At 40.1% G+C, this 72,089-nt stretch overlaps 1 protein-coding gene and 1 long non-coding RNA gene across 2 annotated transcripts; both read left to right on the plus strand.

The window, feature by feature from the left end:
• The first annotated feature begins 16,877 nt into the window (after positions 1-16,877).
• LOC121989058 (probable xyloglucan endotransglucosylase/hydrolase protein 28) lies at positions 16,878-18,784 on the plus strand. The gene is made up of 4 exons (XM_042542873.1): positions 16,878-17,317; positions 17,409-17,509; positions 17,721-17,929; positions 18,060-18,784. The coding sequence occupies exons 1-4, from the start codon at positions 17,107-17,109 to the stop codon at positions 18,526-18,528; spliced, it is 990 nt and encodes a 329-aa protein (XP_042398807.1). The 5' UTR covers positions 16,878-17,106; the 3' UTR covers positions 18,529-18,784.
• Positions 18,785-23,125: 4,341 nt separating this feature from the next.
• LOC121989077 lies at positions 23,126-36,577 on the plus strand. The gene is made up of 3 exons (XR_006114162.1): positions 23,126-23,596; positions 23,690-23,785; positions 36,078-36,577. It is a non-coding gene; the product is annotated as an uncharacterized LOC121989077 (long non-coding RNA).
• Positions 36,578-72,089: the final 35,512 nt, after the last annotated feature.

The following is a 72,089-nucleotide window of genomic DNA, read 5'->3' on the forward strand; positions in this document are numbered from 1 at the left end:
GATAGCTCAAGAGAAAAACCATGAGGGCTTAGGCCCAAAGTGGACAATATCATGCAATTATGGAGATATCTAAATTCTTTTCGATCCAACAATTGTTATCAGAGCCCGGACTGCCAGAAGGTTTAACCGCCGGCTGTGCACAAGAGCTATAGTCTAATTGAGCCATGTGGGTATAATATTGACATCGAACAAAGGAAGTGGGGGCTCCTATGTTCGGATCAAGAGGACTAGACACCAGGCAGGAAGTCCTAGTACGTCGGGTGGACCGAGGGGCAGGAAGACCTGGTGGGTCCATGATCGGACGTGGGAAGCCTGTGGTCCTTTGTTTGAGGGGGGGATTGTTGGGATTACAAGGTTGCAAACATAGTCCCATATTGAAAACACATGGGAAAGATTATGGGTTTATAAAGAGAAATATTTCTCCATTGGCATGAGGCCTTTTGGGGAGAGCCCAAGAGCAAAACCATGAGGGCTTAGACTCAAAGTAGATAATATCATGCAATTATGAAGATATCTGACTGAATGGAGGCAAGGCTACCAACCAGTGACATCCAAAGAATACTTTAATATGAAACACTCTCAAGCAAGAAATTGCATTGAGAGGTGTTTTGGCATTTTAAAAGCTAGATGAGCTATATTGAGAGATAAATCATTTTATTTTGTTAAGACTCAATGTAGGATTATTTCGGCTTGTTGTATTCTCCATAATTTTATAAGGTGTGAAATGACAATTGATCTGATAGAGACAGAGCTTGATGTCCTTGAGTCAAATGAAAGTGGTGATGATGATGATGATGATGATGATGATGATGATGATGATGATGATCTGATAAGGCATTGTGAGACCAGTTCTGCTTGGACTGAATGGAGAGACAAGCTTGCAGATGATATGTTCACGAGCTAGCAGCCATCAGTTAATTAAATTTAATGCTCTTTCTTGAAATTTGGGTTCCATTTCCATGTACTGAACTTTGTAATTATGTTGTATTTTGTTTATTATCCATTTGAATCATTTGAACAATTTGATTGTTTATGCATTTTGTATATTATTCATTTGAACAATTTGATTATGATTTGTGCAAGAACAATGTGTTATTTGGATGGTTTAATTTTAGTTTTCAATGGAAGGAAAGAGCCAAAAGATGTCAAACATAGTTGAACAACTAGAAAGTTCAATGCCACCGAAGTTCAAAAGAAAAATTCAAAGCACTAAACACTTATGGACAAAACAAGAGGATGATGTATTAGTTGATTGCCTTGTTGAGTTGAGCAAAGATTCAGCTTGGAAGAGCGAGAATTGTTTTCGAACTGAGTACTTGGTGCATTTGGAGAAACTCATGGCTGCTAAATTGCCATCAAGCAGTTTGAAGGCTACTCCTCATATTTAGTCAAGGTACAAGCTACTGAAGAGACAGTTCTATGTTATCATCGAGATGTTGAATCATAGCAGTGGATTTGGATGGAACGATGTTGAGAAGTGTATCATTACAACAAAAGATGTCCTTAATGATTGGGTTAAGGTAACTTTTTCTACTTTGCGTATTTCCATTTCTTTAATAATTGTGGGCTTTTTTGCTAATGATATATTTTTAATTTAGAGTCATCCGGTTGCTATTGGTTTAAGGAACAAAGAGTTCCCTCACCTTGATGACTTGATGTTTGTGTGGGGGAAAGATCATGCCACAGGAGCTAATGCAGAAACCCCTGCTGATGCAGTAGAAGAGATAAATTTATGCGATGAAGAGCGTTTAATGCAGAAACTCATGCTGAATGCTAAAAAGGTGAAGAATCTAATGATGTCAACCAAGCAATAAGAAAATCTGCGACTCTAGATTCATCAATTTGTCCGTCAAATAAGAAGTTAACCACTAGAAAGAGAAAAGGGAAGGCTGATGATGTTCTAGGTGACTTGGTGGGACAGATTCATAAATATGTTATTGCTGTTAATGAGGCTAATGAGGAGATGAAGAGAATTTCCACCTACTTCAAGAAACAAACTGAGAGTAGTGATAGAAAAATGAAGATATATAATGAGTTAATAGAATTTTCTGAATTCTCTTAGCAAGAAATTATGGATGTTGGGGAGTATATTCTCAAGGATGAACAGAAGGTTGACAACTTCTTCGCACTGCCAAAAGACATTTAAGAGGAATTATATGGTGAAGCAGCTTAATAAATCCATCCAAAATGAATTAGATAGTTGAATTAGGTTGTTGGTATTTATATTTTGATATACTTTTGGACAATTATGATATTATTTTGATCAAAACTTATTGGATGAATGCCATTTTAGTTTGAACTTGATGATAGTATGTTATTTTCTGTTTGTATTTCTGTTTGATGATAGTATGTATTTACTGTCTGTATTGCTGGTTCAAAAATGTTTACATCATGACCTTCAATGGTTGAGTCTCATCTACTTGATCGTAAACTACAAATACCCTTGTAGAAAATTTATGAACCAATGGTTCCACTGCCAAATTGTTAAATACTGCCAAATTGTTTCTTTTTTCATGAAAAGATAGAAAATTTATGAACCAATTTTGATACTACATCGTACTGATTTTTCAGAGAAAAGGGCATGATCTATTTTTTTTCTTCTTCTCCCTTTTCCAGGTTAGGATATGTGAACCTATACATTGTGATAGAGATTTGCACTAACTTGAATTGCTGGATATTCAACTTCATACGGAATTAGCTTACTACATATTACTAACTTGTTAAGCAACAAATTCTGAGAACAAACAATCTTCTATATTATAGAATCTCAAAGCCTCTTCTCGAATGAAATATGGTGCTTCTCGACTCAAGAATTTCAAGAAAGCAAAGACGGCAAAGAATGCAAATTCCTGGAATAATGCTAGTTCAGATTATCATAGTGGTAGACGTTTGTTTGGTGATGAATGCGCATTTTGCCATTCGTTTCGAATTACGGAGGTGATGTATATGTGAAGTATTGTCCTTCTCCTTTGTACTCTATTTAAATTTTAGTTAACTCATGGTGTTATTCTGATCCTTTGAGATAGTAATTATTTTTGCAGTGGATATTCTGCAACAATTTTTTTTTTTACAAATTGGCATTTGCAGGCTTCTGGACCTATGCATTGCTACAAAGATGGAAAACTCACTGCATTGGAGGAAGCAAACCAGCCTGATGGAATATATGTTCATGAAAAGTGCGTTGTATGGCAAGGTATTTCTTCGATAGATGTTTCAGAATTATGGGATTTCAAAGTAATTGCGTATGATGATTTATTTTCTAGCTTGTCACATTCTTTTCACTGATTGTTACATCGCTAGTTAAATCCATATGTAGTGTTTATTCTTGTGCCTTTAGCAATTTCTTCTTATCATTTGGAGTTCTGGAGCTTAGATGATTTATGCTTCTTCCTTACTGATCCTTTTTCTGTTTGGTGATTGTGTACTTAGGGCTCTCCAAGTGTATTTTTCTGGAGAAATCGTGAAAAACTTTGAGTTACAACTAAAACGAGCATCAAAGTTAAAATGCAGCAAATGTGGGTTGAAAGGTGCTGCTCTTGGTTGTTATGATAACAACTGCCATTGTATTTTGCTGGATTCTTATTTTTTTTGGGTCATAATGGAAGAGCTTGGTGAAGATGCAAGCTGCATTTCGAATGCTATTTTCTCAATGTGTTGGCAAGGCACTAATACAATCTATCTACTTATAGACATGTCTTGTGGATCGACATATAATGCTCTATCTTTGTGGTAGAAGTAAACTGCAATGAATCAACTGATTTACAGAGAAAGATAAGCCGCCACCATAGTGGTAACGCTTATTAAGATAGAAAAAACAGAGATAGGATTTCACAAGTCAAATAGGCCTTAATAACCTTGATTCCATAAAAAAATTTCTCCATCGAAGTGACAATAACAACCTTTGCAATTCCAAACATTCAACTACCATCCGATTGAGACCGTCCTACTCCTCTCAGCTGGGCAAAAACGCGTCTCTTTTGTTGTGATATATATTTTTAATATATATATATATATATGAAAACGGTAAAACAATAATAAAATAAAATAACTGAATTCAATTCTATTCAATATCATGTATATCATGTGTTATCCTTTATAAGCATTAATACCTTTTACATAAAAAATTATATATTTAATTAAAACTATCTAAAAATAAAAAAAAAACATAAAATAATAAACAAAAAATCTAATTATATATATATATATATGATCCGGTGGTAAGAGCTCGGGACCCCCTAACGAGGGGTCAACGCCACGTGGAGGTCAAAGGACCAGGTGGTCCGTCGGAGAGGGGTGAGCCGGCCGGACTCGTGAGAAAGGGGCAGGCCGATCGGTCTGACAGTAAACATCTGATAGTAAAAGGCGCCCTGACAGGGATCGGGGTTCCGACGTTCAATGAAACAGTAAATAATGACCGAGCGGAAGGCCTAAGAGAAGGCAGGGCGTAATGGGTGCGCCGCCCGGCCGGCGCAGGGAATTAGGGCCGTCCGGACGGCGCTCTTCGTCTAGCCGGTCGGACGGACATCCTGGCCGGCGGTGGGTAAATAGGGACAGGAACATCTGCTGACAGCCGTCAAGTCATATGGCTAGCCCATACTCCTAGACTGACAACGGGGTGTCCTGTTGTCCCATCGAAGGCGCGATGGGACTATTGAAGTATGACGTCAGGTAAGCTTTCTGACAAATCCATACCGAGGTATGGGCTGCGGACACGTACGCGCCTCGGTGGGCGTGTAGAAGCTCTTTCACCGCTCTATATAAAGAGCCGCAGACTTCGCCGGAGGTACGCAAAAAATATCTCCGGAGCCGCTCTTTTCCACTGTTTGCTTGCCTGACTTGAGCGTCGGAGGGTCGCCGCCGGGAACCCTTCCCGGCCGACTTCTGTGCAGGTTCGCCAGAGATTCGTGTGACCAGATGGAGGCCTACGTCATCGACTAGGAGCGCGCCACGTGCCCAGCGTCCTTTGGTTCGGCGATTTGGACAGGATCAATATATATATATATATATATATATATATATATATATATATATATATATATATATATATATATATATATATATATATATATATATATATTATAGAATACTATTTGGATACTATGTATATATGAAGTGGCTATAATAGAGGCGGGTTCGACCGGCCGGGCGGCCAGCCGGTATTTAGTGGATGGTCAAAGGCACCCTGACGAAAGTCAGGGTTTCGGCGCTCAACGGACAATATCACAGAGCCGAGCGGATAGCTTGGTCGAACACATGAGGTAGCATACTGCTAAGTCTCCACAAAGCACACCATCGAGAATCTTCCTGGACCGTTATATGTATGTGCCTGATCGGGTGTAAGGCGGAGGCGAGCCGGCCGGACGCTCGGAGGCAGGCCGGCCGGAAGCTAGTTCGGGAGCCAAGGGGAAAAGGACAAATGACATCTTTTCCTGACAGCGGGTATGTTCCACATGTAGGCCATACTTCAAATCTTATGACAGGGGGTTCTGCTGTCCCATCGAGGACATGCTTGGACTGTAACAGTATGGGTCAGGTAAGCTCACTGACAATCCCTTACTGGGGTATGGGCCGTGGACACGTGTACACCTCGGTAGGTGTACACTCGCTTCTTCGCTGCCCTATATAAAGGCCCTCATCCTTTGCCGGAGGTACGCGTTCTAATATTAGGAGAGCCACTTTTTCACTGCTTGCTTGCCTGACTTGAGCGTCGGAGGGTCGTCGCCGGGAACCCCTTCCCGGCCCGACTTCTGTGCAGGTCCGCCGGAGCGCCGTCCGACCGGCCGAGGATCTACGTCAGCTGCCAGGAGAGCGCCACGTGCCCAGCGTCCGTTGGTTCAGCGATTCGGACAGGATCAATTTGGCGCCGTCTGTGGGAACGCTCCTGCATCCGAACGAAAACAATGGACGAGGCTGGACGACAACACACGGTAACGCTTTCCACGGAGGAACTCGACGCTCTGATCGAGTTGAGGGCCGCTAAGCTCATCGAACAGAAACAGAAGTCACCAGCCGAGCGGGCAGAGCAGCAAGCAACATCAGCATCAGGAGGCCGAGCGGAAGCACCTCAGGCCACCGTTGCATTCCCTCGGGCCCTATTCCGCACTCCTGACCCCGATGTTCTGACAGAAAAGGGAAAGCCCCCCGAGCGGATACATCGCCCGAGCGAATTAATCGCCAGTTCTCAGAAGCCATCTTGAAGGATCCTTTGCCAAAGCACTACGTGCCCCCAACGATCGGCGAATACAATGGGACTACCGATCCAGATGATCATTTGGGTAAATTCGACAACACTGCTACCCTTCACCAATATACGGATGGGGTGAAGTGTCGAGTTTTTCTAACCACCCTCTCTGGATCGGCTCAACGATGGTTCCGGAGGCTGCCGGATGGGTCCATCACAAACTTCAAGGATTTCCGTACGGCCTTCCTCCATCATTTTGCAAGCAGTCGGCGTTATCAGAAGACGAGTGTCAGCTTGTTCGCCATCAAGCAAGAGCCAAGAGAGTCGCTTAGAGCTTATATCCAGCGGTTCAACCGAGTGGCCATGGATATTCCAACGGCCACCTCGGAGACCATGATGAATGCCTTCACACAAGGCCTAGTGGATGGGGATTTTTTCCGATCGCTCATTCGAAAGTCGCCCCGAGACTACGACCACATGCTACACCGGGCCAACGAATACATCAACGTGGAAGAAGCCCAAGCAGCCCGAAAAAAAGAAACTCCAACCGAGCGGGCTCCTCTTGCCGAGCGGAAGCAGCATGCTGCTCACCCACCCAGAGGACCAAGAGCCGAAGCAATCCGCTCCCCCCATGCCAGGTCCCAAGTGCAAGAGGTAGCTGCCGCCCGGCCTAAGCCAAAGAAGAAATGGACCCCGATGTTCTGCTCCTTCCACCGGACGGATACGCACAACACAAGAGATTGTCGAAGTCTTCCCTTGATTGCTCAACCCGTTCCTCGGAATGGTGGTCGACGATCTCCCTCATCCGATAGGCGACAGAGAACCCATGAAGCCAATCGGACTCAAATTGACAGGCGAAAACAACAGACTCCCGATCGGCATCGCTCTCCAAGGCGTGAGAATCGCCGAATGTCTAGAGAACGGTCTCGACCGTCCGCTCGGGAAGAAGAAAATAGAAGTAACACTTCCCGAGGCGAGATCAACATCATTGCTGGTGGGCCGACCGGAGGTGACTCTAACCGAGCAAGAAAGGCGAGCGTCCGACAGCTCCAGATCCATGCGGTCGGCTGCAGCCAGGAACGGGCGAGCGGACCCGAAATTAGTTTCGGACCCAGGGACTTGGAAGGAATTGAAGTCCCCCATGACGACGCCCTTCTCATCAAAGCAGTAATAGCCAACTACACTATTCACCGCGTTTTTATTGACACAGGGAGCTAGGTCAATATCATATTCAAGAAAGCATTCGATCAACTACAAATTGATCGAGTCGAGCTGCTGCCCATGACAACCCTCCTTTACGGGTTTACGGGCAATGAAGTTCAGCCGGTCGGACAGATCCGTCTGGCCATATCTCTGGGAGAGGAGCCGCTCAGAAGGACGCGCACAGCAAACTTCGTCGTGGTGAACTCTCTGTCGGCATACAACGTCATATTGGGGCGACCAGCTCTCAGTGAATTCCGAGCGGCCGTCTCCACCTTCCACCAGAAGATCAAGTTCCCCGTGGATGACAAAGTGAGAGAAGTACGGGGAGATCAACTGGCCGCTCGGCGATGCTACATCGAGATGGTCCGAGCAGAAGCCAATTCCGCTCGGAAGACGCCCCGGATCGAGGTAAATGCCATCACTGAAAAGCCTCCCTCTTTAGTTTACGAAGAAAAAGAGGAAGTGCAGATACACACGACCCGATCGGAGGCCACGACCTTCATCGCGTCCGATCTGGAGGCGAATCAGAAAGAGGAGGTGATCCAATGTCTCCGAAGAAACCATGATGTCTTCGTCTGATCGACACATGAACTGCCCGGAATTTCACCAAGTATAGCACAGCATGAGCTCCACGTCCGACCGGACGCTCGGCCCGTAAAGCAAAGAAAAAGGGACTTCAGCGCCGAGCAGAATGTCATCATCCGGGCGGAAGTTGAGAAGCTTCTGGATGCCGGCCATATACGCGAGGTGCAGTTTCCGAGCTGGTTGGCTAACGTAGTATTAGTCTCCAAGCCAGGCAACAAGTGGAGAGTGTGCATAGATTTTCGGGATCTCAACAAAGCTTGCCCGAAAGATTTTTATCCTCTGCCCCGGATAGATCAGTTGGTGGACTCTACGGCTGGCTGCTAATTAATATGTATGCTTGACGCTTACCAAGGCTATCATCAAGTGCCGCTCGCTCGGGAAGATCAAGAAAAAGTTAGCTTCGTTACAGCCGACGGCACCTATTGCTATAAGGTGATGCCGTTCGGATTGAAGAACGCGGGAGCCACGTATCAACGCTTGATGAACAAAGTGTTCAGAGAGCAAATCGGGCGGAATCTAGAAGTATACGTGGACGACATTCTCATCAAATCCGTCCGAGCGGCCGACCTCTTGGAAGACATGAAGGAGACTTTCCGAACATTGAGGAGGTATGGCGTTAAACTAAATCCCCAGAAGTGTCTATTCGGAGCAAAAGGAGGACGCTTCCTAGGTTACATAGTGACCGAGCGGGGTATTGAAGCAAATCCCAGAAAGGTGAAAGCTCTACAAGACATGCCGCCTCCAAGAAATCTGAGGGAAGTGCAGCGTTTGACCGGTCGGATAACTGCCCTGTCTAGGTTTATCTCTAAAACCGCCGACCGGAGCCTGCCTTTCTTCAAAATCTTGCGCAAAGCCACCAAGTTTCAATGGGACAAAGAATGCGATCGGGCGTTCGAAAATCTGAAGACATATTTGAATTCTCTTCCGGTACTAACCAAGCCAGCTGCGGGTGAGCCACTTTGTATCTACTTATCTTCTACTGAACAATCCGTCGGCTCAGCATTAGTAAGGCCGAGCGGAGAAGAGCCAGTGTATTTTCTGAGCCATATTTTAAAAGATGTTGAAGCTCGCTACACCGGGCTCGAGAAACTTGCTTTCGCTTTGGTCCTCGCCGCTCGGCGCTTCCGTCCTTATTTCTTGGCTCATACTATCATCGTCCGGACGAATAGCCCGTTGGGAAGAGTGCTATTGAATCCCGAAGCGTCCGGACGGCTCATCAAATGGACAACCGAGTTGAGCGAGTTCGACATTCAATACCAGCCCCGGTCGGCGATAAAAGCGCAGTCCTTGGCGGATTTCGTCACCGAGGTACAAAGACCAGAGCCCGAAGCCATGTGGAAGGTATTTGTAGACGGATCCTCCACTCGGCTCGGGAGCGGTATTGGTATCTTATTGCTGTCTCCCCAAGAAGAGAAGATGCACTTATCCGTCAGGCTGGATTATAGAGCTACGAATAATGAGGCAGAATATGAAGCCCTTATAGCTGGCTTACAGGCCGCCTGACATGTAGGGGCCGGACGGGTAACGCTCCATTCAGACTCCCAACTGGCCGCTCAGCAGCTCACAGGTACTTTTGAAATCAACAACGCTCGACTCAAGTTTTACGCTCAAGCCTTCGAAAAACTTAGAGCCGACTTCAGAGAAGTTATTATCCAGAAGATACCCCGAGCGGAGAACTAAGCGGCTGATGAGTTAGCCAAACTTGCAAGCTCAATAACGCCGATCGCCATCCAACAGCCAATTGAACAAGTATCTTTGGTGGTGCACGTTGACTGGATGGAGGGTCGCACGTTGCCGAGCAACTGGAGGACACCCATCACGGAGTTTTTGCGCTTGGGCGCCACCCCGTCCGACCGGAATGAAGCCGAGCTGTTAAGGAGGAGAGCCGGTCGGTTCACACTCATTGGTGATCAGCTCTATAAGAAGGCTTTCTCTCGCTCGCTGTTGAAATGCGTGAGCTCAGAAGACTCGGCTTACATCCTCCAAGAAGTGCATCAAGGATCGTGTGGTGGGCATCCGGGCGGACGATCACTAGCTAAGAAGATCCTGCTGGCCGGATACTTTTGGCCAACCTTACAAGCAGACGCCGCTCGGACCGTGTCGACGTGCCTATCCTACCAGAAGTATCACAATGTCTCCCACCGACCGGCGGAGGAAATGAAGGCGTCAACGGTCTCATGTCCGTTTAATCAGTGGGGAATGGATATTGTGGGTCCATTCCCTATGGCGACCGGGCAGCGAAAATTTTTACTTGTGGCAGTTGATTATTTTTCCATGTGGGTGGAGGCCGAGTCGCTAGCCAAGATTATCGAGCAGATGGTCAAGAAGTTCATCTGGCAGAACATCATCTGTCGGTTCGGCATCCCTCGTCGACTTATTTCCGACAACGGGCGGCAGTTCACAGGAAAAGTGCTCGAAGATTGGTGCAAAAGCTTCGGCATTGAGCAACACTTCACATCTGTAGCATATTCCCAAAGCAACGGTCAAGCCGAAGTAGCCAATCGGGAAATTCTTCGTATTCTGCGCGCTCGGCTCGACCATTTGGGAGGAAGTTGGGTGGATGAAGTGTCGGGCGTCCTATGGGCCATCCGAACGACTCCAAAGGAAGGAACGGGCGTCACGCCTTTTCATCTGGTATATGGCGGCGAAGCGGTGATTCCCGTCGAAGTCGGTGTCGAATCCGTCCAGATCCGGAGTTACGATGAAGGCAACGCCGAGCGGAGGAACATGGAGCTGGATTTGGTTGATGAAGAGAGAGCCAAGGCGTCCGTCCGGCTGATGGCGTACCGTCAACGGATGAAGCAAAACTACAACAGACGCGTAATCCCCAGATCGTTCCAGGTCGGTGACCTTGTCTGGAAGAAAGTCAAGCCGGTCGGCGACGTCGGCAAGCTGGAAGCTCCCTGGGCGGGCCCCTTCAAGGTTATCAAAAAGCTCCGCTCGGGCGCTTACTATTTGGAGGATGAAGACGGACGGCAACTGGATCGGCCATGGAGTGCAAATCATCTCCAGCCTTATCGTGCCGGATGAAAGGTGCACTGGTGTAACTCATTTGTATGTATATTCTAGTCACCCATGTCCTTGTAATACAGGAAGCAGAAATGAATTAAAAGGACGGCTAGTGTGTTTGCCGAGCGGCTGTGTTAAGGATTAGCCCAAGGCCGTCGAGCTCCGACGTTAAAAATCGAGAGACGAGCCGGCGTCTATAAACCTTCCGAGCGGAAGACCGTCGAGCTCCGACGTTAAATATCGAGAGACGAGCCGGCATCTATAAACCTTCCGAGCGGAAGACCGTCGAGCTCCGACGTTAAATATCGAGAGACGAGCCGGCGTCTATAAACCTTCCGAGCGGAAGACCGTCGAGCTCCGACGTTAAATATCGAGAGACGAGCCGGCGTCTATAAACCTTCCGAGCGGAAGATCGTCGAGCTCCGACGTTAAATATCGAGAGACGAGCCGGCGTCTATAAACCTTCCGAGCGGAAGACCGTCGAGCTCCGACGTTAAATATCGAGAGACGAGCCGGCGTCTATAAACCTTCCGAGAGGAAGACCGTCGAGCTCCGACGTTAAATATCGAGAGACGAGCCGACGTCTATAAACTCGCCGAGCGAAATATGCCAATTAAAAGAATGTAACTACCCCAGAAATTCGCCTCCAATAGTGTTAGATCATCTCTACGTTCCGCTCGGCCCAGCACCTAAAGGTACTCGACCGACGTCAAAGCGGAATATTTAGAAATATTACGTATTAAGCCGAGCGGAAGGGCAACGCCAAATACTTGGTAACCTTTCGAATACCCGAGAGGTGATAATAGGCAAGCGGGCAACATACATATTCACTAGCAAAAAGACAGTACGTGAAAGAAAAGCATTGCATTAAGATTAAAACTTTAGGCCGAGCGGCCTAAGTACAAAAAAAGATCCATTTTTGGCCGAGCGGCCTAATTACATATAGAGACAGTCTACTCAATGTAGTCATAAAGGTCCTTGGGGATACTTTCCAAGAGCACCACTTGATCGCCGGCCGGAAAAGTAGTGGACTCCGGAAGAAGACCCTTAGACTTCAGATAAGTGGTGGTGGCGGTCATGGCCAAGTCGAAGGCTGTGTACATCCGCTCGCAAATTTTCTCTGAGAATTCAGGCGAGAGGATGTAGCTCTGCCTTAAGGCAGCGATTCGACTCGGCTCGGCATCTTGATATTCTTTGAAAGCTGCCTGGGAGCTAGTAAGGGCCTCATTCAGATTTTGAAGCTTGTCCCCGTCGGCCGAGCGGCCCGCCTTCTCCCTGTCGAGCTGCTCCATCAGCTCCTTTACCTTCAGCTCCAGGCCTCGAGCCTCCACGTTCTTTTTCTCCAGATCGGAGATGGCCGTATTTTTCCGAGTGGTGGCCAGGGTTAATTTTGTGTCAAGCGACTTGACTTGTCGCTCGGACTCGGCCAGGGCATGAGCCTGATCGGCCGCCTTCCTCTGCTCGGCCGCCAGCAGATCCTGAGTCTTCTTCAGCTCCTTCTGCAGCTCGGAGTAAGACGGACCTTGAGAGCCGGACGGACCGCACGCCGCCTTCAGTTGCCTTAACTCCTCATCCACCAGGGCTAAACGATTGGAGACTGCAATCTCCTCCACCCATCTCTGGCAAAAGAAAATTAGAGTTATTAGTGGCCAATCGGAAACAATGTGTACAAAACTTTGAAGAAAGCGGACTTACCCCCGTGGCCTCCTGCATGTGGATATTGGCCAAGTTCCGAAGGGGGATCAGCGCAACGCGCGCCCGAGCGTCGGCCCACATCTCAGCTAGGGGCCCCTTCAAGGTGATGGTATGCTTGGGCACGGTCGGGCGGTCGGCCTCTGGCAACAGCTCTTCAGTCGGGAGATGAAGAGAGACTCGCACAGTGCGGCCATGGCCGGGGGTCGTCCGACCGGCGGTCGGAAGGGGATCAGATGCCGGCGCAGAAAACTGAGAATGAATGGTTGAGCGCTGGACTGAGTGACGAGCGGGCGGAAGGGTGCTAACCGGAGTAGCCTCAATTGGAACAGCCGGCTCGTCCCATTCGGAAGGCGTCCGGTCGGACGAAATGGCTTCGACCTCTGGCGCCTTGCCCCGAGCAGTCGTAGTGACCCGCTCGGATGGTTGGACCGCGGAGGTAGCCGACCGCAGGGGAGTCTCCACTCGGCGTCTCTTTGGTAGAGGTTGCTCCTCCTCCCGAGCGGAACCTTCCTCGGGGACAGTTGGTTCCCCAGTGGGGGTGGCTCCGCTGGCCACGTTTTGTTGAGAAGCTGGAGCGGCCGACTCAGCCTGAGTCCCGCTTTCCCCTTCATGGGATCCGACCGGCTGGATACCCAGCATTTCCATTTCTTTGGCCGCCGCGTCTTCGAGCGCCGCCGCCTTTCTCTTCAGAATGCCGGCCATTACCGACTCCATGACGATGTCCGCTGCAAAGGAAAGGATAGAAATCAGTTAGCAATCAAAATAAAGGACCAAGTAAAATGCTTACCAAAGCCGCTCGGAAGGGGAGTCCGCATTGGACTCAGGCCGAAGATGTACATCACTCCTTCGTGAAGAAGCTTATTGATGTCAAGCCGCAGACCGGCTAGCATATTTGCCACATAGAGGTAGTCCGGTCGAGTCTTGAATTTCTTCAGCTCGGGAGTAGGGGGTAAGCCGACCTGCCACTTGGTCGGGAAGTTGGCCTGATCGGGCATACGGATGTAGAAAAAATAATCCTTCCAATGTTTATTGGAAGTGGGTAGTTTGTTGAAGAAGACTAAGCCGGGCCGAGCTTGGAACATGAAGGTGCCCTGCTCGGCTTGCTTGGGGTAATAGAAATAAAAGAAGACCTCCGGTCGGAGGGGGATGTTGTGAATCTTGAACAAAACAACAACACCGCAGAGAAGACGAAAGGTGTTGGGTACTAGACTGCCGAGCGGCACACCGAAAAAATTACAAACATCTATGATGAAAGGATGTACAGGGAAACGCATACCGGCGGTAAACTGGTCGCGGAAGACACAGAAGGCTCCGCGCGGTGTGGCTGGGCGGAAGGACCAGCTAAAAGAAGTTGAAAATCTTCGAGGATTTCAAAATTATCGGTTAGAATGTCAAAGTCACGTTGATCAAATCGTGATTGCATGGTGGTGTACCAAGGACTAAGGGATTGGTCTTCGGGATGGGAAGAGCTAGCCATGGGCCGATCGGAAGGAATCAAAAAGGCAAAAACGCAGGAGAAAAACAACAGCAAGAGAAAAGAGGTTTCAAGGATTGAAACTGGGGAGAGAAATACGGAGTAAACACCGGAAGCAAGAAAGAAAAGGTATAGAGCCTTACTGCGAGGAAAAAGGGTCAAGGAAGAGGCGCCGGAGAGCGTCGGAAAGCAGGAATAGAATCGCTGGAGCACCGAAACACCAAAGGTTGAAATCGCGAAAGCAAGTGAGGGGAATGGGAGAGAGCGAAGATTTTATATGGCGGGGGCCGGGCGGCCTCCGCCGTTGGATCCAGGTCACGGGAGTCAAAGTGCACATCGCGCCGTCCATTTCGAACCGCCTCGATCCCATCAAAGCCCCACGCCGCCTCCACCGTACGATGACGACAGTGCGCCACGTGGCATTCAGCCATTCGAGGCATTTAATGAGCGCTTGCTCAGCCTTAATGTCGAGGATTGGCGCAGGTTACGAGGAGATCCGAGGAAGGTTGTGGATTGACTGACCTTACGGCCGTCCCTGCGGAAAGCCGAGCGGAGCAGGAGGGCCTGAAGGTGCCGACCGACTAGGCTAGTAGTCCAGTCAGTCGGACTAATCGCCTCCTTCGACTAGACTTGAAGGGGAGGCAAGTGATCCGATTGTAAGAACAGGGGCCCCCTGTCCGGTGGGGTCAACGCCACGTGTAAGTCAAAGTGGCAGGTGGCAGGTGGCCGGGCGGCGAGGGGAGGGTTCGACCGGCCGGGCGGCCAGCCAGTATTTAGTGGATGGTCAAAGGCACCCTGACGAAAGTCAGGGTTCCGACGCTCAATGGACAATATCATAGAGCTGAGCGGATAGCTTGGTCGAACACATGAGGTAGCATACTGCTAAGTCTCCACAAAGCACACCATCGAGAATCTTCCCGGACCGTTATATGTATGTGCCTGATCGGGTGTAAGGCGGAGGCGAGCCGGCCGGACGCTCGGAGGCAGGCCGGCCGGAAGCTAGTTCGGGAGCCAAGGGGAAAAGGATAAATGACATCTTTTCCTGACAGCGGGTATGTTCCACATGTAGGCCATACTTCAAATCTTATGACAGGGGGTTCCGCTGTCCCATCGAGGACATGCTTGGACTGTAGCAGTATGGGTCAGGTAAGCTCACTGACAAGCCCTTACTGGGGTATGGGCCGCAGACACGTGTACACCTCGGTAGGTGTACACTCGCTTCTTCGCTGCCCTATATAAAGGCCCTCATCCTTCGCCGGAGGTACGCGTTCTAATATTAGGAGAGCGACTTTTTCACTGCTTGCTTGCCTGACTTGAGCGTCGGAGGGTCGTCGCCGGGAACCCCTTCCCGGCCCGACTTCTGTGCAGGTCCGCCGGAGCGCCGTCCGACCGGCCGAGGATCTACGTCAGCTGCCAGGAGAGCGCCACGTGCCCAGCGTCCGTTGGTTCAGCGATTCGGACATGATCATATATATATATATATATCACTATTAATAATATAATATTATCATTATTAAATCAAGGAGAATATGGTAAAATATCATGTTAGATTATATACTAAAACCTCCAAATAAACAAGATTTTACTGAATTATTTAAATTAAACCAAACAACCAATGATTATGTTTCATTCCCTATAACCTTGGTTATGTGATTACTTGATAATCACATAACTAAGGTTATGTGTCATAACTTGAACCAAACGCGCTCTTAAAGTGTTTTTGATACATTTTCTTAAACGAGCCCGTAAATCTCTGTGATTTGATAGACTGGAAGTTTCTAAAGGACGATTTACATCCGAGATATTCTCTATCTTTTTCGGCACAAACTTCCAAAAGAGTACGCTATGATAGGTATCTGGGTCTCGCTGTAGGCCGACCGACCGCCACTTAACCGGGAGATCGCCAGCTCGACCTTACAGAATACAGTCAATAACTCGGTCTTCACTTAGTCCTTCATTATACCGAGGAGGCACAATATGTCCGATCGGCCCTTAGGTCTGATCGGATAGGACGGTGAGTCGATTAAATTAGTACTTAGTTTCAAATCTCGTCTACAAATTGCGAAAGACGACTACTTGGGAGGTCCGGTCAACTCTACACGTTCGATCAGCGATGCGAGGTCTGTTCTGCCAACCTAACTTGGTCAGTAGTTTCATGTCCTTTTAATTATGTGACTTTGACTATTTGACTTTAACTTCTACGTCAACTAATCCTCTCTACTTTGATCTACTTTTAAGGATTAATCTTTATCATTGTATCATAAGATAGAACTACGTATGATAAATTTTTCTCCGGAATTTCATATAATGGGAACTAATTTTTTTTATTTTATTCGTATGTTTATTTGTTTCCTCGATTATTTTTTGTCTGTGAGTTTGTTTGTTTCCTCACCATTGTGGTCCAAGAAAGTACAATAAATCGAAATGTTCCGCAATTAATCTCCATGAATGGGTCGAACATTTTCTTGCCAATACCTTGGCAGCAGGGAGGGGACGGTGCTCCAGCTCCAAAGCCAATTAGGGGCTCAAGTTGCACCACGAAAGGCGCACCATCACTTCGTTTTCCTATCAGAGTTGCTTTTTTCCACGCACTGCTCTGCGGGCCAAATCAAATGGCTCCTTCTGCTTGGACATGTTGTTGGTTCGTGGGCGGTAGGGCCGGGGCACGGCCACCTCTCGCCTGCCACTATGCGCATGTGAATCAATGGGAACGAGCGCACAGCAGGCAGCGATACGGTAAGGTGTCAGACATGGCGTTGTGTGCCAAACATGGCGCACAGCTCACTAATCTCATCCAATTCCACCACTGCCAAACATTTCATTAAGAGAGGGAAGAAGGGAGTGCCTCTGTGTCTATAGAATTGTTTTAGATCACTGACACAGGGAGAAGGACACGGAGATAAGATAGATAGAGAGGCGCAGAGGTCGATCAAAGAAATAGGAGCTGTGATACGAAGTAATGGCGGCCGCCTCATCGTGTCCTTCGTTCCTCTTCTTCCTCTTGTTATCTACAGCTCTGTTCGTCTCCGGCGAGGCTACTTCTCTCCTGCCGTTGGCTAACCTCGCTGCCCTTACCTTTGAGGAAGGCTACACGCAGCTCTTCGGAGACTCCAATCTCATGCTTCACGGCGACGGCAGGACCGTCCATCTTTCCCTTGACGAGAGAACAGGTACTGCGTCCCTCTGCCTTTTTCTTCCAACTCCTTTATTTGTCCGTGAAGAAACAGATTCAAAATGATGTCATCCTTGAACTTGGTTTAGGAGCTGGATTTGCATCGCAAGACCTCTATTTGCATGGGTTCTTCAGCGCCTCCATCAAGCTTCCCTCCGACTACGCTGCCGGAGTTGTCGTCGCCTTCTATGTACGTTTCTTTCTCCACAATTTAATTCTAAAATAAAAAACAGAAACAAAATCCATTCGTCTGGTCTTTTTCGTGTAGACTGCCCTGTTTGAAAGCAATTTTGGCTCCCTTGTAGACTCGAGGATTTTCGTTGTAATTTGCCTTCTGTCCTTTGGCTTGCAACTATTCTAACTTGATCTTAAGGTCTCTAACGTACTGTTCGTGAACGCAGCTGTCAAATGGAGATTTATTCGAGAAGACACATGATGAAGTAGACTTTGAGTTCTTGGGGAACATAAGAGGGAGGGAATGGAGAGTGCAGACCAACGTTTATGGGAACGGGAGCACTGCCGTCGGAAGGGAAGAGAGATATGGCCTCTGGTTCGATCCTACAGAGGACTTCCACCAGTACTCAATCCTTTGGAGCCACCAGAGGATTATGTAAGGCTAAATCTATCTACAACAAACATTATATCTGTTCTCATTCTGATGATTTTTCTATCAGTCAGTGAAACTACTGCTGCATCTCTAAACTTTGGTGCTTCACTCGATACAATTCACATTTGGACAGATTTTACGTCGACAACATCGCAATTAGAGAGGTGGTGAGGACTGAAGCCATGGGCGGGGAATTCCCTTCAAAGCCCATGTCCCTATATGCCACAATATGGGATGGCTCAACCTGGGCTACTTTAGGGGGGCGGTACAAGGTCAACTACAAATACGCCCCATACGTAGCCAAATTTGCAGACCTCGTGCTCCATGGCTGCTCTGTCAACCCTATGGATCATAGAACGGTTAGCCAGGGATCTGATGCTGGAGCTTGTGATTCCATAAGATTGTCAACTGCTGATGAAAGAACTGCAATGGCGAAGTTCCGGAGGAAACACATGACCTACTCCTACTGCCATGATCGCGTCCGCTACCGATCACCACCAGATGAGTGTGGCATTGGCCCTGAAGCGAAGAATTTCCTTCCATCTGGTGAATCAAAACTCGGTAAGCGACATGGTCGCAGTTCCTTGGGAGCAGTCCTTTGAACCGCGGCAGGTACTTTGGCAGGATTCTTTTTGGTGTAACATGTGATTGGGTGCTGTATAGCAAATTTATTTGCAGTGTTGGTTAGATTAACATTGTTTAGACGGCATGCATATTTGTATCACCTGGTTTTGCTGTTCGAGCCTGTTTTGTGGGTCTATTTTGCTCATGAGTGTGTCCTTATCTCCCTCATCCGCTGGTGTTACTGATGTTATTATTATTATTTTAATCAGGTATCAGTTTACATTGATTAATTCAGAGCGAGGTGCTCCAACGTTATTAATTATTCAAATGCTTATGCATGTTTTGAGTGGTTTGCGGGTTTTGCTGTTGTGACTGCTAATGATCTTAATGCCCATTGTTAGTCTGGAAGGGGCCATTATGAAACTACCTAATGTGCTGGTTGGTCTAGCACAGGTCATTATGAACCTACCTAATGTTGAAGCACTTGAAGGCTGATAGGTTACTGGGATGGTCTGAAAGCAAAGCATGATGCATTAGAAACCTAGGAATTCATGGAAGCTAAGAATTTTTGGAATAGAATGCTCTCGGACAGCTGAATGATTCAATTGTGTCTAATGTTTACTGAAACAATTCCGAGCATCTTCCTCCAATATGATTCCGTTTACTAAAAAGTGTTACTAAAAGATATTAGAATAGGAAAGATATTAGCATAGAGATGGGTAAAATATCGGTTAAAACTGAATTTGAAAATTTAATTAGGAAGTTTATTTATTTATTAAAACAAATATCAATTTATGCAGTCTAGTTTTGATTTAAAATTCATAAATGGGTTAATCAAATTTCTACGCAAGTTGAATGAGTCAACTATTCAGGGACTGATGATGCAATCAATCGAATCAATTAATTTGATTTTCAACTAAATTAATTAATTTTATATTTATTTGATTTTGATGATAAAATTTAGTCAGTTCAATTTCTCAAAAAAAAAATTGATTTAATCATTTTGATTTGTTGGATTTGGTAGTTCAATTTTGAACTTATGGCTCACCCCTAATTAAAACGGTTTAAATAATGAATCGTGTTTGTGCTCTAATTTCAAACTAGTTAATTGATCTGATTAAAGTTGAAAATATTTTAATGTTAGGGCCAATATACCAGTACAATCTTTAGGTAAAAAAACGTTTTTTATATAAATATTTTACAACTTTTAAAACTTACTAAATCAATCTAATAATTCGAGACAGTACAATTTTTTTAAAACTTTTTAATTAGTTGATATAGTAAAACTTTTAAAATTTATCAACTTTTAACAAGTTAATAAGTCTTAAAGATTGTGTTAGATTTAAGAATAATTTTAGAACTTGCAATGTATTTATGTTTGTTCTTTGTTATTTGAAATTATATATATATACACTAGTGTGATCATGCACACATTGCGTGTGTAATATAATAATATATAAATTATTTTGGTCTTTAAAAATCCGAATTATTTGAATTTTCTAGTATAGTGACGCTAAAGAATCCCAATAAATCCCAGCAACAAACTAATGTAACGGGCTTCCCTATGAAAAAAATTATTTTAATTTAATATTATACTTGTATTAGTAAAAAAAACTAAGAAAAGTATATTTTTTAATATGGTCGGCCTAAAATATTTATATAAGCTTCTTTGATCATAGTGTTGTCAATTTTAAGATATGGGACTAAAGAGAACTATATTTTTTTTATATAAAACAACCAGAGAAAATTAATGATGAGAAAAATTCATAATAATACGTTATAGCTAAGTCTCAAATTCTAGATCACTGATTGTTTCGTTTGTGGAATTACTAATAAACCTTGAAATTATTTTTAGTATAAATAGAAAAAAGGACATTAACGTAAATGCATTTTAGGCTTCACCAAAGTTAGCTAATAAAGGGGGGAGATTTTTAATAAAATAGTAAGCTGGTATGAGTCTAAGTTGAATCCGGTCCGAGATGTTGGAGGTGAGCAAATCGTCTTTTTACCACATAAGTTAAACCCGTCCTTAAAAACTGTGTTTGGAGCCGTGTTGAATTGACGTTGACCTTGACCTAAGCCAGTCCAGCATACCTTAGTCTAAAATTGGATTATGATAGGTATCGTAAATTGTGTTGTTTCGCACGAGGTAGAAATAGGGATGAACAATCAATTAATAATTCAATTAATCAAAACTGAATAAACTATTTTTTTTACCTAATTGATCAACCGAATTTTTGTAAAATATCAATTAAATCAGTCGAAAATCAAAATAACTAAACTTCGGTTAATTCAAAACTCGGGAGAGAATGTGAGTCACTAATTATAAAATTAAGGAATTTAAATTTTTTATTTTCAGACATAATCATCATCGATTTAATAGAATTCAAATTTTTAAAATTAAGACTGAAACTATTGAGAAGCGAATCTTCCTTGCAAGATCAAAAGTGAACACTAACCAAGCCACGATGCAAGATTGTGGCACAGGTCGAGAGTTTGGCGCAAGTTGGTTTTACGAAGAGGAGTGGAAGATAGAGAGAGAGAGCGACATAAGTCAATCTCCAAACTCTAGGTTTCCCCTCCTAGTATATGAAGAAGAAAACTACCTAGTCTAGCATTTAGAATTAGGGATCCCTTTTTTCATTACCTTTATGAGTGTTTATATAACTGTCAAGAGAGTATCTTCACGTCAGCTCCTGCAGAGCGTGCTCCTCTATCTTTCTCGTATGAGCCAGCAAAGGGGATCTGATTCGACTGCCGTTAGTTGCCTTGCCATTCACTAGGCGCCATGTGTTTAGATGGAAATATCTAGGCTACCAAATATGATAATCTTCTAACTGCCTCTTCATTTATCCGGCAACCTGTGTTATAGAATATTTGCAAAGAAATGATTCTCAATGATGGGGTGATTGTGTGGCCTCTTTTCCCATATACTACTCTTGCAGCTTTGATAGACCACGTAGAGTGGGGGTCTGATATGAAAATGAGAGAATGAGAAATTGAAATTAGTATTGAGTGACCTTGAGAGTAGATGATATTGGTGACTAAGGTTGAGCCATAGATAATATCGACGACTGAGACGGAGGCGGGTATGTGGTGTTGGGATCTAAGACTAAGTTAGAGTGGATGTCAGCGACTTGGACTGAGGCTGAGACACATGTGATACTAGGATTTGATGCTAAGTCAGAGTGAATGTTGGGTTTTAGGTGGAGTTGGAGTTGATCCTGAGATAGAGATGAAGATGGAGTCGAATTTAGTCTTGAGACGGAGATGGAGACAATGTCGGTATAAGTCGCTGAGATTGAGATGGAGACAAAGTCAATGTCAATTGTTGAGACAAATGAATTTGGAATTAGAGTCCGTTGCTGAGACTAAGTCAGGAGGTGAATTTGGAGCTAAGACTTGTACTTAATCAATCTTGAAATTTTGGGATAAAGGTATTGAGTTGTTTCAATAACACATGAGTCTTATCCGAGCATAGATTCATTTTTTCGGATCGTGTTTGATCCAACTTAAGTTTGACTAGAAGATCAACATGACTTTTCACATGACACATGAGAGCTACATAAAACTGCTGCACCAATTTATATTTGTATTAGCACATGCGTTATATGTTCCTTTGATCTACGTTTATTATTCTAAATTTGTTATTAAACTTTATTTTCTTAGTTTTTATTTTCTGCCGACAGTTCGCCCCATTTCTCCTAACTATCAAAGAAAAGGCATCAAAACAATCTGAATAACGAATTTAAGTCATGAAAAATACTTAACAACAGGCACTTAGTCTGGTAAACAGAACTCGGGCACTGAATTTAATGGAATACTTGCTTTCACCGTGGTATGGAATTCGCTTAAAAGGTTTATGTTGATTGGTTATGGAAAAGTTCTACAATCAAATAACTAGAATTCCAGTGATTGTTTAGTTATATATATATGGATCCACAAGCTGTTCCCCAAATTATTATCATGGATGTTTAGTTATCTGACCAATTCGCTACTTCATTGTCTTGAATCTTTGGGATTCTGTTTAGTCCCAGAATTGATCTAGTTGGCTTGGTCTAGAAGGGAGGTTCGGTCTAGTTTAGGGCGTCGTCACAATAGCCCCAACCTGATAAGTCAACCACTATGATTAAGACAAGTCGACCAAGTGAATCCAATATAATTGGGTGCACTAATAGGCTGACCACAATGGTTCAATAAAAGTTAGACTTAATTAGTTGACAGATCAACACAACAAGCCAAGCCAAATCAATGAACCAACCCATGGTTGTCAAGACAAAACTTGGCCTTGACTATTATTGAATAGGCTAATCGAGTTGTAGCCTGAGTTGGATACAAGGACAATTTGTTTATTTTTGTTTTGTTTTATTTGTGAGTTTGTTTGTTTCCCCAACATTGTCGGCTAAAAAAGTGCAATAAATCTAATGGTTGGGCAATTAATCGCCAATGCCTTTGATGGGGAGCCCGAGAGGGGACAGTGCTCCAGCTCCAAAGCCAATTGGCGTTTCAAGTTGAACCAAGAAAGGCGCACCGTCACTTCTTTTCCTACTGTTGCTATTTTCTACAAACTGCTCTGCGGGCCAAATCAAATGGCTCCTTGTGCTTGGACTCTGTCGCTGGTGAGCCGTAGGACCGGGGCACGGACACCTCTCGCCTGCCACTGTGCGCATGTGAGTCGGTGGGAACGAGCGCACAGCAGGCAGTGATACGGCAAGGTGTCAGACATGGCACACAACTCACTCATCGCATACAATTCCACCTCTGCCAAACATTTAATTAAGAGAGAGAAGGGACTGCTTCTGTGTCTACCGGATACTTTAGATCACTGGCACAGGAGAAGGACGCAGAGATAGATAAAGAGAGGCGCAGAGGTAGATCAAAGGATAGAGGAGCTGTGAGTGCCGCTGCCTCATCGTATCCTTCATTCCTCTTCTTCCTATTGTTATCTTCAGCTGTGTTCGTCTCCGGCGAGGCTACTTCTCTCCTGCCGTTGGCTAACCTTGCGGCCCTCACTTTTGAGGAAGGTTACACGCAGTTCTTCAGACTCCAATCTCATGCTTCACGGCGACGGAAGGACCGTCCATCTCTCTCTCGATCAGAGAAAAGGTACTCCGTCTCTCTCTGCCTTTTTCTTCCAACTCCTTTATTTGTCCGTGAAGAAACAGATACAAAATTATGTCATCCTTAAACTTGGTTTAGGTGCTGGATTTGCGTCGCAAGACCTCTATTTGCATGGGTTCTTCAGCGCCTCCATCAAGCTTCCCTCCGACTACGCGAGTTGTTGTCGCCTTCTATGTACGCTTCTTTCTCCACAATTTAATTATAAAATAAAAACAGAAACAAAATCCATTCGTCGATGACCCTGTTTGAAAGCTATTTTGGTTCCCTTCTTGACTCCAGGATTTTCGTTGTTATTTGCTTTTCCTTCTGTCCTTTGGCTTGCAAGTATTCTAACTTGATCTCAAGGTCTTGTTAACGAGAGCTGTTTTCCCCACTCCCACAATCATCTGACAGCGCCCCTCCCACCTCCAGGATTCTGTCCTCTTTGTATTTTTTTCATTTAATTTTATTTTTTTAATAAATTTTATATTTTAATAAATTTTATTTAAAAATAATTCTCATATTAGTATATTTTTAATTTTATTTAATTTTATTTTTTTAATTAATTCAATTTATTATTTTTTTATATTTTTAAAATTTTATTTAATTTTTATTTAGTTTTTTTTAATCAATTTTATTTATTATTTTTAATCAATATTTTATTTTTATAATTTTATATAAATTTATTTAATTTTATTTTTTAATTAATTTTGTTTATTATTTTTTATCAATACTTTATTTTTTAAATTTTATATAAATTTTATTTACCTTTATTTTTTAATTAATTTTATTCATTAATTTTTCATAATACTTATATTTTTTTAATATATTATTTTTTTTAAATTTTATTTTTTTATTGGTTTTATTTTTTTTTAATCAAAATTTTTTATTATTTTTTTATCAATTTTATTTTTAATAATTTTTTTATGTGTTTATAATAAAAAAATATTGATCAAAATAACAATTAGATATTTAAAATTAATAAAAATATTAACAATTAATAGTGTACACATTCATAATTTAGGAACAAATATATTTTTTTCAAATAAAAAAAGCATGTAATAATACAATAAAAACAGGAAAATATATACAACTAAAAATTTTAATCAATATTGTCTTCAAATTTTGCTCTTGATGCGTTTGATGGTGGTGTACATATTATTTTGTACCACAAATAAACATGTGTCCTATAATGAGTGACTCATCCTTTAGCTTCATACGATAAATGTTGTCACCACCACGTTGGAATGAGTTGTACAGGGTAATGAGAATGTAAAAAAATTTATACGAAGTGATTGTCAACATGAGCAATAATTATTTCTCGATGTACATGATTTGAAACTGGAGTTCTTAATAGCAAGTGTATGTAGTACATGATTGTACCTTAATGCGATGACAATTCCCAAAGGCATAGAATCTATCAAATACATTTCTGATGTCCACAGCTCGAACCAATTTAATGAGAATAATAAATTGATTATCAAATTTTGATCTGGATAAAGTTGATCATATAGATCTTTATTTTATTGAATCTTTTCTATAAGATCGAATTGTACTTGAAATTAACCTTCTTCGCCATACCCAATTAGTACAGCTATTGCCCTGAATTCACAATGACCATTAAATTGAACATCAACAGTGTAAGAAATATAACGTTGCAAAGACACAGATAATTTCTTAATATAAGTATCATGGATGAGTAGAACTGGAGAGTGATCATGTGTCGTTTGAGTATTGCAAACCTTCGACCCCCTTCCACGTCTTCCTCTCCCTTGAGATGTTGCAGTCGGTTGAGAGATTATAGATCCTAAAATGGATGGATCTGCAAAAGAAGATATGTGACGTTTACTTTGCTCATCTCTATCCACAGGTCGACCTCTATATTCTGTGTTATATGAAGAGACTCGAACTGTACTTTGAGATGAATATATCATATCGAAAAATTTGTCTATCATATGATCCATCCCATCTAATATCTCAACAATGTGGGATGTCTTGTTAGGTTGTGCTCCATCGTCATTAAATTGATGTACGTGCATCGACAATCTCCTCCAATGAGCGTTGATACTTTGAAGTAAAATTGGAATGAAAATGTAATGGTAATGTGTAATATCATGCTCGCATGATAATCCGTATATAATTTTAATAGAACAGTTGCATCTGCCGACTAGCTGGTGAGATACTTTCTCAATGTATTTTATCTGATCAGAAATCAATTTCATTGTCTCTAATGAAATTCGACATTTTATTTGACTGAAAATGTCATCATGTAAATATTAATGGTGTGGAATGTTGAGAGATCTCTCGAACGATTTTTTAATATCCCCGAACTGAATTCTCAATATCTTATATATTTTTTCAAAAGATGTATGTATGGATGATATGCTGTCTCTCATATATAATTTCAGTTTTACATGTGCAGATTCTGTCCAGTAATAAAAAAAAATTATTGCGTTTTAATACTGAAAAAATTAAAATAATACAATAATGAACAAAATTTAAATAATAAAACTATAAAGGGACTATATCTTTGATTTTAATTGCTCCCAAGGTGCAGACATGTATCCACTCGTGTTAAAACAAATCGCTCTTTTTAAGGATGTAACTATGTATCCCAAAGGTAATTTAAAACACTTACGAATCGTTGATACTTCTTATGCATGACATCCCACTTTTGCTGGTAAGACTATTGTGTCGATGAATTAATGAGTGAGTATCATGATGTATAAAATTATTACCACTCCAGACCAAGCATAGGGGTGCATTTCTTCATTACACACTGGTTTATATGTTAAATACAAAGGATGTGACGTGCATTGAGAAAAGTATATTTCAATGGTATTAACAAGCGTCAAATCCTGATCTGAAACAAACATCAATTGCAACGATATTTTTTTTTAACCATTCACTTATTTAATGTACCTAATGCCTATGCCAGTTGCTCTGTCCTCTCATTACTAAGATATGCGAACATAATTGAGTAAGTTCGCATTATGGATGTGATACTCACAACCTCTAATAGTGATATCCGATATTCATTGATTTTGTATGTGACATCAATGATCAATACAGATGAAAAGTTGACAAACAGCTCTAGACTTTTTGGATGAACCCAAAGAATATATGTGATTTCGTTGATGTCTGAATTTGTACGGTAATTATGGAGGGATTCTTTCTTGATTAATTGGTCTAAGACATACAGAATAGAATTTAGGTCGTCCCGTTTAGTGGATTTAATTGTGAAAATGACATTGTAAATGCTTTTGATCCCTGTAATATTTGACGAGTCTCTTTCGTTTAAAATATTAAAAATTTCTCGAGGTGTGGTGTTGTTGGCTATGTCGAGCACAAATTTTTTCTCTATTAGTTTTAACCTACTTGAGTACTCATAATCATCAATATTGGTTTAAATCAATAGAGAAATAATTTATACTCGACATGGCCAACAACATCACACCTCGAGAAATTCTTAGTATTTTGAAGGAAAGATACTCCGTCAAACACTACGATGATCAAAAGCAATTACAATGTCATTTTCATAACTAAATCCGCTAAACGGGATGACCTAAATTCTATTCAGTATGTCTTGGACTAATTAATCAAGAAAGAATACCTCCATAATTACCGTACAAATCCAGACACCAACGAAATCACAGATATTTTTTGGGTTCATCCAAAAATTCTAGAACTGTCTGTCAATTTTTCATCTGTGTTGATCATTGATGTCACATACAAGATCAATGAGTATCAGATACTACTATTAGAGGTAGTGGGTATCACATCCACAATGCGAACTTACTCATTTATGTTTGCATATCTTAGTAATGAGAGGATAGAGCAACTGACATGGACATTAGGTATCTTAAATAAGTGGATGGTTGAAAAAAAGACATCGTTGTCATTGATGTTTGCTTCAGATCGAAATTTGGCGCTTATTAATGTCATTCAAATATGTTTTCCCAATGCACGTCACATCCTTTGTATTTGACACATAAACCAGTGCGTAATAAAGAAATGCACCTCTATGCTTGGCCTGGATTGACAAGATTTTTATGTATCATGACACTCACTCATTAATTCATCGACACAATGGTCTTTCCAGTAGAAGTGAGATGTCATGCGTAAAGAGTATCAACAACTCGTAGGTGTTCTAATTTACCTTTGTGATATATAGTTACATCCTTAAAAAGAGCAGTTTGTTTCAACACAGGTTGATACATGTATGCACTCTCAGAGCAATTCAAATCAAAGATATAGTCACTTTATAACTTTATTATTTAAATTTTTATTTCAAAATTTTTTAGTATTAAAATATAATGTACTTTTTTATTACATGGCAGAGTCTGCACATGCGGGACTGAAATTATATTTGGGAGACAGCATGTCATCCCTACATATATCTTTTGAAAAAATATATAAGAAGTTGAGAATTCAATTCAGGGATATTAAGAAGTCGAGAGATTTCTCAACATTCCACGTCATCAACATTTATACGACGACATTTTAAGTTAAATAAAGTGTCGGAATTTATTAGTGGAAATGAAATTGATTTTTGATAAGTTAAAATGCATTGAAAAAGTATTTCAGCAGTTAGTCGGCAGATGCAACTGTTCTATCAAAATTGTATACGGATTACCATGCGAGCATGATTTTACACATTACCATTATTTTTCCATTCTAATTCTACTTCAGAGTATCAACACTTATTGGAGGAGATTGTCGATGCACGTACATCAATTTAATGACGAGGGAACACAACCTAACAGGACATATCACGTTGTTGAGATATTAGATGAGATGTATCACATATGCGAGAGCATATGATAGACAAGTTTTTCGATATGATATATCCATCTCAAAATACAGTTCGAACATTTTCATACAACAGAATATAGATGTCGACCTGCGGGTCGAGATGAGCAAAGTGGACGTCGTATACGTTCTTTTGCAGATCGATCCATTTCAGGATCTATAGGATCTCTCAACCGACTGCAACATCTCAAGGGAGAGGAAGATGTGGAAGGGGGCCGAAGGTTCGCAATATGATCACTCTCCAGTTCTACCCATCCATGATACTTATATTGGGAAATTACCTGTGCTTTTGCAGCGTTATATTTCACACACAGTTGATAGCTGCACTAATGGGGTATGGCGAAGAAGGTTGGTTTTAAGTACGATTTGAGCTCATAGAAGAGATTCAACAAAATAAGGATCTATATGATCAACTTTATCTAGATCAAAATTCGATAACCAATTTATTATTCTCATTAAATTGGTTCGAGCCATGGGTACCAGAAATATATTTGATAGATTCTATGTCTTTGAAAATTATTATCGTATCAAGGTACAATTTTGTACTGCATATATTTGGTGAAAGTGTTGGGAGTTATTTTACTCATTTGTCATTAAGAACTTCTTCAGTTCAAACCATGAGCGTTGAGAAATAATTATTGCTCATATTGACAATCACTTCGTACAAGTTTTCTTACATTCTCATTACCTTATACCACACATTCTAACGTGGTGGTGACAACATTCATCGTATAAAGCTATAGGATGAGTCACTCGTTATAACGCACGTATTTATTTATGGTACGAAGTACACCACCACCAAACACGTCGGGAGTAGAATTTGGAGACAATATTATATAAAATTTCTAATTTTATATATTTTCATACTTTTATTGTATTATTACATTCACTTTTCATTTGTAAAAAAAAAAATTGTTCCTAAGTTATGAATGTGTACATTATTAATTGTTAGTATTTTTGTTAGTTTTAAATAAATAATTTTTATTTTGATCCATATTTTTATATTTTTATTATAAACACATAAAAATTATTAAAAAATAAAACGGATTAAAAAAAATAAAACCATTAAAAATATAATAACTTAGAAATAAATAAGTATTACGAAAAAATAATAAATAAAATTAAGTAAAAATAAAATTGAATAAAATTTATGTAAAATTAAAAATAAAATATTGATAAAAAATAATAAATAAAATTAATTAAAAAATAAAATTTATATAAAATTATAAAAATAAAGTATTGATTAAAAAATAATAAATAAAATTGATTAAAAAATAAAACTAAATAAAATTGAAAAAAATATCTATTGATAAAAAAATAAATTGAATTAATTTAAAAATAAAACTAAGTAAAAATTAAATTAAATTTAAAATATATCCATGAGAGTTATTTTTAAATTAAATTAATTGAAAAATAAAATTAAATGAAAAATAAATAAAATTAAAAAAATAAAAAGAAGGGGATAGAATCATCATTTTAAAGGGGGAGAGAGAGGTTGGGGGAGGCTGTTAGATGGGAGGGGGGAGCAGCAGCTCTCCCTGTTAACATGTTCGTGAACGCAGCTGTCGAATGGTGATTTATTCGACAAGACACGTGATGAAGTAGACTTTGAGTTCTCAAGGAACAAGAAGTCTCCGTGAATGCGTCTATTCTGCATTTCATTCCGAGGAGGTTGGCTAGTGTGCTTGGCCTGAATGGTTTTGATCTTGTCTGAAATCTGAGTCAGACGGATTGTTGGATGAGGTGGATAGAATGTTGATCGAATCGTGATGTCTCAAAGACGGATATGCTGAGATGACTTTTATATTGACTAAATCGTCAAAAGTTCTTTGGTCAACGCTACTTGCAGCGAACGATCGGATTGCCCTGGTATCCCAATGCTTGAGGCAGATCCAACGAATATATAAGTAACAGAGTAAGACATTAAATAATGAAATGCGTATAGAATATGAACGAAGATCGTACCCTGGCTCAGAGGGGCGCCTTCGGGTGAATCGGTGAGCTGGTCGGGACGTTGCTCGAGTTGTCGTGACCTGGAAGAGCACGTGACTCTGAGCCAGATGAAGAGTTGGATTTGACGGCACGGAGCCGAACACGATGACACGAAACCGGATGTGAACTCGGTACGCAGGTCTGGATATGACATCGACACGTAGATCGAGATATGACATCGATATACATGCCGAGATAAGATATTGGCACGTAGGCCGGGATGCGACAGTGGCATATAGGCCGAAACAAGACAACGACACGCAGGTCGAAATATGACACACAGACGAATCAGCGCATAGGTTGGAACACAGTGCACAAGCCAAATCGACACGAAGGTTGGAACACAATGACGACACGAAGACCGGGAACAACAACGTCTCACAAGATGGAGACAGTCTAAGTCAAAGGGACCAATCGGAATGTTGGATCATCGTCAGACGTGTATGACCGGATGGATCGGAGGGGCATGCGCTAACGAGGACGGTTCGGAGGACATTGTCAACTGCCAGAGACGGTGTCGCCCTACTGTGGATGGCGTTGACCGACTGTGAGCGACATTGACCGACTATGAGCGGCGTCAGCCGCTGGCCGCAGTATCGGCCAACAATATCGCGAGGACGGAGAAGGGGTATGGGTTGCCGGCGGGTGTGAGGGAGAGAGACAGCGCTAGAAAGGGGGAGTGCAGTGGGGTAATGTTGGCCGACGAAGTGTCGTACGCTATGAATGCGACGAAAGCGGTGTCGAGGGCTATACAGTGGCTCTGGAGGGTGTTGGCTGGTGGTGGCAGCGGTGTCACGACAAGGGAGGCGTTGCGGGTCCTTGTGGGGGCGACATCTCGCAAGGGAGAGGAAGGAGGTGCGGTGTGAGCGACGCTCGCACGGAAGAGAGCCTCAGGCAACGACATTGGCAGGGAGAAGGGAAGGCCGACGACAAAAGTGGGAGAGGGAGGTGACAACCTCCTCCCCTTGGTCATTGGCGGCGAGGACTTAAGAGAGGGAGAAGATGAGGGGGTAGGGTTGATGAGGTTGCTGGTGTGGACGTCGGAGATGACGTGGGCGACAATTGGTTTGCGACGGGCGGTGTGGCTGCTTGGTGACGTCTGTGTCGAGAAGACCAGAAGCGACGCTGGCCACGGGAAGAGAGGAAGAGGAGAGGGATGGCGTCAACGTGTAGAATGGAGGAGGTGGCGACCAGCGTCGTTGGCGTGGGGAAGGAAGGAGGCGGCTCGGAGGTGGCCGGTGGCGACTGTCGCTCGATGGTGCCGACGAGAGAAGAAGAAGGCTCCCTGCCTTCACTGTGCGTCGGGCAACGGAGGAGAAGGGGAGGGGAGAGGAGGGGAGCGGGGGCTCGCTGGCGACAAAGGAGAAGGCGACGATGACTGCGTGAAGGGGAGTGGCCGCCGGCGTCGGCTGATGGGTTCCGGTGGAGCTCACATTCTACTGTGGCGGTGCCCAAAATGCATTTGAGAGCTAGCCCCAATAGTTTCTCCTCCTCCTCCGTAAAGTCTTATACAGTGAAAAGATAAAAATGCCCCTCCTTCCCCTCTTAAGCGTTGCAGTCTTGATGTTTGTGGTTGCGCTGTAAATCAACAATTTGGGCGTAAGCTTTATCTTTAGTGTCCATATTTGATTTTGAATTCTTGGTTACTTGCTCGATATTCAATTTCTTGAGTCGCCCATTCGATTTCTCAATATGTTGCCGCTCTCGCTCATACTCCACTCGCTGTTCAAGGATGACATATTGTAAACTTCTTCGGTCACAATAAGTCTGAAAATTCAAGTATTGATCTTGATGGAAAGATATCTCTGAATGAGGTTAAGAGATTGAAAGATCATAGGGGAAAATATAAAAAAGAATAAAATAACTCATCCTACTTAATACGTGATGTAAATGATCTATAGGAGCAAGTAGTCATTCAAGTGTTGGATGTTGTTCGGTAGTAAAGTCCAGGGATATGGAGGAGTATCTTCATTTCTGATCCCGTCCGAAAGCTGAGTCAGACAGAGGCGGGTGATGCTGGAGTCGGTGTTGACGAAAAGTCGCTATGAAGCTTGGTCCTCTTGACACCCGTTGGGAGAGTTGAACTGAATAGATGACGAGGAGTGATGACGGAGATGAAGAAGCGAAGACTCTGCGCATACTCAGACGAACCCACAAGTCGTTAGAGACTAGAAATAAGGAAAAAAGTCCCCGGGTCAGACCCTCCGACTCTCAAGTCAGGTACTTTTTCCCCAGAAGTAGTTTTTTAGAAAGATATTTAGATAGATTTAAAAGCTCTTTGAAAAATTTTAGCTGCTAAAACCTGAAATGTTTTTGAAAATACTTAGTGTTGAAAGGTACTTTGTCAAAAGTTGTGCAAACTTAGGTTAAATTTTGAAAGATTGAAACAAACGATTTTTGAAAGGCAAGTTTTGAAAATAGTAGGCTAAGTTTTACAATTGGAGAGATCTTTTTGGAAAAATATCTAAAGCATTTCATGAACCATTAATTTCGAATAGCCTTTTAAAAGCTTTAAAAAAGTCGGGTTAACTTAATTTTTGAGAGAAAATTCAAAAAAGTCCTTTGATATGTCGTAGTTAATTTTGAAGATGGATATAGAAGTTAAAAAGAAATATTTTAAGAATTTGAAAATCCTTAAAGGCAAAGGAGGAGCAATAAACCTAATACCCTAATGTCCAAGCATGAGCTGAGTTAAATAGATTGTAAATTCTTCAATTTTCTTTTGCAAGGTATCAGAGCCCTAAAGCGCAAGCTGAGTTAATTTGCAGTGTTAATATTCTTAAACAACTATCTAACCTTTAGCTACTGGCTGAATACGTAGAGGGCACCAGTTTTCACTTGGTTAGTCAAGTTAAGTTAGTAATCCAGTTAGATTTGACTAGGGCTGGATCATTTAACTTGATTAATGTGGAGTTAGTTTTTAACGCCTAGATTCACTATGATGCACAGAAATAAGCATTCTGGAGTTCAGGCTGAACCTTATGCATCTCATACCGTTCTAGGTTTCTTTCAAACACAAACAAGTTATGCCTAGTGTGTTTTTGAGATGTTCTGGCTGAAACTAGGGGAACATGATTTCTAAGGAGAAGAACTTACGCTAAATCCAAATTAAAAAAAAATTAATAAAACTGGGATTTTGAAAACATTATTTTTTCTAGAATTTTAAAAGATAATTTTAACATTAAGCAAATTTGAAGAAATTTTTTTTATAAAATTAGATATAGGAAATTTGAAAATCAAGATCTAATTTTACCCAATCACATTACTATGTGTGCAGAATTAAGCAAAAGAAGACAGGTAAGTAGTTGAATTTTACTAAGCATAAGTACGACTGGTAAGCACAAAATAAGTAGAGTAACTAAGTACAGCTACACTGCTAGATGAAGGTGGCTGTGGCTAAAATCCAGGGTACAATACATGAGATGATAGCCTCAAAGAGTAGGGTCATAAGCTGGAGGGTCGTCAGCTGGAGGTGGTGCAAAGGGTTGCTCGGGTGCAGGCTGTCCCTGGCGACGTATCTCACCTCGTAGAGAAGCGAATCTGTCAACTATCTCGGATCGTAGGGATCGGAGGAAGCGATGACTATCTAGAGAAGTCCGTCGTGTCTGAATGGACTGAACCTCGAGATGAGCGAGTCTGCCCTCGATGGAGAGTGGAGCTGAAGTCGAAGGTCCGACTGAAGTGGAAGGCCCGGCGGAGGTGGAAGGTAATGGATCTCCAAAGAACTCCTCGGTTAAGAAGTCGAGCCACTTCTCTCCCTCACCCGGGAGAATGTCGGGTGGTGCATCCTCGTCCTCTGGAGCAATAGGAGCAGCGGCTGGCTGAGGCCGACCCTTTCAGGCTAGAATCCCCTCAGCGGTGACCTCTATACTGGCTAACCGAAGACTATGTTGCCCTAACTCGTCGTATAGTGTAAGGGGGATAAGTGTCCCTACGGCCGTGTCTATCCTATGGGAGGAAAAGATCTGAGTCAAGATATGACAGTAGGGCATGTGGACTACTCCTGATGTGACTGTACTAGATGCATGTATGATGTTATGGAACATATGCTATGCAATATCTATATCTAAACGTTGACTCAGAGCGTACAGAAAGAATGAGTGAGAGGATCGCATCTTCGTGACGTCTCGAGATGTAATCGGCAAAATGCATGCTGTCAGGACTTTGTACATAACGTAGTCCTGAACCCTAAGAAAAGTTGACCTGAACTCAGTCAGGCCAAATGGTCTCTCCTCCCTGAAAAAGTGCATATAGATGGTGTCTAATCTGATATGGGAATAGGGATCACCGAATGGTAAATCCCTACCTGGGTAGCATAGGAATGTACATGTAGACTCCCTAAACTCTAAACTAGTGCGAATCAGGGAGGGAGTAAACTGGATGCCTGTTCCACCAACTTTGGTGGAATACGTGTTATCATCAACCGTCTCGAGGTTGTGATAGAACTGTTCACACAAATCTTGATTTATTGTATTGTTGCAGGAAATCAGTTTCCCTAACTGATAGTGTTCTATCATCTAGGTCGCGGGGTGACAGAACTGGGCAAAAAAATGACCTACCTATGTACCTAAGTTTGATAGATTCAAATGTAAATTTAGCAAAGTCTATCCTATGCCGCTCTGAGGGGAATCCAGGATCCGTAGACGGAGTCCTAGCCGGTGTAGGATCAACATGTTGGCGTTTTCTGATTTATGCAACATATAACAAAAAATTGCATAAAAATAACATATAAGCACAATAGGATGGTTGAAGATATACTTAGGAGGCATTGTAGGATGATTGAGAGGGAGGAGGTGGGTGGAAGGCGCCTTAGGTGTTGGATTTGCGTCGAGAACACACGGGAAACTCGTGGGAGTTTTTGGCAGAAAAACGAATAGAATCGGTTCTGTTCGTGGTAAAAATCTTGGTCGAAGGCGCCTTATGTGCGTTATGAGGCGCCTTGGATCTGCTATTTGAGGCGCCTTGGAGATGATCCGAGGCGCCTTCGACAAAGTTGGTGGGATTATTCCCGCCGCTTGTGAGGGCGCTTCCCTTTTGTGAGAGGCGCCTCATTTAGGCTACGTGTTTTTTTTAAAGTTAATTTAATTTTAAGATTATTAAGTTAGTTTAAAAAATATTTAAGTTAATTAGTTTAAATTTGAAAAATATTAAAGTTAGTTAAATTTGATAAATATTAAAGTGAATTAAAATATTAAAGTTTAAGTATTTTGAAAAATGTTAAGTTAATTTAAATTTTGAAAAATGTTAAGTTAATTTAAATTTTAAAAAATATTTAAGTTAATTAAATTTTGAAAAATGTTTAAGTTAATTTAAATTTTGAAAAATATTTTAGTTGATTAAATTTTGAATAATATTTAAGTTAATTAAATTTAAAAAAATATTAAGTTGATTAAATTTTGAAAAATATTTAAGTTAACTTAAATTTTAATTTAATTTAATTTTTGTCCTTGGTCATCTCACCCAATCTAGATTTTTCAATCATTGGTTCTTATAATTTTTAAGTTAATTTAAATCATGGGTTCATATGCCCTACTATCACATTCTGACAGCATATATGTCCTCTTTAGGCATTGATGTCACCAGAGGTGACGTCCGCTATATGACCGAGTTTGACGTTATAGGAGTTGGGAACTTTTCCCTAGCTAGTATTCATTTAGATGATACGGGTATCATGTCTTGGCAGAGGGGGGCACAGCACCAGCCCGACCCAGATGCTCAGCAGGAGGAGTCAGAGTAGGATGAGTTTTTTCTCGCACTATTTCCTGACGCGGCCGCTCCTGCCCCAGCACCAGCTCGAGCCCCACGTCCCGCTCCTCGCACTCTAGCCGATCGAGTATCCGGACTAGAGAGAGCTATGTCGAGCCTCCAGCAGGAGTCTTCCGAGTTTCACCGAGACATACGGTGAGAGGTTTCCGACTTACGACGAGAGGTGCGACAGGAGGTCTCCGATCTACGACGAGATGTGCGGCAGGAGATCTCCGACCTGCGACGAGACCTGCGAGAGGATGATCGGATCCGACATACTGAGCTGTTGGCACTACTTCGTTCTCTGGGTTCTGGACCACCTCCTTCAACATCTCAGTAATTATGTTTGTTATATAACTCTGTTATGACACTATTACAGATCTTGTAGTACATCTTGATTATTGATTATCACTTCAGATTTGATTGGTTCTCTTTTAATTTAATAAATTAGAATTTTTCAATATTCAAAAATTATTTTCAAAAATAATTATTTTAAATCCTAGGTTAAAATTATTTTTCAAATATTTCATATTTGTAGGATTTCAAAAAAGATCTTTTAGCCTTAGACTAGGTCAATCCCTTAGAAATCTGGGCGTTAAATACCAAACATATATTAATCAAGTTAAGTTATTCAATTTAGTCAATCGTTAATTGATTACAATGAATTTAACTTGACTAACCAAGTGAAAATTACTATTTTCTGATAGTTAGTAAGTACCTAATTGGTTAGACAGCTATTTTAGATGTCAGGTTTAGGGGAAGGATTAAATCAATACTTAGTACCAAAATTATTTTCTCCATCTTAAAAATAATATCTTTTCTAAAAATTTTTTTAATCAGTTTTGAAATTAAATTTTGGTTTTCAAATTTAAAATTTTTATAAACTTAGTCAGTATTGAAAAGTAGATTTTTCAAACTTAATTTTGAAAACTTATGTTTGAATTTTTTTTTAATAAATCTAATTTTGAAAACTAACTTTTAATTAGATCTTCTAAACTAAGGTTTTAAAATCTGATTCTTTTACAAACTTATTTTGAAAATTTGAATTAATTTTGAAAAAGTAGAATTTTTTTCAATCTTAATCTTAAAATTTTGATTTTGAAAATATATGTTTGAAAATTTAAAATTTGATCTTAAAATTTGAAACTTATACACTTATACTTGAAAATTAACTTTTCAAATTTTTGATTGGAAAATTCTTTCTAAGTTTGTAAATTCATTTGAAAATTAATTTTACAAAAATTATCTCAAAATATCCTAACTCATTACTAAGTTATCTTGCTACAATTAACTATTTTTCAAACACTTATATTACAAAAGTTGAATTACTATATACTGAAATTTACAATTCCTCCAAGTTAATTTGACATCATTTCTTAAAATTTTTACTTTGTCTGTACTCTGTATTGTTGTTTATGTCCTTATTTGATTAATGCCAAAGGGGGAGGGATAGATGATTAAGTTAGAGAAACAAAATGTCAAATTTAAAAACTAACTTAAATCTTAAAAAACCTTAAAAATCATGCTTGGTTTATGCATATCTTTTCACTAACTTAAACAGGTTGTCATTCTATCAAAAAGGGGGAGATTGTTGGTGCGGTTAGCACTAACGGTCTAACTCTGATTTTGATGAATGACAAATTAGTTTAAATTACGTTTGTCGTTATCTAACACTCTGACCGAGTGTACATGCGAAGTCCAGACAGGTTCCGGTCTCGAAGATCAATTTCGGATATCTAAGTCGAGATCGTGACTAGATTCCGGTCTCGGAAAGATGGAATCTAAGTCATACTCTTGATATTGAATTTATAAATTGTGCTAACACTTTGTTTTGCAGGAAAAATTTTATATATTTGTCTCGGACTAACCTTGTCTTCCAGGAGAAGGAATCTCTGGAGAAAGATGGTCCGGGCGCCCGGAAGGGATCCGGGCGCCCGGAAGGGATCCGGGCGCCCGGGAGGCAATTTCTATACCGATCGCGTCGTCGCCATGTGGAGTTCGATGGTTGGACCTGCCACATCTCACCAGAGCGCCCGAAAGGGATCCGGAGCGCCCCGAGCCTCATATAAAAGGAGGGTTAGAGGTGGAGCCTAAAAATAACAATTGACAAGACGATCTTCTACTACTTGCTCTGTTACTCTGCGCTCCTGCGACGCTAACGAAGCTCCGACAACGCACTTTTTCCTTTTCGATTTATTCCTTTGCCGGTATTGCTTTTATTTTCATCAGCATTTCAACACTTAGTTTGTAATAATTTTTGAATTGCTAGTGATTGTCCACCGAAAGCACTCAACGAGTGCGGGCATTGGAGTAGGAGTTGACACATGCTCCGAACCAAATAAAATTGGTTTGTGTTAGCATTACTTAAAATTGGTCGACACAGGAGTCAACACAGCGCGAGTTATAAGTGAGCACGGCTCTCAAGCCCAACGACCTTCCCGGTCGGCTGTCCCAGACTCTCGTCCCAGCGCGAGTTATAAGTGAGCATGTACTCATGATCAACGACTCTCGCGTCAGGATAGGCAGACAGGCAAGTTCGTAAGAACTACTTTTTTCCAACCCTTCTTGGTAAGAAAAAGGTTCGGTGAATAAATTAATCTTTCTTTGAAAATATTCTGAGAAAACATGAGCCTACAAGCAAGGTGATGGAAAGAAACAAGGAAATATAGACCTACAAAGGGTTGAACATTTTTCAGTTCACATGATCATTGTGAGATCTCGATCCAGAGACTTCATCTCGCCTGGCAAGATGAGCCTGAGCTCGAGCTAGCTCTTCTTTGATAAGTTCAAGGATGTGCTTCAGTTGGCCAATAGTTTCATCCTTTATCCGCCCTTCTTCTTTCATGAGAGCCACCTCGTCCTTGTGTTTCATCTTAAGGTAACAATATAATGAACCTGGCTCTGGAAGTCTGATTGAGCCTTAAGCTTGAGAGCTACTTCGGCCCGAGTTCGTATTTTACCGTTAACCAGAGTACTTCCATTTCACGAATAAGGGAAATTTGAAGATCTCTGCTTTCAGTCATCGCCAGTAGGGCCTTATCCTTCCGAGTCAACAAGTCCGTCAGCTGGGCAATATGTTGAGGCAAAGAAGGGTTAAGGATTTGAAAACTACTCTAGAACGATTTTCTTTAGGGTCCAAGAACCTTGACCTAATTCTTGGGACTCAAAGATGTTATGATGTATACTAAAAGCCTAGCTTTTGGTATAAGCATTTATTTAGAAATATCACAAGAAACTGTAACACGTATCACAATTATAGACAGTACATCATCATAGTGGGAGGATTGTCAAACAACCAAAAGGATTTATGTTTTGGGAGAGTTTTTAGACTTGATCCCAAATGAACATGAGTCTGATCCCAGAAATATGATGAAGCACTTCAATATAAAGATGCAGCATCTTGGCAAAGAGCAATGAATACAAAATTAGAATATATGTATTCTAATCAAATCTGGAAGCTTGTAGAACCACCAGATGGGGTAAAAGTCATTGGGTGAAAATATGTCTACAATAGGAAAAAAAAATGGATAGACAGGAAGGTGGAAACTTTCAAAGCAAGGCTTGATGAAAAAGGAAACTTTTTCACTGGTAGTCATGCTTAAGTCTATCCGGATTCTTTTATCTATTTATCCTTAATGGAAGTCTTGAATAAAGCATTCATACAAAGCAACTAGAAGGGTTCATTGCAAAGAGCAAAAAGCATTTTGTGTGCAAGCTCAATCAGTCTATGGACTGAGGCAAAGCTTCAAGGTCTTGGAACATCCGGTTTATCAAACGAATCTTGACCTATGGATTTATTTAGTAACCGGATAAGTCTTGTGTATACAAAAGGTATGATGGAAACGTGGTGATATTTCTTTTACTATACGTAAATAACATTTTTGGTAGTTGGAAACAATATCAAAATGTTGTCAGAAGTAAGGGTATGGTTGTCCAAACAATTCGATATGAAGGACTTGGGAGAATGAATATATTCTTGGGATCAAAGTAATAAGGGATCGCAAGAAAAGAATATTTCAATTATCCCAAGCTTCATATATCGAAAAAAAATCCTTGTTCATTTTAAGCATGCAAAACACCAAGAAAGGTTTCTTACCTTTTTAGCATGGAGTAACTTTATCTAAAGAAATGTCTCCGTAGACATCAAAGGAGATAAAGGACATGAAGGCAGTTCTTTATGCTTCGGCTGTGGGAAGCCTAATGTATGCAATGTTGTGTACGAGACTGGATATCTATTTTGCCGTGGGCATAGTTAGTAGATATCAAAGCAACTCTGGACAAGGACATTGATCTGCGGTAAAGCATATATTGAAGTACCTTAGAGGCACTAGAGATTATATGCTAGCTTATAAGGCAGATAATTTGTTCCCTGTGGGTTGCATGGATTTTAACATCCAATCGGAAAGGGAAAATAGTAAGTCAACCTCGGGGTTTTATGTTTACTATGGAAGAGTGATAAGTATAGGTATTTTTCTGGACTCCACAGTCTCTGAGGTAGCCATAAAAGCTGAATGACTCAATAACCTCAAGATAGACTTAGATATGATTTCTGGTTTGTCCAAAGATTATTACAATTTATTGTAATAATATTGGTGCAGTAGCAAACTCGAAGAAACTATAAGTCTATAAGGCAAGTAAACACAATAGAGTGCAAGTACCACCCAATACGAGAAATCATATAAACGAGGAGAAGTTGTTGCCGCCTAGATTGCATCAGGTGATGACCTATAGATCCTTTCACTAAGGTCCTTAAGGCAAGAGCTTTTGATAGGCATGTTGAAGGGTTGGGAATCAGATGTATGGTAGCAGATATGGCAGCTTAGTCTTTTAGTATAAGTGGAAGATTGTTAGGATGTATACTAAAAGTCTAGCTTTTGGTGTAATCATTTATCTAGAAATAAGAATCACATTGGTCAAATGTCTACATTTACGATAAATGTAATTGCTCAATTAATTTATATTGTAGATAACATGGTGTGTGATGTCACACACAGAAGATTATGTTATCGGTTCCTTATAAATTATAAACAGTAGCTCACGACCAAGATGGAAAGGAACAAACCATTGGAAGGTCGTAGTGTAATTAGGTATTAGGTTATCTTAACTATATAATTACACTAGTACACTTAGAGTGTATTGAGTAGGACCATTTGAGGTCGTTCCTTTTATACTGACTTTATGAATGAACAAAGACCTCAGTTATTATGGAAGTGTGTGCTATTAATCCTAATATAATAACAAGCACATATATTTGATATTTATTTCTTTAATTTATCAATTGGTGAGATTTAGTTCGATAAATCAATAAGCCCGATAAGTTGGGAAATGATATCACTTATAATGTGTGTTGTTGATTATAGAAGGAAACTGTGTCCTAGTGATCTAGGTTGAGAATGTCCTCAAGAGGAGCTCATAAGGATTGTCATGTTAAACCCTACAGGTGGACTTAGTCCGACATGACGATGAAGTTGAGTGGTACTACTCTTGGAGCTAGATATTACTTAAGTGAGTTTTCAGTAACTTACTTAATTAGTGGGCATTTGTTATCTTAAACACAGGGAGACTAACACACTCATAATAAGAAGGAGCCCAAAATGTAATTTGGGATTGGTGCGGTAGTTCAATAATAGTTCTCTAGTGGAATGAATTTTTATTAATAAAATTAAGTTGTGTGTTCGGGGCGAACACGAGATGTTTAATTTTATCGGGAGACCAAAACCAATTCCTCCTCTCGGTCCCTATCGTAGCCTCTTAATTATAGAGTATTATACCCACCTTAACCATCCCATAGGGGCCGACTAAGCTAGCTTGGAGACCAAGCTAGGGCCGACCAAAGTTTGGTTCATGGGTGCTTCAAGGTGGCCGGCCCTAGCTTGGGTTCAAGCTTGGTGTGGCTGGCCCAAATTAAAATAAAAGGATTTTTATTTTTTAAAATTTTCTTATGTGGATAATATGATCTAAAAGAGAGTTTAAAAATTTAAATCTTTCCTTTTATAAGATTCTACAAAAGATTAAGAGAAGAGCTAAATCTCTTTCCTTATTTGTAGATTAAAAGGTTGGTTTTAATTTTGATAAAAACTTTCCTTTTAACCATGTTCATGATTTAAAAGTTTAAAAATTAACAATTCTCTTTTATTAGTTTCTACAAAAGATTATGAAAAGATTTGATATCTTTCCTTATTTGTAGATTGAAAGGAGATTTTAATTTTTAGAGATAACTTTCCGGAAATTATCCACATGTTTAAAGAAAGATTTAATTTATAAAATTTCCTTTTAACTAATCATGAAGGGATAAAAATTATTGGAGAAATTTTTTATAAAATTTTCGGAAGCAAATAAGGAAGTTTTAATTTGTGTTTAAATTTTTTTTATTTGCTTGGAGATTTGGTTTGACCGGTCATTATAATAATGGGAAGAAAAATTATTTTTAATTAAATAAATTTATCCTTTTCATAGTAAATGAATTGAGGAAGTTTTTATTAAAACTTCCTTATTTGCCAAGACTAAGGATTATAAAAGAAGAGGTAGAGGAGCCTTCATGAGGGAACAACCTCTATTCTTTTCCTCCCTTTCTTCCTTGGTTTTGATGGCCGGCCCTATTTCTCTCCTCTCCTCTTGTTGGCCGAAACCTATCTTCTTGGTGGAGCCCTTGTTTGTGGTCGGATCAAGGAAGGAGAAGAAGAAGAGAAAGCAAGCCTCGTCTCTAGCATCCCTTGGAGCATTGATGGTGGCCGAAATTCTTCATCCTTGAAGAAATTAATTGTGGCCGAAATCTAGAAGAAAGAAGGAAGGTGGAAAGGTGGTTCTCATCTCGGAAGATCGTTGCCCACACGTCCGAGGTTAGAAGAGGAATACGGTAGAAGATCAAGAGGTCTTTGTCTTCAAAAGAAAGGTATAACTAGTAATGTTTTTCCGCATCATGCTAATTTTATTTCTTTGTAAAAATACCAAATACAAGAGGCATGCGATTCTAGTATTTCGAATTTGTTTTCGATGTTGTGTTCTTTTGTTTTTTCTTTTCCTTGTGATTTGATTGTTCTTTTTGGTTGACCTAAAGTTATTTAAGGAAATTAAATATTAGCTTTCCTTAAAAGGCTTTCTCTAGGCGGTGGTGGTTGTTCCCATATCCAAGAAGGCTATGTGCCTCGCCATGCAGTCCTGGAAGTCAATTTTGGAAATTAATATTTAATGGAATTAATAACCTAGGTGATTTGGATCGAAAGTGTTAAGTTCCGCAGGAGATCCAAGTCTAAACCTAAAAGAACAAATAAATTAAACTTTGGATCAAACGTGTTAAGTTCCGCAGGCGATCCAAGTTTAATTTAAAAGAACACATGGTAGATAGGAAAATGTTCAGACCTTTGTACAAAATTTTGTACAGTGGAACCATTAGGCTTTCCGAGTAGCAACCAACAAAAGAGCCGTTTACAATAGAACTGGACTAGGTTTTAAATCTAGAAAGAAATATCGATCTTACCTATCGTTAGTCAACAAACCAAATAGTAAACTAGTCCAAGCATGAGTACCCAAGTCCAACCTGGTCAATCAAGTGGGACTTGGTCAATACTGGCTCCCCAAGGATCAAGTACATTACCTTGATAGACCTTATCGAGGCTATGATCCAGGGGGAGCAAAAAGAAAAGTTATTTTAACTAATAAATAAATTAAATTATTTTAATAAATAATCAATTAAATTAAAATTATTTTAATCATAAAGACAAATCACTAATGGAGACTCCAAAATATCTGGCACCTCCAAACAGGAACCTACCCGACAGGGTAACCGAACAAAACCTACTCGACAGGATAATTAAGACTAAAATAAAAAGGGCTAAGTTTAACTTGACCCACGGTACTAGTAAAGTATTAGATGATAGTACGTTAGGGAAGCCTAGTCTATGTATGTTTAGGAAGATATGGCTTCGACCTGGTGCATTTGACTAAGTGAAACTGACCGAAGCTACCATTTATGGATCCTAACTAGTTAGATCAAGGTTTTATACTAAGTTCAGTGGATAGGACTATTTAGAAAATTTTGAATGCATGGTTACTTTAATGATGTTCAAGTGACTCACCATAACCCAGAGATTTATCCAAAGAATGTCTGTTTGCTGAGCCCAAAGCTAAACCTGAATCTAACACAAAGTTAAATCAAACTTTACAATTGAACCTAATCCATCTCACAAAATTATAGGATCCCATGATTGAAAAATCTAGACTGGGTGAAATGACTAAAGACAAAAATTAAATTAAATTAAAATTAAAATTAACTTAAATATAATTAACTAAAACATTTTTCAAAATTTAAATTAACTTAAAGATTTTTTAAAATTTTAGTTAACTTAAATATTTTTCAAAATTTAATTAACTAATCATTTTTCAAAATTTATTTAACTTAAACATTTTCTAAAATTTAATTAACTTAAGCTTTAATATTTTCATTAACTTTAATATTTATCAAATTTAACTAACTTTAATATTTTTCAAATTTAAACTAATTAACTTAAATATTTTTTAAACTAACTTAATATTCTTAAAACTAAATTAACTTAAAAAAAAACACATAACCTAACTGAGGCGCCTCCCACAAAAAGGAGGCGCCCTCACAAGCGGCGGAAATAATCTCGCCAACTTTGTCGAAGGCGCCTCGGATCTTCTCCAATGCGCCTCAAATAGCAGGTCCAAGGCACCTCATAATGCACATAAGGCACCTTCGACCAAGATTTTTACCACGAACAGAACCGATTCTGTTCGTTTTTCTGCCGAAAACTCCCACGAGTTTCCCGTGTGTTCTCTACGCAAATCCAACACCTAAGGCGCCTTCCACCCACCTCCTCCCTCTCAATCATCCTACAATGCCTCCTAGGTGTATCTTCAACCATCCTATTGTGCTTATATGTTATTTTTATGTAATTTTTTGTTATATGTTGCATAAATCTGAAAACGCCGACATGTTGATCCTACACTGGCTAGGATCCCGTCTACGGATCCTACATTCTCCTCGGAGCGGCATAGGGTAGACTTTGCTAAATTTACATTTGAACACTATCAATTAGGGAAACTGGTTTACTGCAACAATAGAGTAAACCAGGATTTGTGTGCACAGTTCTATCACAACCTCGAGAAGGTTATAAAATGTATTCCACCAGAGTTGGTAGAACAGACATCCAGTTTACTCTCTCCCTGATTCGCACTAGTTTAGAGCTTAAGGAGTCTACATGTACATTCCTATGCTACCCGGGTAGGGATGTACCATTCGGTGATCCCTATTCCTATATCACATTAGACACCATCTATATGCATTTTTTCGGGGAGGAGAGACCATTTGACCTGACTGAGTTCAGGTCAACTCTTCTTAGGGTTCAGGACTACGTTATGTACAAAGTCATGACAGCATGCATTTTGTCAATCACATCTCGAGACGTCACGAAGATGTGATCCTCTCACTCATTCTTTTTGTACGCTCTGAGTCAGCGTTTAGATATAGATATTGCACTGCATATGTTCTACAACATCATACATGCATCTAGTACAGTCACATCAGGAGTAGTCCACATGTCATACTATCATATCTTGACTCAGATCTTTTCCTCTCATAGGATAGACACGGTCGTAGGGACACTTATCCTCCTTACACTATACGACAAGTTAGGGCAGCGTAGTCTTCGGTTAGCCAGTATAGAAGTCACCGCTGAGGGGATTCTAGCCTGGAATGGTCGGCCACAGCCAGCCGCTGCTCCTATTGCTCCAGAGGACGAGGATGTACCGCCCGACATTGTCCCAGGAGAGGGAGAGGAGTGGCCCGACTTCTTAGCTGAGGAGTTCTTTGGAGATCCATTACCTTCCACCTCCGCGGGGCCTTCCACTTCAGCCGGACCTTCGACTTCGGCTCCACTCTCCATCGAGGGCAGACTCGCTCGTCTCGAGGTTCAGTCCATTCAGACACGATGGACTGTTCTAGATAGTCATCACTTTCTCTGATCCCTACGATCCGAGATAGCTGACGGATTCGCTTCTTTACGGGGTGAGATACGTCGCCAGGGATAGTCTTCACCTGAGCAGCCCCTTGCACCACCTCCAGTTGACGACTCTCCAGCTGACGACCCTACTCTTTGAGGCTATCATCTCATGTATTTGTACCCTGGATTTTAGCCACAGCTACCTTCATCTAGCAGTCTAGCTGTACTCAGTTACTCTACTTATTTTGTGCTTACCAGTCGTACTTGTGCTTAGTAAAATTCAACTACTTACCTGTCTTCTTTTGCTTAATTATGCACACATAGTAATGTGATTAGGTAAAATTAGATCTTGATTTTCAAATTTCCTGCATCTAACTTTATATATTTTTTTTATCTTTTAGATTTGGACTTAGCGTAAGTTCTTCCCCTTAGAAATCATGTTCCTCTAGTTTCAGGCAGAGCATCTCAAAAACACACTAAGCATAACTTGTTTGTGTTTGAAAGAAACTTAGAACGGTGTGAGATACATAGGGTTCAGCCTGGACTCCAGAATGCTTATTTCTGTACATCATAGTGAGTCTGGGCATTAAAAACTAACTCCACATTAATCAAGTTAAATGATCTAGTCCTAGTCAAATCTAACTGGATTACTAACTTAATTTGACTAACCAAGTGAAAACTGGTGCCCTCTAGATAGTTGGTTAGACAGTTGGTTAAGAATATTAACACTGCAACTCTGATACCTTGCAAAAGAAAATTGAATAATTTACAATCTATTTAACTTAGCTCATGCTTGGACATTAGGGTCTTAGATTTATTGCTCCTCCATTTCCTTTAAGGATTTTCAAATTCTTAAAAAATTTCTTTTTAACTTCTATATCCATCTTCAAAATTAACTAAGACATATCAAAGGACTTTTTTGAATTTTCTCTCAAAAATTAAGTTAATCTAACTTTTTAAAATCTTTTAAAAGGCTATTCGAAATTAATGGTTCTTGAAAGGCTTTAGATATTTTTTCAAAAAGGCCTCTCCAATTGCAAAACTTAGTCTATTATTTTCGAAACCTGCCTTTCGAAAATCGTTTGTTTCAATCTTTCAAAATTTAACCTAAGTTTGTACAAATTTTGACAAAGTACCTTTCAACACTAAGTATTTTCAAAAGCATTTAAGGTTTTAGCAGCTAAATATTTTTCAAAAAAATTTCAAATCTAACTAAATATCTTTCCAAAAAGTTTTTTCAAGATTTGCTAAGTATTTGTTCACAATTTAACTAAATGTTTTGATATAAAAAATTAGCTAAGTTACTTTTCAAAGTCAATACAATTTGATTTTAGCTAGGTTTATACGAAAAAGTTATGTTTTCAAAATTTAAACCCTCTATTTTAAATCTTTCTCTAAACCTTTTTAAAAGTTAAGTGTCTCAAAGTAAGCTAAGACCATTGATCATTCTTACCTATTTATTTTTTATATATGGCAAAGGGGGAGAGTAGAAATATTCAAAGTTGAAGAAATTCAAAAGGAAATTAAAGAAAGTTTGAATTAAAGAAAGTTTGAAAATTTATAAATTTAAGGAGAGCTATCATTAAGGAGGAGCATTCTACAAAATTTATAAAAGTCTTGGACTAACTTATTTTTTTCCTTATGCTAAATTTATGCTAGTTATGTTTTTCTTTATTGCATCTTTTTTTCTTAATTTTGAATTTCGGTTGCCATAATAAAAAAGGGGGAGATTGTTGGTGCGGAAAACATCTGACGATCGAACCTTAGTTTTGATAATGACAAGGGGATTCAAAGTTAATATTACTTGCTATCTAATGCACTTGAATGAGAATGCAGGAAAGTTCTAACTGCGGTTAGGTAGGTGGAAAATCCAACCTTAGGTCTTAGGGGATGGTAATCCTAGGTGGTAGAAAACCCTAAGGGGCAGTAACCTTAGGTCTTAGGGGGTGGTAACCCTAGGTGAAGGAAAATTCTAAGGGGCGGTAACCTTAGGTCCTAAAGGGTGGTAATCCTAGGTGAAGGAAAATCCTACCCTAGGTGGTGAAAATTCTAAGGGGGTAATCTTAGGTCCTAGGGGGTGGTAACTCTAGGTGGAGAAAAATCCTAGGGGGCGGTAACCCTAAATTCTAGGGGGTGGTAACCCTATGCGGAAAGTCCAGTCGGTCTGGAAGACTGGACTGGCACCAGGTAATCTCTCCTGAGGGGAGTAGATGAGGACACGTTCCCCGTAGAGAGAACAGTAGGCGTCGGGTTGATCTAGGATTTCCGGTCGAAAATTCAAAGTCAGTTCTGGACAGTTCTGAGACTGTCATTTACTGTCTTTACTATATTTTATGTGTGCTAATACTTGTCTTGCAGGGCAGATTATTGTTTTGGAGCAAACACATCTTACAGGTACAAAAAACCAAAGTTAAGCCTCGGATGAATTGTGTCCAAGGCGTCTCAATGGAGCTTGGAGGCGCCTTGGGTGCAAGTCAAAGCCAGCTGTCCAGGGGAGCTGGAGGCGCCTTGGACCAAGGCTTGAAGGTGCCTTGAAGAGGCTTGAAGGCGTCTTAAACCAGATAAGGTGTGACTAGTTCTGTGCTGATCCACGCGTGCGACTCGATGGCCTGGAGGCGCCTTGGACAGGCTTGGAGGCGCCTTCAGCACAGTATAAAAGAAGGTCTCGAGGCAGAACTTAAACAATCAAGTTCTAATCTTCCTTTCTTCAACTTGCTGTCAACGAGACGACCTAGAAGTGCTGCGAATTGACACCGACGAGGAGCTCTGAATCTTCAGTTTTTCCTACTGTCGTTGGTATAATTTAGTCGCTTCTTTTAATCATTGTACTTCATCTTATAAACACATTAACGAGCTTATAGTTGTTGCCCACCGGAAGCGATCAATGATCGCGGGCCTTGGAGTAGGAGTCGCCAAAAGCTCCGAACCAAGTAACTCTTTGAGTTCTTGTGTGATTGTCTTTTTGTTTTCACTGCATTAACTCTCGAACGATTTCTGACTCCGAAATGCGAAATAGCCACGAGCGCTATTCACCCCCCCTAGCGCTTTCGATCCAACAGACTTGAGGAGGAGGCTTGTGATACGGTGCATGAGGGTGGGGTCAGTAAGATGATGTGGTCAAGAGTCGAGAGTACGGGGCGGTCAGAAGTCAAGCTTATGTGGCAGTCAAAAGTCAAGCGTATGTGGTGGTCAAGAGTCGAGAGTACGGGGCGGTCAGAAGTCAAGCTTATGTGGCAGTCAAAAGTCAAGCGTATGTGGTGGTCAAGAGTCGAGAATACGGGGCAGTCAGAAGTCAAGCATATGTGGGGGTCAAAAATCTGACCTACGTGGAAGTCGAAGAGCCTGTTCATGGGTAGCTCAAGGGGCCTAGTTACAAGAACGGCCGGGTTAGACAAGAGGGGTGTCTTGAATGATGGCTCGGGACTGGATATACGTGTCAATGAATCAAAGCGTACAGGTCGGAATTGACCAACCAAGGATACAGGTTGGGACTTTTAGCTTTGCGGCGCAAGATACAGGGACAAACGTACAGGTCGGAATAGACCAACCAAGGATATAGGTCGGGACTCAAGATAAGCGGAAGCAAATCGATGCATACAGGTCGGGATCAGCAAATAGGAAGAGTCAATACAGGAGCATTGGAATAAGGAGCTCGGACGCTACACGACAAGCATGTTAAGGAATCGTAACCACCTGTCAAGGAATAATCACTATCTGTCATATAATATGTCAATGGTCGGGGGCTCACAACACTTTGATTCTTTCCTAGACCTATAGGAAGAAGTCACATGTCATCCACCGCCAGACAAAACCTGACATCCGACATTCCATGACACCTGTCAGATTCCAGAAGCATCTGTTGCAGTATAAAAAAGGATGCTTTGTCCCTTACGCAGGTATGCTCACTCGTCATTACACTCGTTTCTTACTTTTCATATTTTCTCTGTACTTCTGAGGGAAAAGTACCTGACTTGAGTGTTGGAGGGCCTGACTTGGGGACTTTTTCCCTGATTTCTGGTCTCTAACGACTCGTGGGCTCGTCTGAGTGTGCGCAGAGTCTTCGCTTCTTCTTCATCTCCGTCATCATCTCTCGTCATCTATTCAGATCAACTCTCCCGGCGGGTGTTAGGAGGACCAGGCTTCTTAGCGACTTTCCGTCAACACCGACTTCAGCATCGCCCGTCTCTGTCTGACTTAGCTTCCGGACGGGATCAATTTGACACCGTCTATGGGAATCTTCTCCACCTATTCTAGAACGTGAAGATGGACAATGTCGGGAGGTTCTCTGCCATTATCACAATTCCGGAGGATCTCGACGAACATATTATCTTCAACCCTCACTCTATCGGTATTTGGGAGTCGAGAGATCGAGTGGAGCTTCAGCTGACCGACAGCTTAGTTTTTTCAATATGTTTTTTCCCTGACTCCACGGGTATTCGGGAGTCGAGGGACCGAGACAAACCCTTAGTCGGTTGGCACGGCTCCCCGATCAGGTACGTTACTGTTGGTTGCTACTCGGAAAATCTAGAGGTTCCACTGTACAAAAATTTTGTACAAAGGTCTGAACCTTTTCCTAGCTACCATGTGTTCTTTTAAATTAAATTTTGGATCACTTGCGGAACTTAACACGTTTGATCCAAAACTTAATCTATTCGTTCTTTTAGGTTTTGACTTGGGTCTCCTGCGGAACTTAACACGTTCGACCCAAATCACCTTAAGTTATTAATTCCATTAAATAATAATTTTCATAATTGGTTCCCAGTACTAACGTGGCGAGGCACATGACCTTCTTGGATATGGGAGCAACCACCACCGACTAAACAAAACCTTTTATGGAAAGATAATATTTAATTTCCTAAAATAACTTTAGGTTAACCGAAAAGAACAATCAAATCAAAAGGAAAAATAAAACAACATCGAAAAAATATATTCGAAATACTAGAATCGTAAGCCTCTTGTATTTGGTATTATTTCCATAAATAACTAGTATGATGCGGAAAAGGAAAAACTACTAGTTATACCTTCTAGAAAGACCTCTTGATCTTCTACCGTATTCCTCTTCTAACCTCGGACGTTGTGTGGGCAACGATCTTCCGAGATGAGAAACCACCAACCACCTTCTTCTCCTCCTTGCTAGGTTCGGCCACAACAAGGAAGCTTTACCAAGGATGAAGAACAAAACACCAACCAAGCTTTAAGAGATGCAAGCTTTCTCTCCTTCTTCTTCTTCTTCTTCTCCAAGTAGTATCCGGCCACCACAAGAGCTCCAAGGGAGATGAAGGATTCGGCCACCACAAGAGGAAGAGAGGGAGAGGATGATGGCAGGCCACAACACTAAGGAAAAGAGGGAGAGAAATAATCGAGGTTCACCTTATGAAGGCACCCCCTCCCCTTCTTTTATATTCCTTGGCCTTGGCAAATTAGGAAATTTAATTACAATAAAATTTCTTTAATTTCCTTGACATGATTTAATTGAGAAAAATAAAATTTCCCAATTAAAAACATAATGGTCGGCCACATCATGAGGAAATAAATTAGACAAGTTTTAATCAACAAATTAAAACTTCCTAATTTGTTTCCAGAAATTTTAAAAATAAAATTTCTTTTCAAAAATCTTTTCATGGTTGATTAAAATAAATTTCTATAATTTTAATTTTTCAACATGTGAATAATTTTTAAAGAGAAAATAAAATATCTCACCAATCTACAAATAAGGAAAGAGATCTAATCTCTTTCTTTAATCTTTTGTAGATCTTTTACAAGAGAGATATTTTAATTTTAATTCTCTTTAAATTATATCTTCCACATAATAAAAATTAAAATTAAAATTTTTTAAATTTAATTTGGTCGGCCCCTCTAGCTTGGATTCAAACTAGGGCTGGCCACCTTAAACCATGCTTAGGCCGGCCCTAGCTTGGTTCCCAAGCTAGCTTGGCTCCCAAGCTAGCTTAGCCGACCCTCTTTAGGTGAGTATAGAAGGTGGGTATAGGTGGGTATAGTACTCTATAAATAAGATGCTACGATAGGGACCGAGAGGAGGAATTGGTTTTGGTCTCCCGATAAAATTAAGCATCCCGTGTTCGTCCCGAACACACAACTTAATTTTATCAATAATAATTCATTCCACTAGAGAACTATTATTGAACTACCGCACTAATCCCAAATTACATTTTTGGGCTCCTTCTTATTATGAGTGTGTTAGTCTCCCTGTGTTTAAGATATCGAATGTTCACTAATTAAGTGAGTTACTGACAACTCATTTAATTAATATCTTAGTCCAAGAGTAGTACCACTCAACCTTATCATCATGTCGGACTAAGTCCACCTGCAGGGTTTAACATGACAATTCTTATAAGCTCCTCTTGAGGACATTATCAACCTAGTATCTCTAGGACACAGTTTCTTTCTATAATCAACAACACACTATAAGTGATATCATTTCCCAACTTACCGGGCTTATTGATTCATCGAACTAAATCTCACCCATTGATAAATTAAAGAAATAAATATCAAATATATGTGCTTGTTATTATATTAGGATTAAGAGCACACACTTCCATAACAACTGAGGTCTTTGTTCCTTTACAAAGTCAGTATAAAAGAAACGACCTCAAATTGTCCTACTCAATACACTCTGAGTGTACTAGTGTAATTATATAGTCAAGATAAACTAATACTTAATTACACTACGACCTTCTAATGGTTTGTTCCTTTCCATTTTGGTCGTGAGCTACTGTTTATAATTTATAAGGTACTGATAACATCATCTTCTGCATGTGACACCACATACTATGTTATCTACAATATAAATTAATTGAACAACTACAAACAATTGTAGATAATTTTGACCAAATGTGATTCTTTATTCAAACAAATGTTTACAAAAGCTTAGGTTTTCAGTATACACTCCAACAGTTACCAGCTCTGCTCCCTTTTTACGGTTATAGGAGCTGCTATAGCTCCCTGATAAGAGAGTAAGATCCTAGTACTTGATCAAAGACTAGGGTCTTCGATATTTGATCAGACACTAGGGGCCCAGCTCCCCACTCATACACTAGGGGCACAACTCCTCGCTTTTACACTGGAGACACAACTCCCCGATCATTGACTCACAGTATGACTTCCTGATCAGGATCTAGGGGCCTCACTCTTTGATTACAGGCTGGGCCTTACTCTCCAACAAGGGACCAGGGGCCCAGCTCCCCGATCAGGCGTGTTATAGGCTCTGCACCCTTCGCCATGAGAGTCTGCATCCTCTTACTGCTACAGGCTCTGCACCCTTTACCATGGGGTTCTACATTCTTTTACTGCTATAGGCATCTCACTCTATTATTACTACATGCTCTGTATTCTCCACCTGTTTTGCGTCCTTTTACGTTTACAGGCTCTGCACCCTTCACCCGCGGTGCTCTGCTTCCTTTTATTGCTATGGACTCTGTTCCCTTATATATGACTATGGGCTTCACTTCCTTTGACGGTCGGGGCTCAGATTATTCTCTCCATGATTCTGCGGATATTTGGGAGTCACGGGATAGACACTATTTTTCTCCCTGACTTCACGGGTATTTTGGAGTTGAGGGACCGATACAGATTCTTAGTCGGTCGACACCATTCCGCGGTCAGGTATGATAAAGGTTCTCCTCCCTCATATTGTTATGAGCTATGCTTCTATGGATTTCAAGGCTTATCCTCCCCCGGTCAGGGTCGAGTTATCACCACTGGTCTCGGGCTAGAGTATCCCCACCGGTCTCGAATCGGAGTATCCCTAACGATCTCTCGGTCGAGCTTCCAGACCAACTCTCGGTCAGACCTCCATATCAATTCTTGGTCAGACCTTCAGATTTCTCTTGGTCAGACCTCCAGATCAAGTCTGGGGCAGACCTCCAGATCAAGTCTTGATCAGACCTCCAAATCAAGTTTGGGGCAGACCTCCAGATAAATTCTTGGTCAAACCTCCAGATCAAGTGTAGGTCAGACCTCCCGATCAATTCTTGGTCAGGCCTCCAGAACATTTCCTGGTCAGGCCTCCAGAGCATTTCTTGGTCAGGCCTCCAGAACACATCTCGGTCGGGATTCCAGACTCTCGCCCCAGTGCGAGTTATAAGTGAGCATGCTCTCACGCCTCCAAACTCTCGCCTCAGTGTGAGTTATCAGTGAGCATGCTCTCACGCCCAACGACCAGCAGGTCGGGTCCTAGACTCTCGCCCCAGTGCGAGTTATAAGTGAGCATGCTCTCACGCCCAACGACCGGCAAGTCGGGTCCCAGACTCATCCCAGTGCGAGTTATAAGTGAGCATGCTCTCACGCCTCCAGACTCTCGCCTTAGTGCGAGTTATAAGTGAGCATGCTCTTATCCCCAACGACCTTCCTGGTCGGTGTCCCAGACTCTCACCTCAGTGCGAGTTATAAGTGAGCATGCTCTCACACCTAACGACCTCTCGGTCGGCACTCACCGCTCCACTCGTAGCTTTGACCGACACTCATCACACGCGCTTCACTAGGTCAGCACTCGCTATTCGATTGTCTGGTTATGATTTAATGTCGCTCGATTGACATTTTTTCGGTCGTGCCCTCCGAACCTCTTGCTCGTCGTCTTTCGATTCGCTCGGTGCTTGCTGTTCGTCACCATTCATTGGATGTTATACGACAAGTCTAGCGATCAGGCTCTATATTTAGGACGGATTTTGCTGTTCATTTGGCTTGGTCTAGTCAGTCAGACTTGCGCCTTTTTCGACTAGACTTGAGGGGGAGACTTGTGATAAGGGTACAGGGCAGAAGGGTAATTAAGTGGAAAGGGAGGGGCAATCTTGTCATTCCCCTATTTAGGGTTTAGGGGGGGGGGGGGGGGGGTTGGGGGGTTTGGATTGGGGGGGGGGCTGTTTCGTGGATTTTCGGTCCGCCGCCACCACCTTCTCACGATGCTCGCCGGAGCCGCCATAGGTCGCCACTCCAACTCCTCTCCATCTCCTCCTCGCGACCTCACCGTCGGGTGGACCGTCCGCTATTCCTCCTTCGTCTCTCTCGACGGCACCATCGGCAGGAGATGCTAGGGAGGGAGGTCGACACCGACGAAGCCGCCGACACTACAGCCCCCCACCACATCCCTCTCTCTCTGTCTCGCAGCCCTAGTCGCTTGAGCTCACCAGCCGACATCGGCAGCCTCCCTCACCTCCTCCTTGTGTGTTGCCGCTGCCGAACCGGCTACTGCCCCTCTCCTCTTCCTCACGCTCCGCTCTTCATCGACGCTCGCCACGCCTCCTCCTTCTCCTCACGGCATTCTCCTCACGACGACTGCTTCTCCTCATGACCCGACGTCGTCGATAAAGGCTACTGCCGAGCCACCATTGTATCCAGCAGCCACACTCTGCTCCCTCTCCCTCCTTACCGGCATCCGTCGCTCCGTCGACCATGGTAATGCAAAATCTGCTCCCAGCCGCAGCCGTCCCCCCACCGTCGCGCCTTCTATCCTCGTGGTCATACATCGCCTATGTTGATTCGATATTCGATCCATGTATGTATGTTTTTAGCGCTGATCAGACCTTCAGGCCATCGTTGTTCTGGCTCTGTGTTATGGTTGTGTTCCGGCCCTCGAGTGGTTATGTTTTGATCTTTGCATCATCCGACCTATGTGTTATATCTCGGCCTGTGTGTCGATATTTTATCTCGGCCTGCGTGTCGATATATTATCTCGGTTTGCATGTCGTTAGTATCTCCCGGTCTGCGTGTCGGTGTTTTATCCCGACATGTGGCACGTCTTCCGGTTCTGTGCCATGTCCGGCTACGCGTCGTCAGATCCAGCTCTTCATTCGGCTCAAAGTCTTCTACTCTTTCGGGTCACGACAACTCGAACAGCGTCCCATTCGAGGGCGCCCCCTGGGCCAGGGTACGTTCTCTGTACTTATCCCGTATTATTTTATTATTATATTATTAGCATGTTACTCATGTATTTGTTGGATCTGTCTCGAGCATCGGGGTACCAGGGATCGGGTCAACCCGGTCTCAGGCTGCAGGTAGTGTTGACCCGAGAACTTTTGAAGACTTGGTCACACACAGAAGCCATCTTAGCACACCCCCTGGGATGTAGCGACTCTGTCAACATTCCATACACCTCATCCGGCGGTCCGTCTGACTCAGTTTCCAGACGAGATCAATCCTATTATTTGAGAAAATTACTCTCATCCATATGTTTTTATTCTTATATGTTAACGAGGTGGTATTGATCTTCAACACTCCCTTTCAACACCAACCCTTTATACTGTGCTGAGTTGATAATGGAACATTTTGAATTTATTGGTGCTCAAGCCTTTTGTGAACACGTCCTCAACTTGATCATCTTTACTTATTTGTCTCATCTCAATTTCTCATTGCAGAACCTTTTTTCTGATAAAATGATAATGTACTTTAACCTGCTTAGTTCTTGCATGAAAGATCAGATTTCTTCCAAACGAATTGTTGATTGATTGTCATAATATACTTGAATTACATAATCTACTGGTTGATGTAGATTATTCATTAGTTGTATTAACTATAAGCTCTCTTGAGCTACCATTGCTGTTGCTCGATACTCAGCTTCAGTGGTTGATAATGATATAGTTGGTTGTTTCTTGTTGCAAAACGAGATCGTTCCAGAATCAAACTTGAATACATAACTAGTTATTGATCTTCTGGTGTCATAATCTTCTGTATAATCAGCATTGCAGTAGCCAACTAACTTGCGCTCTTCATTTCTTTTATACAAAACACCATAATCAATTGTGCCATTTACATATCTTAGTATTCATTAAGTTGCTTCCTAATGAGGCTTCTTTGGATTTTGCATGTACAAACTTATCACACTACTGTATACAAAATATCAGGTCAAGTAGACGAAATTGCCTACCAATTGTTGATACATAGTTATATCTACTAAACTTTTCCTTTCATGTGCACACATTCTGACATTTGGTTCGATAGGTGTCGAGATCGGCTTGCATTCGAGCATTCCAAACTTTTTCAACAAGTCTTTGGAATATTTTTTGTTGACAAAGAAATATTTCATTTTATGTGCAATCAATCTCTAAACCAAGACAACACTTAAGTTATCCAAATTCTTTCATTTGAAATTGAACTAAAAATTCTCCTTCGTTTGAAGAATTTCTATTTTGTCATCGTCTGTTATTTCTAGATCATCCACATATACTAGCACGATAGCTAATTTTTCTTTATTTGCTTTAATAAATAAGCTGGAATCTGCAGATATTACTAAATAATCACTTTGAGTTAGAAATTCAGCAATCTTGCCATATCATGTCCTAGGTGTTTATTTCAATCCATAGAGCGCTTTCCGTAGCTTACACACATATTCAGGATGATATAGGTTCTGAAAATCTATTGGTTGGATTATATAAATTTCCTGATCCAATTCTCTATGAAGAAAAACATTTTTCACATCCATCTGCCATAGATTTCAATTTTTGTTAGTTGTAAGTGCAAGTAGGATTCGTCCAGTTGTAAGTTTCGCCACTAGAATAAATGTTTCATCATAATCTAGTACATATTGCTGAGAGAAATCACGAGCTACCAATCATGCCTTATACCTCTCGATTGACCTATCTAGATGACACTTTATTTTGAAAACTCACTTTCAAGAAATGAGTTTCACATCTCTTGATTTTGGTATAAGATCCCAAGTTTGATTTAGCTGCAGTGTATCAATATCTTCTTTCATAGTTATCACTCACTCAGGACTTTGTGATTCTTCTTCAAATGCCTCGGGCTCTATTACTTCTTCAACTATGTTGCTTTGACATATTTTGGATTTAGTCTTTATGTTCTTATTGACTTTCGGAGTTGAGATTATGGAGCTAATTCTTCTATTTCACTAAGTCTCTCTTTTTCATTTGGTTGTTGATATATGTCGGTTTGCCAAAGACTCTGAGCCACTATTTTCAAAGGTAGTTATTACTTTTTTTGATTTTCCATCTCACATATTTTATGTTATCAAACATGTTCATCTTATAATTTTTTATGTAAGATGAAGTTAAGTTAATTTTGAAGTTGATTTTATCTCTTACTTTGAAAAATATTCATGATCCTAAAGAATATTTAAGTTTGAATTTAAATTTAGATCTTAAAAATATTGAATTTTAAATTTTAAAATATTTAAATTAGGTTTCCAAAATATTAAATTTTAAGTTTTAAATTTTAAATTTAGATTTCAAAAATATTAAATTTTAAAATATTTAAAATAGGATTTTAAAAATATTGAATTTTAACTTTCAAGTTTGAATTTAAATTTAGATTTTAAAAATATTAACTTTTGAATTTTAAATATTTAAATTAGGATTTCAAAAATATTGAATTTTGAATTTTTAAATCTTTTAGTATTTTAAAAATATTGAATTTTGAATTTTAAAATATTCAATTTAGAGTTTTAAAAATTTAGAATTTTAAGTTTAAATTTAAATTTATATTAAATTTTGTATTTTAAAATATTCAAATTAAGATTTTAAAAATATTGAATTTTAAATTTTAAGTTTAAATTTAAATTTGGATTTTAAAAATAGTTAAGAGTAAACTTAAATTTCAGTTTTAAAAATAAAATTTAAAAGATATTTAGGTTCGAATTAAAATTTGAATATTAATTAATCAAAGTTTAGAAATTAATTAAAGTTTTAAAATTAATTAATGTTTTGTAATTAATTAACATTTGAAATTAATTATGATTTTAAAATTAATTTTGAATTTGATTGGTTTGAATTAGGTTAAATTAATTCTCAATTTAAACCTAAATCTATCTCACCTTGTCTAGATTGTCAAGCAAGGAATCTTATGAATTTTATGAGATAGTTAATTTAATTTTTAATTTAAATTTAAATCCAAGGATTGATTTACATTTGAGTTAGACTAAGATTTAACAGTTAATCAATTAAATATTTTTTTCAATAATTGATTTTCAGGTTGTGGTGAAACATTTGACCTTCTTGGATATTGGAATAACAACTTCTTCTAGATAAAATTTTTTAAAGAAATTAAATATTTAATTTTCTTTCTAAGAATCCTTGGTCCAACTAAACAAGTGTCGATCAAGTCTAAGTCCTTATCTATCCTAATCTAAACATGTATAAAGAAAGCAGTAAAACAAATATCAAACAAGTATATCTAATAATGAAAATTGTCTTTCTATTGGCTCTCTTAGATCATAGCATCGATAAAGCCTATCAAGATAGTGGATTTGATCTTTGGAAATCTAATATTGATCAAGTATAACTTGATTAATCAGGTTAGACTTGGGGATCCATGCTTGGACTAAGTTTCTATTTGATCGATTTACAAGAGCAAGTAAGGTCTAAATTTATGTTTAGCTTTATACCCAAGTCCGGATCGACTGTATATGACTTTTTATTTTTTAAGAATCAAATCAAGATTCTTGGAACTCAAGGTGAACCGTTCAAATTTATCCTTCAGTTCATTGACTTGACTTTTTAGGCTGGAGTTTTTTTGTTCAAGTTGTTGGACTTGAGTTATTGTTTCAGTCTGAACAGATTCAGTCAAGGAGCTAGAGTTAGTCACTTCCTTAAAGGCTGTTGCATCCTTTTGGATTGACTTGACCCGGATATTGGATTTGGCCAACTTAATAGATATGAAATTAAATTTTGTAAATCATCGACTTGAGTACCAGTAATCAAATAACTTACAATATTAGTTGGCCCTTCGGAAACAGATACAGATCTGTGGCTTCTTTCAGACTCTATTTCTGATTCGGCTTCAGCTTTAGATTCGGAATCGGTTTCGACAACGTATGCTTGTGTTGGTAGAGCAACGAAGCTTACTTACTCGTGTTCTTCGTCTGAGGATTCGGACCACATTGCTTTCAAGGTCTTCCTTCTTTTTTGCTTCTAGTTTGGACATTCAAGTTTGATATGTCCCTTCTCGTTGTAGCCGTTGCAGATGACTTCGAACTTTGCCTTTGTGTTTGATTGAGTAACCTTCTTCTTTTTGTATATTTTTCATACTAATTTCATGAGCTCGACGATAATTTCATCGTCTTCTTCCAAGTCGGATTCGTCTTCTAGCTCAGGTTCGGTTCGACGCTTGATTTTTGGTTCCCTTGTTCTGTTTGTACCCGCGATCAAAGCAATACCTTTCTTGACTGACCGTGCATGAGTCTATTCATAAAGTTTGAATTCAGAAAATAACTCGTCTAGTCTAATTAAAGAAAGATCCTTAAATACCTTTTAGGCATCTACCATTGATGCCACAATGTATTCCTTGGAAAAGCATTAGTACGTACCTGATTGTTATGGTCGATTTGTAGCTAGGTGGGATGAATAGCTCGTCGCACTTCGTTTGCTTGCTTCGGTGATGATGATATGCAGCGGATGGAACTCGAAGCAACACTTACAATGCTAACACAAGGATTTACTTAATATCCACTTCAAAAAGAGGTGACTAATTAATTTAAACATAAATAAAATTGATCAAATCGACTCAAACATTAATCAAGACTTAGGGGACGTTTGGTTCTTTCCTAAGAATAAAAATCGGAATGAGAATCATTGTATTGTGGAATGAGAATAAGTATGAGCATGGATATCACTCTTAAAATCATTGTTTGGTTAGTTGCATATTTTCTATCGGAATAAATCAAAATTTTCTTTTTTACCCTTAAAGAAAAATAAGAGAAAAAATTAGATGTGGGAGAAAGATGAATGTGAGAGAAAAATATAATGAAAGAGAATGATGAGAGAAAAAGTATGATGAGAGAGAAAGTGTGATGAGAAAGAATGAAGAGAGAGAAAGTATGATGAGAGAAAATGAGAAAAGAGAGTGTGATAGGAGAGAGCATGATGAGAGAAGATGAGAGAGAAAATATGATGTGAAAGAAAGTATGATGTGAGATGATGAAGATGTTGGTGCAACCTTAGGTCAAGGTTGACCTGGTTGACCAGAATCGAGTTGACTTGACTCGAGTTGTGTTTTGATGTTTGACGAGTTATGCTTGACAATGTTTGACGTGAACAGAAAAGTTGTATCTTGATATTTTACAAGGATACAAGCTTGGGAGATTGTGGGTGTAACCCGTGGTCAAGGTTGACCTGGTTGACCCGAGGTGAGTTGACCTGACTCGGAAAAGTCCAAGCAGGGAGCTTGGCACGGGAAAAGTCCAAGCAGGGAGCTTGGCATGGGAAAAGTCCAAGCAGGGAGTTTGGCATGGTGAAAAGTCCAAGCAGAGAGCTTGGCACGGGAAAAGTCCAAGTATGGAGACTTGGCACGGAGAAGTCCAAGTATGGAAGCTTGGCACATGGGAAGTCGGAGAGGGTTCGGTAGCTCGTTCTCCGGACTGTGGTCAGAGAAGGCTCGAGAGCTCGTTCTCTGGACCGGATGGAAGTCGGAGAGGGCTCGGTAGCTCGTTCTCCGAACTGTGGTCAGAGAGGGCTCGGTAGCTCGTTCTCTGGACCGGATGTGGAAAGTCCTGGTGAGTGAAGCTAGGCAGTGGGAAAGTCCTGGTGAGTGAAGCCAGGCAGTGGGAAAGTACTGGTGAGTGAAGCCAGGCAGTTGTGAAAACCCTAGTGAGTGAAGCTAGTTGAAAGTCCTGGTGAGTGAAGTCGGGCAAGGAAAAATCCAGATGGATCAAGGGTGATCGGACATCTGGTGTTGAGAAGGTCAAGTAGGTCAAGGGAGTAACCGGATACTTGACACGAAGAGAAAAGTCCAAGTAGGTCAAAGGGATTGACCGGACACTTGGTGGGGAGTCTTAGCAGGTCAAGGGAGTGACCGGATGCTAAGCATGATGTACCAAGAGGTCAAGGTTGACCGGATATTGGTTTGGACTTGGTTTGGGCAAAAATCAAGACCTGGATCGGTCTGGAGACCGATCAGAAAGCGATCAGTGTGCCTTTGTGAGCTTACTGATCGGTCTGGGGACTGATCAGCAGGAAGCCTGATCGGTCCCCGGGACCGATCAGGGTACGCACAGAGAGTTGGGCAACTCTCTGTGAAAGCATTCTGATCGGTCTAGGGACCGATCAGCATAGAGCCTGATCGGTCCCCACGACCGATCAGATCAGCCCCAAACCGATCATGGTGATGCCTGATCTGTCTGGCCCTAGCCGTTGAGAGACAACGGCTAGATTCTTCTGCTGTCTTTGGCCTCTGTTCTTCTCGCAGGCGGATGCAGGCTATAAAAGGGCTGAGGGCTTCTACAGTGGAGCCTCTCTCTTCTACTTCTTCCTTCTTCTTTTCCTCCTCTGAACTGAGCTGCTGTTCTTCTGAAAGCTGTCCTCTTGAGCTTTGCTGAGCTCCGAAGCTTCGGGTGAGCTTCTTTGACTGAGTTGCTTGTTGGCATTCGTCCGTGAAGTTGGTGCTTCATCCGGGACTTCAGTCGACGAGAAGGCAAGCGAGTATTTGTACATTCATTGTGTATTTTGTTCTTGCTCTTCTTTGTATTTCCATATTACTGTTGCAAGCTATTGTGGCGAGGTTTCTCCACCCATAAGGAGTTTATATTAGCCGGTTTTCCGGGGACTCATCCACCGACGGATTGATAGGCTTCGTCCACCTTACGGACACGCCGAGGAGTAGGAGTATCTTCTCCGAACCTCGTTACATCTTCGTGTTGAGGTTTGCTTCTCCTTTTTCGTTTCTATTTGTTATTTCCGCTGCACTAACCCTAATCGTAGGAAGAAACGAAAGAATTTGGGGTCGGCTATTCACACCCCCCCTCTCTAGCCGCGACCATCGATCCTAACAGAAGAGAGAGAAAAAATGTAAAGGAAAAAAGAGGAGAGAGAGTGTAATGAGGGAGATTGAGGAGAGAGAAAGTATGATGAGAGAGAAAGTGTGATGAGAAAAAAGAGAACAGTGAGTGTGATGGGAGAGATTGAGGAGAGAGAAAGTATGATAAGAGAGAAAGTGTGTTGAGAGAAAAAAAGGAAGTGTGACCAGAGAGATTGAGGAGAGAGAAAGTGTGATGAGAGAGAAAGTGTGATGAAAAAAAGAGAAAAGTGTGTGATGGGAGAGATTGAGGAGAGAGAAAGTATGATGAGAGAGAAAGTGTAATGAGAAAAAAGAGCAAAGAGAGTGTGATAGGAGAGATTAAGGAGAGAGAAAGTGTGTGATAAAATGATGAGAGAGAAAATATGACGAGAGAGAACAAGGAGAGAGAAGTGATATGAAAGAAAAAATAAATAAATATATTTTTATATTTGATATTAAGGGAGAAAATTTTCGTTTTAGGTCAAGGGTATTTTTGGAATAAGGGAATATTTTGATTGATGAAAATAGGGTAATGACTCATTGAAGAGAAGGTACATGAGAATGAGTTATTACCCAATTTCAAGGATTTATTCCCTTATTTGTATTCCTATTCCTATAATCCAAACATTAACAATAACAATTAATTATTCTTATTCTCATTCCCCACTCCTATTCCCCTAAACTAAACACCCCCTTAGATCTAGTTAATCAAAATTTATTTATTCAAGATAATTTGAATTTAAATTAAAATAATAATTATCTAAAATTAATTAACAATAAACAAAATTTAACTAAAAATTTAGAAAATAAAAATAAGAAACTAAACTATAAATTAAATACAAAACCAAATTTTAGAAAATTAAGGAAACAAAATAATATTTTAAAAAATAAAATTGATAAATTAGAAAATATTATTAATAATTTATCAACTCACAAATTCTAAATTTAAATTATAAATCAAAATTAAATCTAAAATAAAAGTTTCACAAATCTAATTATAATCATATACCCTTTAATTATATTATGAAACTAATCAATAATAATAATAAAAATAATAAAATAATAATAATAATAATAATAATAATAATAATAAAATAATAAATAAAATGATAATAATAAACAATAATAATATGACTTGTTTGAATTGATTGACTTACCATGATCATGTATATTTATTTGTTATATACCATGTCATGCATCTTCTCTTTATGATATTAGTTTAGAACGATTAGTTATAAAAGGTTTATCAAATCCTAATAACATAGTATCGAAATAGATTAGGATGATAGTACGTCAAAGAAATTTTGTCGAAGGCATGTCTATGCTGAATCCTGTGTATTCTACTTGGTGTACTAGACTTAGTGGATCTGACCGAAGCTATCCCAGTCAAATATGGGCTAGTTAGACCAAAACTTAGTATTAAGTTTTTTAGGTAGAACTATTTTGGAAAGTATTCAGTAAGTGGTTCACCGTTGATATACAAGAAAATCATATGCCTCGCCACTGAACTGAAAGCTTATCCTTAAGAAGTTTGCTTGATTAACTCAAAGCTAAGTTTTAATCTAACATAAGTTCAACAGTCTTTCTCAAAATACTTATTAAATTAAAACTTAATTAAAATTTAAAAAAATAAATTAAAAATATTTTAGAAATTTTAATTAAAAATTATTTTAAAACTTAATTAAAATATAATTCAGATTTCAATTAATTTAAACTTAAATAAAATAACTTAATTAAACTAAATTTAATTAAAGTAAGTTGAATTTTAACTAAACTAAAATTAACTTAAATATAATTTAAAAAAAAAAACAAACTAAGCCAACCTTAAATTAAAACTAAATTAATTATTAACTAGTTTAACTTAAAACACATAATTAATATTTAAGGACTTTAATCGATAAATAAATTAATTTATTTTTAACCAATATTAAATTAATAATTAATAAATTTAACTTAATTAAATTAATCATTAATTTTATAATTTAACTTAATACACTTAATTAATTCTTAATGAATTTTAATTTGAAATCTTAACTTTAATCAAGAAATAAAGTACTTTAACTTAAATAAAATTAAAATTTCAAAATTAAATAAAACTAATTATTAAATCTTTACCTAATTAATTTTTAAAAAACTAATTAAATTAATAATAATTCATAATCAATTAATCTATAACTATTAATTATGAAATTTATAATTAACCTTAATTGAAATAAGCAATAATTAACCTAACAATTATAAATCAAATTTTTAATCCTTAATTAATTAAAAATAAATTAAAATATAATCATACTAAATTAAACTCAATTAAAACTGACTTTTAAATTAAGTTTAAATCAATCATTAATATAAAAATCAACCTATAACCATAACTATTAAAAACAATTCTTAACCCAATCAACTTAATTAATCCTAAATTAGCTAATTATCTTTAACAATTAACATTAAAATTTGTAAACTAAACAAAAATTTATAAATTCAATTAATTCATAATATAATAATAATGTTACCATTAACATCGACTAAATCCAATCCAAAACTAACTTAATTTTAATTAGTTCAAGTTCAACTAAAATTCAAACTCAATTTTAACTCAATTAAAATTACAACAAATTCAAAATTAATAAAGTTATCTCACACAATTATAGGATTACCATATTTTAAAATTTAGAATGGGTGAGATGCTAAGAAAATTAAAATTTAAAATATTATTTTAATTTATTGTTTAACTTATATATCTATTTTCTCAAAAATATTTTTGAAATTTTGATTGATAATTGATTGGGTGCATTATAAATTATTGTTAATGAATACCTAAATTTTTAGATTTTTAAGTCAACCATGCCCCTTAAACATATATAGGAATGTGTTCCGTGTGGGTAATAAGGATATCCAAAAGCATGTCTGGTTAAGGGGGAGAGATTATATTGAAAGACATATTTTTTAAAATAATAAAAATATAATGAGATTCAAAATGAAATATTTCCGAAAATTCTCAAAAGTATTTTAGAAATATTCTATGATTTTTTCTGAAATTTTAGAATATTTTTATGAAATTTTTAGAGTAGCGGAAGTAGCAAAAACAAATAGAAGAGAAAATAGCATACGCGGGAATTAAACCCGAGACCTATTGGGCCCTATGACTTAAGGTGAACTCTAGTAATCAGGAGAACCCAGCAGGGCCGTGCTGAAAAGAAAGGGAATCAGTTATAATTATATTTGATTTGGGCCGAATTACCCACTTAATATAAATAGGGAATTAAGTGAGGAGTTGTTTTTTTCATCGTGACTTACCTCTTCTCCTCACCCTAATCCCGCCGAACCTCCCTTCTCCTCTTCTTTCTCTCGGCGCACCAAGCCCCAAGGGCTAGGGTTCCGTCCCAAGGGTTCGAAGGGCACTTTCAGGCGACGACTCCGACACGAGGACGCACCTCTCCGAGAGAGGAACACGTAGACGCGAGGAGATCGACGAAGGGATTTTCTCCACCGGAAATCTAGCGCTTAGATTTGTAAGAAACTTTGAGCAAGAGGTAAGAAACCCCTCACCTGCAGTATAAGTAGTTCTCGTGTGATTTCATGCTTTAGTTTAGTAGTATAAGGATTTGTGGCACAAATGGTGTGCAACAGCGCACGCCAAGTGCTCGATAGTATGTTCAGTACAACTATAATGCGACTTAGGCATTTTAATAGTCTAGCTAAATGTAATAGAGACATTTATTTAGCATATGCAGGTTTACTACAACTTATATGGGATTATGGTCCAATGGGTGGGCTCCCACAGTCGCCTCTAGGTTCAGACAACCTAGCTCTAGGTTCAGATAACCTAGAAATAGCAAGATAAGTAAAATTCAGCTACAATCAGTATTTTATTTTAGCAATGACACTGTACTGGATTAGATATCCATTGGGTTCGGCTCCCACAGTCGTCCCTAGGTTTAGATAACCTAGTAAACCCTACTAAATTCGGGACTTGCAAACCCGGGTCTAGTTAGGGATGCGTGCATAGCAAGTACAGTTGCCAGGTCCATCAGCAGCATGATTATGTATTTTTATCTAGTATGATAATAGCTTTCAAATTCACAATCAGTTAGGTGATTATATTTTTAAATCAGTTCTAGCTCAGCTTTAGTTTAGTTCATTATGTTTCAGTTTAGTCCTTTCTTATTGACATTTCAGTTATAGCCATGATTAGCTTTTGGTTTCCATGTTGTATGCTACCATGCCATGCTTTTACCTATTCAGCATATATTTCAAATAGCATGCTTTAAAAACATAAATTGCATCGTATGCACGTTTTAGTGAGGTAGATGGTTTCTTACTAAGCTCTCAAGCTTACAGATACTCTTTTCCTTATACTGCAGATAAAGGTAAGGGAAAGATGGACTAGCGGAGGCTGGAGGGCAATGCAACGAAGATGTGTGTGGAAAAAGGAGTTTGGAATAAAGATCTTAGGGATCTAGCCAGTTTTATTTTAAGCATTAGAACTCTGTAGTTTTTATTCGTTCCGCACTTTAATATGTTTAAATGTCATGAACTAGTGAACTATGCATTAGGCTATGCTTAGCATACTAAATATTTGTTGTTAGAATGTTTCCCAGCTATTTTAGAAATTGTACATGTGATTTGGTCACGAAACAGTGCTAAAATCAGAGCTTTGCTGCGAAATCAGAAACCCCAATCGATCAGCGGATCGATTGGGGCCCTCAATCGATCAGCGGATCGATTAGGAAGCCTGGTTCCGCGAACAGTAAGCTTCTGGATCGATCAGCCGATCGATCCAGTCGCATTCTGTCGCGAACAGTAAGCTTCTGGATCGATCAGCCGATCGATCCAGACGCATTATGTCGCGAACAGAGAGTTTGTGGATCGATCGTTCGATCGATCGGGAAATCGCTCCCGAGAACAGAGAGCTCTGGAATCGATCACTGGATCGATTGGCCAGCCTGGATCGATCAGCCGATCAATCCAGAATATTACCCCGAGCACAGTAGCAATCTGAATCGATCCATGGATCGATCCAACAGCTTGTAATCGATTGAGCTCAATCTGGATCGATTGGGAAGCTGGGTTTTGACCAAGAGGCCTTGTAATTCAGCTCCTTGACCATAGGGGATGTAGGATATGCCATGTATACCTTAGATTGCATCCCTCAGCACATGTAGGACCAAGAACTTGTATTAGTTTAGCAAAGTTTTAAATTGGTACAGCTTTCCGCACCTAGACTTAGTGATGGTCATGTATATAGTTTTAGCACAGCATAATGTAACGGTCCGGCCTTACAGCCTAGCTAGTAGAAGGCGGGTCGTTACACAAAAGGGGGAGAAGAAGGTTTTAAGTTAGAAATCTAAATCTTATGAATAGACTTAACTTAAACATATTTATCAAATATCAAAAAAGAGGAGATTGTTGGTGTAATTGATCTCCAATGTTTTAATGTCTGACAAATATGTTTAAGTTTATAGAGCTTGATCATGGGAAGTCATAGTTGTGGCTAGGCAAGGGTGGGAAGTCAACCGAGTGCTAGTCGTAATTGCGGTTAGGCAAGGAAAATCTTAGTAGATCGTGGAAGCCAGGTGGATTCGATAGGTCTGGAGGACTTGATCCCTGGGTAGCCGAATATTGAGGCAAGGAAAATCTCGATAGATCATGGAACATGTGATTTGGTGTTGTATAACAAATTTATTTGCAATGTTGGTTAGATTCACATTGTTTAGCTGGCATGAATATTTGTATCACCTGTCAAGCTTGTTTTGATGAAATTATAATAGAAATTTATTATACGAAATAATAAATCATACCTTGTTGCGGCGAAATTCGGAGAGGAGAAAATGCTAGATGGAGGAAGATACCTCTTCCTGTCAGAAGAACGATCACAAAATTGGAAAGCTCTCCAAAATTCTATAAATCAAATCCCGTAGCCTCGAATGTTCTTCTTCTATGTGAAAACGAATCATACGTTTATAATTCCTCTTTTTCCTCGTGAACCATCCTTGGGCGCACCCTTTATAATAGGAATTATCCCAAGGATAAAGGGACAAAAGAAAGTGAGCAACGTGGGCATACCCACGTTCTCATTTCCTGCATCTCCCACTCGTCCAAGACAAGTCATTAAGACTAGTTAGTCACAAACAATAAATAAGTCACATAGAGGGTTTAGTCACAAATACTATATTAGAACATCTAATACATACTTAGTGAAAATGGTTCGTGCGACAACAAGTACATTAAACTATAGTTGCTAAGAAGATTATTACACCTTACATAACTGCTCTCAGAATGATCAATGCTAACAAAGTTGTTATACTTTACTTAGCCGCTCTTCCAAATGAATTAGAGACATACTCATCATGGCACATAGTTTCTTTCTTGCGGTACACATCCGTTATTCAGGAAACATCCAATCTCCCAGTGGCACATAACTATTATCTTGGAGATATCCATGTCTTGCTATTTACCCTGATTAAATAATCTTTATTTACATTAATATAAATATCTGTCACGCCCTGGAGGAGTCCCTGTCCGAAGAAATTTCGGCAGCATCTCCCCTGTACGGCGGACAATCTGAAACTTTTTACATATCCACATACCTCAGCCACATGCGGCTGGAATAATAGCAGAAATAAAATACAATCACAGACATTCCACGTAGTTTATATAACAAGTAAACAGAACAATAATACTCTGACTCGAAATCAACCCTACTCAACTACACTCGTAAAGCTCAAATCCGATTTTTCCTACTCCACTACACTCATAAAACACAAATCCGACAAACTCACCTCTTCTGCCGTCCAGGCAGGCATGTAGTAAAACATATCGAATAAAAATCCATCAACAAGGACAATCCATACAATATCCAGGTATCAAACAAAACCAAGTGTAAACATGGTCAAATAAGAAGCAAAACAAAACCAAAAGATCCATAAGTCTTCGGGGTGTTCAGGGGACCAGCAACTAGAACTCTCTCCTGACAGCATCATCCTGAAATATAATAACAATGGAGGCGGGGTGAGTCCAACACTCAGCAGGTACAATTGATATGCAAAGTAAGGAAATAACACTTAGCACTAATCATGCGTACAGTCTCCTGATAAAATAAAGGTAAATGCAAACCGAAGTAAAACAGGAGAGAAACTGTACTAACTAGGACCTGGGTATCAGGACAAACAGTCCGAGTGGTATAAATATCCTGTATGCATGTCAAACATAGGTATTCAAACAATATGCAGCATATAAATGCAGCAAACACAAACACAAGCAATAAATGCATCATGCATATGATGCAAATGTCATGGTCACCCCTGACGCCAGTCAGCCATCTCACACCCAATGGTGGGACCGAGTAGGTAGGGCTGTGACAACCGTGCACTCTACATCACTACTCCTGATGAGTGACCGAGAGAACGGGATGCTGTCGGAGTACCTACATACTCCTACCCCAAATCGTAAATGGGGGAGCTCAGTGCTCTCATCTCCCGGTACACTATGACGGGGAGGGATCTCTAACGTGCTACACGCTGCGTCACACTACCCATGAGCGGACCAACGGAGCACCGGAAGAGCAAACTGACGTGTTACCACGCTGCGTCACGCTACCCATGAGCGTCAACAACGGAGCACCGAACAGTGATGAAACTGGCGATGTGCTCGACAATAATGGAGCAATTTATCACACAGCATGCAATCATGCGAATGGTGTATGATACTAAGCATGATAATATTTTAAACCAATCTATGGACATATAATGATGTGCACCATAGTGAACAAATCATATCAAAGTACACTGATCAAATAAGGTATCAAACCTAGGTCCTGAACATGGTGAAACATGGTTATATCACTATCCCTATGAGCATGTGTAATCAGGTACATAACAACACGAAATGCAAAACAAACAATCAATCAAGCAAGTAACAGGTAATCGGGTAGTGATTAATCGAAACAAATGAGAAAACATAATTAATGCAACTTGTTAATTTCATTACTATGCATATCAAAGACAATAAGTCAAAAGTACCCGCCTCCAAAAAGAAAGGATCTTATCCGGTCCAAATCTGACGTCGAGATATCATCTCGCGTCAAGGTCCTGTGTCAATCAATATATATTTTTATTTAGCTAACATTCATAAGAATTTAAATAGCTAAATAAAATCCACAAGACTAAATTAGGGAAAACCCTAATCCACACAATCTAAATCAATACACCCTAATTAAATCCCATGGTCAATTAGGGTTAGTTACCTTAACCCCAAACAAACCATTAGATAGCAATCCAAAGACCTAAATCCAATTACACCTGAATCTAAAACATGATCAACCACATGTTCCATTCTAAATTCATAGACCACATCAATTACAAAAGGTATTAAGATTCCTACATCATACCTCAAGTTCACAGCCCTTAATGAATTTTTGCTGGAAAGGGTAGCCGATACCAAATGGAGCTGCTATCATCCAACTCCAATTTCCCAACCTAGCGCTGTACATAGACCCATACTTAGATAAATCAAACTTCAGTCAATCCTATAAATCAATTCAAGTTCAATTCGATAAACTTACCCAAGATCTGTGTCAGTAATGCAAGGACCAACAGTGGACCTAGATCGGCTCCATCTGGCAGGTGAAGCAGCAGGTAATGCGGATCAAAGCTAGGGCACGAATGAAGAAAACTATGACTTGTAGGTGGCTCGGCAGAACCTGGTGTCCAACAATCGACACAGTGAGGACCTCCCCCATTCCAGTGACGGCTGGACTCAGCAAAGTCGGGGTGGCACCATGCGATGAAGAGGAGAAGAGGCTCAGAGAAACAAGCGGTGTCGGCCAGAAGGGAGGTCTCTGCTCGGCTGTGCTCGCGCGTCGCCGGCACTTGGACAGGGAGGAGGAAGGGGATCCCGGTGTGCGGCGAGGAAGAGTGGCAGTGGTGGCTCGCGGCTCGCTAGGGCACAACAGAAGAGGGTCGGCGTCGGCAGAGGAGAAGAAGAAGAAGAGGTTGTGCGCACTCGGGAAGGAAGAAGAGGTAATGGTCGAGGCTTATACGCGAGGGAGGGAGAAGGAAAACGGCTCGGCGGTTAGGGCTCGGAGGAAGGCGTCGGGCGTGCGGGGGAGGAAGAAACGACGAAGAGGGAAATAAAGAAGAAAAGAAATAAAAAGAAAAAAGAAATATAAAATAAACATTTCCTCGCTTAATTGGGTAGCCTAAACAGGCTTTTCCCGGCCCCGTTCTTATCCCCATTAACTCATCCGTACAAGCTCC

The sequence above is a fragment of the Zingiber officinale genome, chromosome 6B (genome assembly GCF_018446385.1).
Source record: "Zingiber officinale cultivar Zhangliang chromosome 6B, Zo_v1.1, whole genome shotgun sequence".
NCBI lineage: Eukaryota > Viridiplantae > Streptophyta > Magnoliopsida > Zingiberales > Zingiberaceae > Zingiber > Zingiber officinale.

Excerpts from the sequence above, each read along its gene's own strand:
- LOC121989058 (XM_042542873.1), top strand. The coding sequence starts at position 17,107 with ATGGCGGCCGCCTCATCGTGTCCTTCGTTCCTCTTCTTCCTCTTGTTA. Across the intron at positions 17,318-17,408 it reads TTCCCTTGACGAGAGAACAG|GAGCTGGATTTGCATCGCAA; the intron begins GTACTGCGTCCC and ends AACTTGGTTTAG. Across the intron at positions 17,510-17,720 it reads GAGTTGTCGTCGCCTTCTAT|CTGTCAAATGGAGATTTATT; the intron begins GTACGTTTCTTT and ends TCGTGAACGCAG.